Raw genomic sequence first — 72,089 nt, 5'->3', positions numbered from 1 at the left:
CAGACCATCATATAACAGATAAATGAGTAATACCCGAAGCAGAGAGTTGATTCCTTTCTGTTATAACAATCTTGTCTTTGCCTTATTTGAACATCATTATATACCTATGCTTTATGTATATAGATGGAGTGGAATGCTTTTTGTAAACCAATGCTAGATCTGTCAGTCAGGTCAAGAAGCATGTCAATGAAGGTACAGATATACAGCTATAACATAATTATTCCAGTGCTTTGCAGTAAATATTTTCTGTTGACAGAAAGACATATATAATTTGCTATTATGTAGATTATTGTTTAATGATAATTTAATTATTTACCTCTTTTTCATGTTACAAATAAGGGGGCACCAGAACAGTAGTAAAGTTGGCTCCAGGATTGCCCTGTAATTAGGACAAGGGATGGCAGACCAGAGTATGAGTCACACAATAGAAAAACTCCCTTCCCCCCGACACACACACATACAGAATTCCTACAGGAAAAAGTTATACACACAGCATGGCTGCTCTCCTGAATCCTGATTACCCAGCATGGCAGATCCCTATGGGACCAACATTGCCATGGCATTTCTTTCCAACTGGGACCTGTAATTATGGGTTTTTTAACAGATGTCTTGAGTAATCAGGGCCGTGACTGGATGAATGTGAGTGCGCATGTGTGTGCGCATCCAGGTGTGCTCTCAAAGTAGCATGCAGCTTATCATTTGGGCAGCAGACACTGCATGTGTGCAGAAATACCTTCTGCTATGGTCACCAATACTGATCCATTCATACATACTTTAGCTGGAGAAGGAGAGAGAGAGAGAGAGAGAGAGAGAGAGAGAGAGAGAGAGAGAGAGAGAGAGAGAGAGAGACAGAGAGAGAGAGAGAGAGAGAGAGGGAGCGACAGAGAGAGAGAGAGAGAGACAGAGAGAGAGAGAGAGAGGGAGCGACAGAGAGAGAGAGAGAGAGAGACAGAGAGAGAGAGAGAGGGAGCGACAGAGAGAGAGAGAGAGAGAGAGAGAGAAAGTGAGGGTAACAAATGTATAATTAGAGAAAGAGGGACTTGCTTGTCATAAGGTTTTAAGACTACAGTCAGAGTCTAAAGAGCTAACACGCTAACACAAACACAAACAAAACCATGCACTTGCAGACAAACGTAGACACAAGTGTACATACACAAGGACATACACACAGACAAACTCACAGATAAATGCACACATGAAAAAATCACCGGGTCCTTGAGTGAAAATTTTGCATTTTGTAGACATTTCTTCTCTATAACAGTGTGTAATGCTGATTAACATATGCCAGTTTAATTTCTTTCATAATTAAATTTTTTACACAAATCATATTATGTTTCTCATAAAGTATCAATGATATTCAAAATAAGTCTGTCACAGAGAAGCTTCAGACCTCTCATTCTGTCTGACTTTACATTAAACACATAATGAATTTAGTGAAAATGTTTTACTGCTGTCAATTAGTATCTTAAGAGTGTCTGCCATCTAGTGTCAGATTACAGGCACGGCAAGGTTTTAATAACCAATATTTTTTATTAGTTGTACAAAGCTGCAGCACAAAAAATAAAAATCTAAATTTTAGATGCATCTTTTTCTTCCTCTCTAAGGTGATCTGCTCACAACCTCAATATTCAGGTGTTCATATATACAGACTTCTAGTTTTGTGTGATCCTGCAGAATGTATGTAGTTCTTGCGTCAAATTTGAGAGTGATCTACATTTCATACATAGCACATCACACGATTTCTTGATCCATGGCTGAAATGTAAGCCCTGCTGTATGTATGTGTGTATGTGTGTGTGTGTGTGTGTGTGTGTGTATGCATCACATCACATCGCATCACGAGTGCTACTGGAGTCCGGGTCGCCATCCCCGTCCTCCATACGGAGTAACAAGAATACGAAAATGTATCACAGGGGGCAGAGCCTTTTTCTATATAGCTCCCACAGTATGGAATAACCTTCCTGTAAAGGTCTGAGATTCAGACACAGTCTCAATATTTAAGCCTAGGTTGTACAGTCAGGCATTGCAGTAAGTAGGGCAGTGGTAGCTCAGTGGTTATGGTAATTGGAAGGTTGCTGGTTCAGCCCCCACCACTGCCAAATTACCTCTGTTGGGTCACTAAGCAAGGCCCTTAACCCTCAATTGCTCAAATTGTACTCACTCATAATTGTATGTTGCTTTGGATAAAAGTGTCAGTGAAATGCAGAAAATGTAACCATTTCCCATCTTATGTAAAGGTGTAGATCTGGGGGTTTAAGGGCCTTGAGAGTTGTGGTAAACTGGGATGTTATGATGCTGTCACTCAAGTTTATTGAGAGAAAGCAGTGGAGTGCTGATGTTCCAGAGTGCCTTCATGTCTGTGTGTCCTTCTGGCTCTTTCCTTTTGTTACGATCAGTCCCTCCCTTCCCTGTTCTGTGTTTTCTCTGTCTTGTGTTTTTTGTTTCCATTCCATGGTTTCGTTTTCTCCTCCCCTCGTTTGATTTTCCACACCTGTCCCTCATTTCTAGTATTAAGTTCATGTATCTAAACTCTGTCTGGATCCCAGTGTTTTGGCTGTTCATTGTTAGGCTTCATTGCGTTTATGTTGAATGGTTCTGTTTATGTGGTTGTGAATGTGTTTAGTTCATTGCGTTTACATGTTTATTTCGTATGGTTGTGTTTCTTTGTATTCTGTGCCTATATGTTTATCCTAGCTTTTGTGTTTCCTAGCCCTGAGTTTTCCTAGCATCTTGTTTTAGCCTGCTTCCCCTGTTTGCCTTCATTTATTCTAGCCCTTGTCTTGTAATCATGTCTCACCGTACTCTCCGTGTTGGCTCTTTGACCCTGGACTGCCTTAATGACTCTGATTCTCTGATTCGCTCAACGTTACACCTTTTAGCTGTGCTGTCATAGCTAGATCTGCCAGAGTCCATCACTACACATTATAGTTCCCTAATTTACACACCCTCGTACCTGGACATGCCTAATCTAGTCTCTCTTTCTGCCGAGGTACACCTACCCCTGATGTCAAGATGTTACTGAGCCTCAACCCATCTCAGCTGCCAGGGCTACTCCTGCCACCCCATGATGTGTCCTGCTCTAGCCCGACACACTAGCCATCTAATTCTCTGTTGCCCTTAATGGACTTTCTCTTGCGGATGGGTCTCGGACACATGCACTAGGACCTCTAGAAAATTGGACTAGACATGAATTGCTTATTTTTCCATTTATTTATTTATTTTAAAGTTTTTCATTTCATTTAAATTTTTCTCTTAAAATTGTTACTATTGTGGTAACCATTGTCAGCTAGAGGAGGATGCCCCCCTCTTTGAGTCTTAGTTCCTCTCAAGGTTTCTTCCTCATGCTCTTGGGAGCTTTTCCTTGCCATTGGGGCTCTTGGATTGCTCAGTGGGGGCTGGAACATTTGTAAAGCTGCTTTGTGACAACATCTGTAAACATCTGTAAAAAGCTCTATATAAATACATTTAGATTTTTTTTTTTATCTTAAGAGAAGTGCACATAAGCTTCACTTTAATTTTTCAAACTCCCTATCAAACTGCATATCATACTCAGTCCAAAAAAAGACAATTTGAGAAAAAAGGTTCTAAGACATTAAGGTTTCGGATTAGAATAATTATATCACCAATTATGGAAGTACAGTTTCTTTAAAATTTGTATAATCCAAGTCTGGTCATTACCTGAGCTCATGTGTCACCAATTACAGATTATTCCTAAAGGAAAAAATATGTATGTATTATTTTGTCCTTATAGATAAAGTACATATTTTTTCTGTACACTGGCAGAAAATATTTTGCAGAATATTTATATGGAGATCTAGAGGATTTACAAATCTTTTTCTACTCACTGAACATTTACATAATCTTTCTATGTAGTGCAGGACAGGAAATCCAGTGTCAGAGGCCTGATTTTCTCTTAAAGCACATTAGCCACTAGATTTGCCTGTCTCTAGATTTTCACGCCTGATTGTCACTGCGTTTCACATTTCTCTGCTCCAGATCAGCTGATGAGACAGACATTCTCTCTTTGATCATGGAGATCAGAGTTTTCCCCAGAGAAAGGCAATTCATTCATTAGGTGTGTTGTACCGAGAGATGATTAAGACAAATCTAGGACAGGTGTGCTGAAAGTTTTTGTCTTCTGCAATTGCCTTCATATATATTGTAATTACCATTTATATTGCAACATATTGTAATTATGATATGCCAAAAATGACTTGCATTGGTTAGGTCAAGTGCAAGCTGTGATTTTATTGAACGTTCATACAACCCTCATCACGAACATAGCTGTAGCCCGAGATTGATGGTAAAATAAATGCAGGCATCTGTGACGTTAGTCCTGCAAAGACCATAGCTGTGATCCACAAACAGTATAATAGCTCTGCTGGCTGGTCGTACCCTTAAGAAGAGCCATGCTTGGCTGTGGTTTTGACAAACAATTTAAAACGGATTAACTGTACAAATGACTGCAACGTCTCGATAACAACCAAAAATACAAATAGATAAAGGGAATTGTCTGGCATGTAGCAGCATGGGTCTGATTTTGTCTTCCTCCTCAGGCAAGTTCGACTCCCATGAGGCAGCGGCTCACGCCATCGTCATCATGAATGGCACGGGTATTGAGGGCCACATGGTAAAGTGCTACTGGGGCAAAGAAACCGCCGATGTGAGGGCCATGCAACAGATGCCCATGCCTCAGGTACTAGCCCCGGCCCACCTAAAGGCACAACCTCAGTGGGTCACTGTCTTTCTCTGTCCTTTCCCCTCCTGCATCAGAGTAGCCCCGGTTCTGCTGCTCTGCTGTATGGCCGGTGGAGCCAGCCCTATGGGAATGGACTAAGCATGATGTCCAACAGGCTAAGCATGATGGTAAAGAAATATTCCAGAACATTCTAAAACTCGACAGTCTCTCAGGTGAAATCCCCAAACCAATGTGTTATTTCTGTAAAAAAAAAAGGTCATTCTGGATCAGAGCAGTAGGGGGAAGTGCTGAGAAGCCTCAGTGATGTGAGTGGAATGTGCAGCCAGCCCTGCCTTCCCCTGTCTATCCCAGGGCTGCCAGCACCTCACCTGGCTCTTCTTTTGCGCCTCTCTCTCCATCTTCATAGGAGGATTTATGATGCTGGTCTGGGCACAAAGCCCTCAGCTGCACGCATGTCCTCCCAAGAGCCACCTGGGTGCAGCCACAGGTAAGTTGGAGACGATTATGGCAGACCTTGTGTATGTGCCCATGTCAGGCCTCCTTGAGTATTTAGTGCCCTCTAACTGTGCTCCTGCGCTCCTCCTGCCCTGATACCATTACTGTTTTGCCTGTGCATCGCATCGCATCATGTCACCTCATGCCACGCCATGTCACGCGCCAGGAGTCTGGGCCGCCATGAGCCCATCCAGCCATCTGTTATAATGCATAATTTTTCAGCTGCCCTCTGTCCTGTTCATCCCTTGCTAGTGTTAACCACCACAGACCAGATATTGTTTTTCGTGGTCACATCAGCTGTGACACTCGTTAGGCTTTCAGTGTTGTGGTGGTGTGAGTGTAGCAGTGTTAGTGACATATTCATTAGTGTCAGCATCACTGCTGAGCAGAGAGCGGTCCGGCACCCAAAAATATTCCCCCAATCAGAAACAGACCAGTGATGAGCTGGAGGATGGCTAACACAAACCCTGCAATCAGAAAAAGGCTGAACAATGACTAACACAAATCCTTAGATCAGAAACAGAATGAATCCCTCTTAGCACCTCGATTAATTTTTCCCATCTGGTTGAGATTCTGGTTGGATTTCTGCTCACTGCGGCTGGTATGGTCCACCTGTTGTGTGCTGTGGTCAGTCAGTTGACCTCCGAGACAAACTAGTAAATACATTATAATATGAGTCAGTGCAGATAACTTTTATTCATTTTATATTGGCTTCTTCTCCACAAGTAGCATAGAGGACAGAGATTCTCCAGCTGTCACGGAAGGCTCCTATGTGGTATGGCTCGCCACGTGCAGGGGATTCACATTTGTACTGCTTGTAACCATGCCCCCTGGAATTGCACACACCTGCACAGGGTTTAATGTTGAATGTCTGTCTGTCTATTTAAACCCAAGTCAGTGTGTGCTCCCTGTTGGTCATTGTCGCTATGTATGTGTTAATTTCGATTTTTGTCACCGTAACATTAGTTTGTGTAGTCCTGTGTTAAAGTACATGTGTTCTTCGTTTAATGTTAAGTGGAGAGTCATGTTTACTGTAAGTGTTATGTGTAAGTGCCACCTGTGTCATGTGTGTTTAATGTTAATAAACGTCTTTCACCGTCGAGGAAGTCTGTGCGTCCTGCCTAGCTATGTTATACCAACCCAGCTGTGTGCACCTCCCTCTCTCCTCTGTAGTCCAAACTCTGGTGCTAGACTGCCACTCATCACTGTATTGTTTTCACGAATGCACAAAGCTCATGATCATCTGGAAGAATTTTTTTTGTGTGTGTGTGTGTGTGTGTGTGTGTTAGAACCACCATTAGGTTGGGCAACAGTTAGATTTTGCAGGTTCAGAGACTAAGTTTTCCTTTAAAGGAGCCTTTAGGGGAGACTGGTGAGTCTTATGTATCTAACACACCATGTGCGTGCGTGTGTGTGTGTGTGTGTGTGTGTGTGTGTGTGTGTGTGTGTGTGTGTGTGTGTGTGTGTGTGTGTGTGTATGTGTGTGTGTGTTTGACTGTGCATGTTCAGCTGGAGAATTCTGGGGACCTTTGGAGTGGTCCACACTTTCTATATCGGTGATGTAGATGTCACTACAACCTTTGGACACTTATTCATCATCATCATCATCATCATCATCATCGCCATTGCACACGCACACATGCACACATATGCACGGAAGCATTGTCCTGGAGAGTTCTTGACAATCTCATAAATCTAATCTGTATTTTTTTTCCCAGGGTGTGTTTGCCAGCTACATTCCTGAGGTGGTTGAAATCATTGTTAACAGGAAGCACTTTGATGGCAGCTACAGAAACACTTTAGGAGTGACATGAGTGAGATACACACTCATCATCATATAGAAACAGCAACTTTCCTCACTTAGTAGCTGCCATGTTAGCAAACAGTACCTGAGCATTAAATCTCTCTGATTCAACGCTGTGTGTCTCTGTCTGTGTGTGTGTACATCTCAGTAATTATTCAATGAGGAACAGCAAGCTCTGGGGAGAAACGCTTTTCACTGAAATACTAGAGTGTGTCAGAGAGCATGATAAAGACTGGCTGCTCAGTTCTCTCATGTTCTCCATCTCTCTGTGTCAGTTCTCTCATGTTCTCTGTCTCTGTGTTAATTCTCTTACATTCCCTGTCTTTGTGTTAGCTCTCACGTCTCCTGTCTTTCTGTCAGTTCTCATACGTTCCCTGTTTCCTTCTCCCTTCTCTCACATTGCCTGTCTCTCCCTCCTCTGTCTAATGTGCTTAGACACGTGGTGGTAACTGTAACTAGTTTCTACTGGCATTCATTCATTCATGCATTCTCAGTGGCTGTAGATGAAGTGTTTATTTTTTAGTTTTGAGCATTTAAGATTACATGCAATTTTTTCTATCTATGTGACACCAAAGTACTGCAAAGTGGCAGAAAGTCAATAGCACACGTGCCCTCAGTCCACAGCACATGTACGCCCCCCAATCCTTCTTGCCCGAGGATCCTCCAGGCCTGACCTTCATTGACTTCTTCATCTAAAATATGTAACTTGTAATTCTTGTACAGTAGGTTAATTTTTATACCTTTTAATTTGGTTTTATGGACTATGATCATTTAAGAGTTTGTGAATTACCTTTGTGGAAGTTATTAATGACCAGAAAACAGACACTATTCTAAAGGAAGTAAAATGTAATTATTAATAGAGGTCATTTAAGATTTTTGTTATTTCTTTTTATATACATTAATATAAAAAGGAATAGTTGAGTCACATTACACCATGTTAGTTATGCAGATCATATGATTTTGAAATGATTGGATTTCAGATTTATCACCAATCCCTATATATCAATATCTCAATATGCTCGATATGTGGTCCAGTTGTTTTATTTCCCTCTTTCTTTCATTTTTATTCACTACATTGAATTAATTAATGTCTTGTAAGATAATTCAACATAAATGCCTAACTCAATCAAAGCCTATGACTGAGACAAAGACGCTATGAATATGCATGAAGAGATTTGTTGAGCCATTCCTTCTCATGTCACCCCTGAGATACATAGTTAAAAACTGCTTTCAGCAGACAGTCAGTTCAAACTCTACAAGAAGTAACTTCAAGTCTGGAACCTCTTGCGAGAAAAATAGCATAATTAGAATAGCATCTTATTTTAGTTGTTTGTCTGATACCCAGTTTGTTAGTCTGTCTAAACTCATTTAATTTGCTCTTCACCACTCTACTCAACTTAGTCATCTTCTTTTGTCATTGGTAGAGCTAGGATTAGTTCAGTTTGGCTGACAGTAATTAGTTTTAATTTAACGAACTGCAAACTTATCTTTAAAGTAGTCTTTGTCAGGGGATGCTTGGATGGCTATACACCTGTGTGCTTCTCAGGACACCAACCTCGGGGACTTCCGCAAAGTTCAGGGTAAAGAAATCTTGGAACAACTGGGTGATGACGTTGGGTCATTGACAGCACAGAGGAAAGTTTGGGAGTACATGTGGCAAAGTCAGCAGAATTTTGTCACGCCGAAGATCTAAGAGATTTTTTCTAAGAGATGTAACCAGTTTTATATTGGAGAAACCAAGAGAAGGCTTTCTGATCAGTTTGCTGAACAGCTTCAGACCATCAGAATGAAGGATTTGTCTTTTCCAATGTGTGTGTGTGTGTGTGTGTGTGTTTCGGGGGCGGGGGGGTGGGGTGTTCTATCACATTCGCCTCTCTCTCCCTATTCTGTGGAAACCATGTTTTCTCTCTCTCTCTCTCTCTCTCTCTCTCTCTCTCTCTCTCTCTCTCTCTCACACACACACACACACACACACACACACACACACAGACAAACAGAACGACAGACAGACAGATAAACATATATTCAATTAGAGATCGCGATAGTGGAGAACTAGATTGATGTTATCCAGGAGCCTCATTTCTAAAACGGTTTGGATTCCAGAGTGAAAGTGTGTGTATCCTGCACAAATAACAGGAAATGGCGTATGCCCCCCAAAAATTAGATTTCTAAAACCTTGACTATGAATTATTATGAGATAGAGGCAACAATGCAGAGACAAAAAATAAATTTTAACCACAGGTGTGAGTGGCAGCACCAGTAACCACAGTTGTGAGTGGCAGCATGTAGCTGCTGCAGTTAACAGTGTTCATTCCAAAAATGCACTGTTGCAGAGGTGAAAGAAGTGGTCAGATTTAATAGTTGCAAAGAAGTGACTCGCTTTGCAGAGGCAGAGTGAAACTGTGATGGAGAGTGTGAAACTGTGATGGACAGAGTGAAACAGAGACAGACAAAGTTAAACTGTGACGGACAGGAGGAAGCCAACACTCTGGCAGGCATTTCTGCCTCTTTTAGCAGTCTCCCACCTGACAACAGCATCTGGTGCACTCCACAACGGAACAAGTAATATGCCATGAGTAATATCTCCCCTTATCTTAATGTGTTGCCAATGAAAGGTCAAATGATTGTAATGTGAATTTAAGCTGAAGTCATGGTAACAAAGGCGCCATCAGCACATATATAGCCACCATATGGTCACTTGTTGTTGCCACGTCTTTCTCGTCAATGTGCATGACCTGTGCTATGGCTTCAGGCTGAGCATCACTGACATCAAGCACCTGGTTTGCTAAAAAGGAATTAAAAGGAAAATACCACTTTTCAGTTTTAGTTTTTCTGCAATAAGAATACATTTTTAATGTAAGCTATCTAAAAATTTTGTTTCAGCAGTAGTGTTCTATATGAATCTTGCTTTTAATCAGTGCTGAACTGATCAGCTCTATATTAACATCAGCAAAGTTGATGTTAATCATTTTGTTGGATATTGATATTTAACAGACATTGTTTATACTAATTACAAGAGATGTACAGCTGGGAGTTGTGTTAGCATGATGAAATCTAATATCCATTTGTTTGACTCACCCAGAGGTGGGGCATTATTGACCTCAGGTTCTTCAGCCTGAGCATCAGCAGTCGTCAGCAGCTTCAGCATGTGTCTTCCAACTGGAAAATGGATAAATATCAATTTGTTATCATGGTGTTTGTTACTGATTGTCTTAGGCTCTTTACAAAAATTGGCATGATTTTTAAATTGCTTAAAGCTCAGTTTTTATATCTGTTTTCTACAATAAGTAATATTTTCCTTCACACTGTGGCACCTTGACTGCAAATGCTGAGAATTCTTAGTTTGAATATTTACACTGAAAAAATTATTTATGATTGTGGAATGAATGTAAGGATTAATAGATTCATTCAATTGTTGAACAGCATTTTTCTTATTTTATTATCTAGAGGTCATTTCCATTACTCACTGGTTGTTTGAGGCTGTTTTTAGAATAATTTTGGTCTCATGTATACTGTATTTTGGGATATTATACATAAAAAATGTTTTTTTTTTTAACATATAAACTGTGGATTTCCATTACATTTTGTTTTCATACAGATTTACTGGCTTATTCTTTTATTTACATCTTTAGATCTTGTAGAAGATTAATAATGCACTAATACTAATACTTCTAGAAATGGTAAGCAGTGTGGAGAGTCCTGGCTCCCAGCAGCTCTGTGCCATGAAGCCCAGTTTGAGCTGCGCCAGACAGATGACAGCATCCGCGTGAGCCCAGTCCCAGGTGGGAACATTCAGCAAATATGCTTGCACACCACATGGGGGCATGAGAGAGCTGTGTAAATGACAAACTGTCATAGGTCGACCATACGGAGAAGAATACTGTCGAGCCATGCCCTAACAGCGAGCAGAATTTCTTACTCAAATTCTGTTTTCCGCTTCTATTTAATTTATATTTAACCTCAGGGTTAGTGCTGAGGGATTGTGTTAATAACTATTTATATAATGCCTGACTTGACTAAAGCTGCTCTTTATTTCTAAGGCAGGACTCTGGTGACAAGTCACACTTGTCTCTGTGACAAGTCTGGGACTGAAGCCAGGACATCATGGGACTTACCAAAATATACAATTTTATTGTGATTGGTACCAGGTGGGATGAATGATTTAAAAAAAACAAAAAAACTACAAGCTGTAATTTGGTGATAATGGTGTCGAATTGAATAATTGCTTTTTGATATACTTTGGACATAATGGTGGAAACTTTGAAAAGTACTGTATAATAAATAAATTGATATGTAACTGTCCTTGAAGAAGGTGTATAAAGGTTGAATCCTCTTAAGACTGTCAGACATATTCCGGACTATGCCTCATTTGTACATTACATTGAGCTCAGAATAAATACTGGACCTGCTATTCTCTTTAATTAATTCTATTAAGATTAATTCTATTTCGCCACACTAAACTTGTAGTCTTCCATCTTGCATTATCTCAAGTATAGAAAAGCACTTATTACCATTCCAACATCTTATCTCTAAACCCTAATAGAAAATAACAAAAATAATCCTAGATTACTTTTTAGGACAATTGCACATCTAACTAGGAATAAAACTGACACCAGTGCTCAGATTACAACATCACACAGTAGTAATGAGTTCATGAATTTCGTTAATGAGAAAATTAAGCACATTCGAGATAACATTAATAGTAAAAACATTACACTGGGCAGCTACTTAGAGATCAGAACAACCAAGATACCAAGATAGTTAGCAGTGATAAACCACTGTGCTCTCACCAGTGCATCCAAATACTCTTTATAGTTTTGGCAATCAGGTGACTGTAATTGATACATGCTGAGTCATCTTTCTTCTCATCCACATCCATTGGGACTGAGTAAGGGCTGTGCCTCTCATGAAAAACTTATTTTTCCAGACATTTCTGCTTTTACTAAATCATATTACCTGGGTGGAAGCCTACAAAAACTGACAGACTCTGTTATATGCGTAACTAGTATCATGTTCAATCAGAATGGAAAAACCCAAATGATCTTCACTTACTGCAAATGCTGAAGCATATTTAATCAAAAGCTTGGAAGATTTGTCTTTCTCCTTTATCAATAGGCTATTATCAATAAGCCAATATGCAATATCAAACATTAGATATAATGAAAGAACTACCAGATAGCAAGCTGTCAGACACATAACTGACTGTCAGAAGGAAAGCTTGCAAACATTTTTAACATAACCCAATCTCACGAGTTTAGTGAAATTATGCTGTCTCTTGGCAGGACACCAGCTGATATAACAGATATAAAATATTCTTGTAAATAAACATTTCTGTCTCTTTAGAGACAGGAATGAGACAGACAAGACCCTTCTTATGTTTAATGCATTCAAATGGAATAAGGGAATCAAGCAGACAGTTTGTGGCAGAACCACATATCAACAGAACTTGATGTGGAATGAATCACTGATGATAAGTATAAAATGCTAACTCTGCAAAACTGCTCTCATCAGTGGTGAAAATATAGCCCAATTTCTTCTAAACATACATTAATTATGCCAAAAAAACACTAATCCATTTAATTCACTAATGTTTTAGTATATAGTTTGTATGGAAAAACCAATACAATAAATGTAATTAAACGAGTGAAACGATTGGGTTACAGATGTGGATCCTTTGCCCACCTTCTGTTACCACTGCACCCCTGCTGAAAGAGTGGAAATGTACAAAAACAGTTCAATATACTCATTGTAAAGAGCAGCTGAAAATGTTCAGTAATAAAATGAAGCTTGTCAAGAAGTCATGTCTCACCCCAGCTGACAGACATTCCCACAGACTCCCTTAACATAGCAACAAAATGATCATTATAACAGAAATATTTATAAAATATTTATAATATATTTTATTTATAAAAATAAAGCAATATGTCCACTTTTTTAGCTGTTGGTCTTACAACACTTAGAAATCTGCAGTCAAAACACTACGAATGTTAATTATTTTGCCATATTACTCACCTCTACAATAGAGATATTAAGTGTTATAAGATAAGTGTTGGTCAAGTATACTCATCATAATAGACCTAATCCTTTAAATCCTTTAAATGTTACAGGGTTTATGACAACTATAATAATTCATCAACAAATTACCACCATGCCCCTATACTGAAGTTTCTAATATGTTTAAAATGTATAAACACCAGTTTTTAGGCAGTTTCTCAGAGGTCTAGTTTCTCTGTGTGATGTGTGTTATCAATAAGCTTCAGTTATCTTCATTTTCTCTATATGATTAAATCATATCAGTCTACCAGGAAATTACTGTAGAGACTGGGCCAAATTTTCCAATTTTATTATTTGTTTTATACTTCTAAAATATATGTTAATTACTTAACAAATACTCACAGTACAAACATGACTAATGACTTGTTCGTAAAACCTTTTTTTTGCATCTGCACCTGAATATGGTACACTGGTAATTATCCATTTTTTATTTAACCATTATCTCCAGAAATAGTACAAAAAAAGAAAAAAGTATATTTTTATTCAATACATTTATTATATTTAGTCTTTAGGTCTGCTTTGTTATTTTTAGTCATTTATACTGACTGAAGAAGATGATGTCAACATTTGTAAAATGTTATGACCATTAATTTTTATAGGCTTTGGAGAGCAGGGTCCTCTCCAAAATGTACATAAATATATATTTTCAACAAAACATTCTAGTTGGATTTCAAACAGCATCTTCACACTACGTTTGCACCATACTGACCCAAAAGGTGCTGTCAAAGCAAATGAAATAGAACATGCTCTTATCACGTAACAACGTGGGGCTGTGTTAGGGTCTTAGGCATTGGTCCATCTTTGTTCTTCTCTCCTAGCTCCATGTGAGAAACCTTATGCAAGCAAGCAAGCAAACAAACAAACAAGAAAGCAAGCAAGCAAACAAACAAAGGAAAAACGTGAATACATTCAGTGAATGCTTTCAATTATAGACTGCTGACAAGCCATTCTACTAGATAGATGTCTAGAAATCATTGCTTTTGTATCTCCCTAATTAGTTATGATAAGGACAAAACAGACTGTGGACTACTAGCAGACTAGTTAACTTGCTTACTAGTACATATCACACATTGTATTTTATTTGCCTTTAATCGCCTTTACATTCTTATCAAAATTAAGAGAACATTTAGAATAACAAGTGTATCTTCTGTACTGCAGACTAAACCATTGAACCATAGCCAGTTGGCCAGTGAGGTAGCTCCTTGTTCATGTCAATGGTTTCAAGTTCTAAAAACTGAATTCAATGTCCAAATTAAAAACATTCTTCTAAAATTTCAAAAAGGGATTAGAACTTCTTAGACGTGCCCGATGCTATATATAGTGAAAATACTGGTGCTTATTAAATTATTTACAAAACCATTAGTGTGCTCTCCTATAGAGTGCTTTGCTTAGGAAAGGCAGGAGAGTTACACTTTGAGGTGCATTTGAACCTTGGCCTATTCAAGGTATAAGTCAATAGATAGTGTTATCTTATATAAGTTTTTGAGAATGTAGTACACTCACTAGTGTCAAAGTTGTGTATATGCAAAAATCCACAATCCATACTTTGAACCAGTCATTCTTTGAGTGTGAATGAATACTACTGTCCCACAATGCAATGCGAAATGAAAAGGGAAGGGTTACTCACGTCTGGAAATGTCTGAATAGATGGTGAATGATAGCACCAGTGATATAGCAACAGCTAGTGTAGTGTAATTTGAATACATTATAACACTTTTAATATAAAATATGTCTGAAATACTTGTTTGATGTAAGTTAGTTAGCCATGTATCCAATGTATCCACCTAGGCATGGCCATAAGCAAGCTAGCTAACTAGCGTGCCAAAATTAGCAAGCAATTTATTCATATTTGTAAATGAGATATAGCATATTTATTTAGGTTTAGAAACCATGTCAGTGTGATCTATAAACTCACAGAAAATCCAGGTCAATATTTTCTGATGAAAAATTCCAATGTCTTCAGAGTAACTTAAGTTACTGATGCTTAATTGACTTAACAATAGCTTCTTTTCTATGGAAACAAACTGGAATACACAGTTAGTTTGTATTCTTCTGCAGAAACAGATTTGCTATGATAAAACTGACCATTTTATTTAATTTGTTTAAAAAAAAACCTCAATGTAGCTTTAAGAGTTGTAAACAAATGAACCCACAACATGTACACCTTCAGCATGATGTTGTTGCAGGATTCCAAATGAATGAATCTAATAAAGTACAGTTCCCTTGACACCTATCACATGATTAGTGTGTAGGGAATACAGCAGCACTGATTAGCGACCCTGTAAAAACGCAGCTGCAGAGAGTAAAACATAATTAACACAAGTTAGGATAATAATTGTAATGGATAATTTATGGCAAACATTTTTACATATGTCTCTCTCTCTCTCTCTCTCTTTGTCTGTGTGTGTGTGTGTGTGTGTGTGTGTGTGTGTGTGTGTGTGTGTGTGTGTGTGTGTGTGTGTCTTTGCTTATTGCATTCTCTCTTACAATAGTATAGACATGAAGTCATGGTATCCAAGGGTGTATCCAATGCTTTGAAGACATTAACAAGACTTTCCTAAGACATTCCATTACTTGATTGCCCATGTCTGAATTCCCCACTGTCTAAGTTCTCCAGGAAACTTAAGAATGTGCAAATATAAAGACCACCATAAAACGATAGAGGAAATATTTATTTAGACAACCAAATGCATGCCAGAAACACCCATTGACAGTTATAAGAGCTCCCAGCTACCTCAAATTACTTGTCTCCAACCAAAGACAAAATAGGTCTTTGGCAAGGAGTGCTGGGAGCGCCATCCTGTGGACATCATTTTGTATTGCATTGAAACATCATACATTTGGGGGGTGGAGGTGGTTTGTTTGTACAAAAGATGAGTTTTATAATACATAAAAGAGGGCAGACATATTTATCTTTGCATAAGTAATATGAAATAAAACATTTTTCACATTTCCTATGCTCATGGCAAGGAACGGACCTCACAGAAAACACTGACAATAAAGTGAATGCACTAAGGTTCACATGCAGTTTGAAGAGTCAGTCAGACTTTTACCCTAAACATTTCTACAGGAGATTCACAGCTAAAGTGTGGGCATTCAGTATCTTACAATTTAGTCATATCCTCGTAATATTTTGCTATTTGATGAGCAATTCATACAGAAACAAGGGAATGAAATATAGACAGCTTCATTTGGGGGCATTACAGAGAAAAAGTGAAGGATAGGAAGAGGCAGACTTCTCAAACCTCAAACAATAGGAAAAACTAAAAAAAGACAAAAGTATTGGTCCATTAATGTGCTTCACCACATTTTTCACTTTTGTTTACAATAGATCTCAAAACATCCATAATATCAAAAATAACTGTAACCCCTAAAAAATCAGCAATAAATAGTCAAGTGGTGTCTGGCTGTATATATTTACACTCTCAACACAGACTGCAAGAGCACATTCGTATGAGGTGAACTAGCATAAAAATAACTTAAAATAAAACAGCCAAGGTTATAGCAATAACCAAACACAGCACCTTTTAAAAGATGCAGAACTTGGCACAAAACATGTTATTTTCTATTTAAAATAAAATCAAAATTCAGATAAAAATAAAATAGATTCAGATCTATCATAAACCACCCCTGTAATCTGAAAATGTATTTTTAAGTTCAACTATGCAACTGGCTTAATGAAGCTTATGTATTCAATTAAACAATGTCATGCACATTTGAATTCTGTATTTGAGGGGAAAATCCTGTCTCCACAGGTACCCTCTTCATAATCCAGTTGGGTCACTTTTCTATTATGAATATACAGCAACTAATTAGGCTAACATTTAAGTCAGAATGGCTACAAGGGTCAGCAATCAGATGAACTGTTAGTAGAGCATGCCTCCGTAACGCATGCCTTATGGCTAACAATATCTTGTAGCCATGATTACTGAATTATTTTCTATACAGTGCCCACTATAGTTACTCCTGTAATAATCTTCACAAATCAGAGTGACCAGACTCCACAATTTTCCAATCTCTTTCAGGCTGGTAAACAGTCCATATTAGGGGATGTTGTCTGATCCAGAACCATGGTAAATGTATCATGACAATGAACAACACAGTCATCCTGGATAAAGATTGAGAAGATAACTAAATAAAACATCTCAGTTTCTGTAGAAGTTTCCCAAACTTCTCTCAACAGCTGTTTGAACAGAGGAAGCAGTTTGGAAATGGTGATCCTTCTCTTGCTCCAAGACAAAAGAGTCTTAAGGGACAACACACACTCATGCCCTTCAGCATAGGAACATTATGTACAGGAAAGTGTATCAGTTCACTTGTATACACACTACTGTTAAATGTCTTTGATGGTACATAATTGTAATTGTGCTTCCTATGGTTAAGAAGTTTGATAAAGTTCACCTTTTATTCAAACTACAAGTGTTCTAAGAGTGCAGTTTTTCTGCTTATTGTGCTTTTCTTTGAATGTTTGCAGTATACAGATGTATGAAGATTGCTAGATAGCTATCTGCATGTTTGATGCATGTTATGGGTGTGTGTCTGAAATAGTGGAGAATCCATGGCTTCACACACTGCGAGGTGGTCTCTGTTGCTCATGGGTCCGGCGATTACGTCCCCTTTTGTTCTCCTGAAGCTGTTTCCACTTGGCCGTGCTGGGCGGTGTTCTTCGGGCCGGTGCATTACCTCTCTTCCCTTGACCCTGGCTTTCTTGAGTGTTTGAGCCTTTGGGAGTGCTGGGGCTTGACCTGGGGCTTAGGCCGTGTGGGCTGGTGGTACCCTGTGGGATTTGGCTTCTCTGGATCCCAGCTGCTTTGGGCAGATTCAGGCCACTAGGGACATTTGTCGCTTTTGTGCTGCTGGGTGCTTTCTGGTCATGCTGATTCTGGCTGGATGTCTGCGAGTTCTGGCCAGTGGGCAGGCCACTTCTGGGAGGCTTCTTGCCACGCTGTTTCCGCTCCTTCTTCCAGACGTGTTCGCAGAACTCATCCACACTATGGAGGTCTGGGTGTTCCAGTAGGCTCAAGAAGTCACGGTACCAGGGCTTGTGCTTGGGGATGGGCTCACGGTCGTCAGGCCCGGTACGGAGCAGGAGCAGCTCTCCCACACGTTGCGATGGGATGACCTGCAGGGTGAGGCGCAGCAGTGGCTGGATAAAGCCGTGCTCCACGGCATGGCAGTGGTACACTCCTGTGTCAGCCTGGGTCAGGCTACGAATGAGCAGGCCTCTGTCAGTGTGACTCACCCTCTCATTCATCATGATCTGAGAGATAGAGAGAGAGACTGAGTTACAATTTATATTATGATAGCATGGAAATTATGGAACACTATTATTGTATGTTGGACATAGTTGCCATTTTTACTACATATAGATATGTTTTAGGACTGTTAATTTAAAATCTTTATTAATCTACTATAAGTTAAATATTATTCTTTAAATAAATTCATAAAAAAAGGCTAGGTTTAGTCTTAAAACAACTAAATGTTTCTGTAGTGAGTTGAGGAGCGTGGAGTTATCCATAGGGTGAAAGGGCATTTGCAAGTTCAGTAACAGGGTTTCCTTGCACAGTGGGAAGGTTGTAATCTGAGAACTATTCGATTACCATCATTACTGTCGAAGGGCAAGAGGTCAAGCCAGCTCTATCTGTTTCAGATCATTATCTGTAAAAGCAACACAGCTGTGTGTGAGAGTATGTGTCTGTCTGTAGGTTCTCTTATCATGTCATATTGTTCTCATTAAAATTCCTCATTGTCAGTAAAAACCTAGTAAATATTTGAATGAAAGAACTGTACTGCTTACTGATTATAGAATGTCATATTTAGTTAGGTTTAGTTAGGTATAGATTCTACAGAACCATATCTAATATTACCAATGATATATTAATTTTAAACACAAGGGGGTCATTTTAACTACATATATTACACCTTATCCAATTTACACATACATAATGTGAATTCCTCCCTCTCGGAGGATACATGAATTTGAATGTTTCCTGCTGTCATATGTAATATTACTAGTAGCAAGAATAAGAAAATCTACCACAGGGGGCAGAGCTTTTTCCCATAAAGCTCCCACACTATGGAATAACCTTCCTGTAAATGTTCGAGATTCAAACACAGTCTCAATATTTAAGGCTAGGCTGAAAACCTATTTGTACAGTCAGGCATTTTATTAACTATTTCCCATCTTAGGTAAAGGTGTAAATCTGGGGGTCCATGGGCATTCAGAGTTATGGTAAACTATGCTATGCTGCTCTCACTTCACCTCTCTTTTGTCACTCAAGTTTGTTGACTGAGAGCGGCGGAGTGCTGATGTTCCAGGGTGCCTTCATGCCTGTGTTTCCTTCTGGCTCTTTCCTTTTAGCTGCCATAGCTCAATCTGCCAGAGTCCATCACTGCACATTATAGTTCCCTAATTTACACACCCTCGTACCTGGACATGCCTAATCTACTCTCTCTTTCTGCCAAGATACACCTACTCCTGATGTCGTGATGTTACTGAGCATCATCCCATCTCAGCTGCCATGGCTACTCTAACCACCCACTGATGCCCCTTCCTGTAGCCCACCACACCGCTACCCCAGCCATTTACTCTTCATTGCCCTTAATGGACGTTCTCTTGCAGGATGCCATGATGATACTGATGCTCTACCCATCTCAGCAGCCATGGCTCCTCTCACCTCCCCCTACTGTCCCTTCCCGTAGCCCACTACACTTTTCCACTGCCCTTAATGGACGTTCTCTTGCAGGATGGGTCTTGGAAACATGCACACCTTGGGACAAGACTAGGACCTCTAGTAGGTTGGACTAGACATTAATTGCTTATTTTTTTCATTTTCTAAAATTGATTTTTCTCTTTAAATTGTTATTTAAAGAGGATCTCCATTTTTAAAATTGTTATTTAAAGAGATCAATTGTTAAACTGTAATTATTGTTGTGGTGACTGTTATTGGCCAGAGGAGCATGCGCCCAGCCTTTGAGTCCTGCTTCCTCTCAAGGTTTCTTCTTCATGCTTTAGGGAGGTTTTCCTTGCCACTGTCAGCTTTGGCTTGCTCACTGGGGGCTTGGACTTGGACATTTGTAAAGCTGCTTTGTGAAAAAACATGTGTTGTAAAAAGCGCTATATAAATACATTTTGATTTGATTTGATCTGATATGAGACATCACTCAACTATTTCCTGTCTCAAGACATGAGTACTTTTCATTAGGTACTACTACTAACATATATGAAAGAAATTTATAGGATTTATAGGGTTCAATCAGTACACTATTGTGCATGTGTGTGTTTTTGTGTGTTACCTCATGCTTGTGCTCCTCACCAGGCCTCTGAAGCTCCCAATAGATGAGAGCTCTCTGAGACTTGGAGTTGCACTCTAGAAACATACTACTGTTTTCCACCCCATACACATTCCTCTCCTCCACACTGCTGTAGCCCTCTAGGTCATCTAAAACAAACACACACAAAAGACACATGAATGTGCAGGGTACGTCTAGTCTAAAGGATTTGTGTGTGCATGCCTTTACATTTGTGTTCCTGTGGGTATTTATGATTACCATTGTGATGCAGATCAGAGCACTGGGAGAGAGGATCTCCATTTCTGATATCTTGCCGCCTTGTTCTCCTGAAGAAAAACAAAAACAATATATTGAAAACCTTTTTCATCTGTAAAAACAACTTACAAAGATTTTATGCACCATGCACCGTTCAAAGGCAAGATTTTGCAACAAACATTTAAATAACCAGTTCACACCACTAGAGTGCACTGTTGCTCCAGTCAAAGAACTCTCCTCTAGCAAACCGTTGCAGCCTGGGCTGTCAGCTTGGGGGAGGGTGAGTTTTGGGGGTTGGGGGGGGTGGGTGGTATACTGGCACAAACAGCAAATGCTAGCGCACCAGTTGGTGCACACAGCAAAATGACTCATGGCTGGCAGGCCTTCCATACATGCATCATGGAACTACACACAGCAGTGCCTTCTGATGTCCAGTTAAAATGGGGGCCTCTTTCAGGCTGTCTCAGGGCCAGGCCATAGCCAGAGTTTTTATAGCAGCTTTGTGCTCTGTTAAGCACCAGCTCTACTCCATGCCTCTACTAGGAGCTGGAGCCAGGGGTTGAGGCCAAGGGTTGGGACCAGGGTCTGGGGCCAAGGTCTGGGGCCAAGAGTTGGGCCCAAGGGCTGGGCTGGGGCCAGGGGCTGGAGCCAGGGGTTGAAATGAGGGTCTGGTGCCTGGGGTTGGGTCCAGGGTCTGGGGCCAGGGGATAGAGGCTGGAGCCAGGCCTTGTATACTTTTCATATTTTAGAAATAAAAAGCTTAAAGTTTAAAGTTTATGGGAGTCAGGACTGTGATAGTGAGGAACAGGAAGGCGGAAACACGTAGGCGGCTAAAGAGGTGGAAAGGAAAATCCAGAGATTAAACTGTAGATCAGATGGACTCTGCAGAGGAAAGGATATATGAGCTTAAAGCACTTTCATTGTTCCTCTCTCGATGCATCTCTCACCTTCTTGAGATATCCACAGCTCAGTATACCACTGTTTAACTCTATCTCCCTAACTGTCCCCACCATCCCAATCTCTTCTTCTGTCTGGCTGTCTCACACCCAGTAATTCAGTCTCTTGGTCAATCACACACACACACATGCACGCACGCACACACACACACACACACACACACACACACACACACACACACACACACACACACACACACACACACACACACACACACACACATATCCCTCTCTCACTTTTCTTTGGTGATGTGTGAGCAGTGGTGGGAAGTCTGTTTCTCATTGCTGGAGAAAATATTTGGAAAGGAACAGACTGGCCCAGCATTTCTGACCAGGAGGGCGTGTTACCATGCCCACTTCTGACCAGGAAGGCGTGTTCCCATGCCCACTTCTGACCAGGACGGCATGTTACCATGCCCAATTCTGACCAGGAGGGTATGTTTCCATGCCCATTTCTGACAAGAAGGGCATGTTACCATGCCCAATTCTGACCAGGATGGCATGTTACCATGCTCTGGCCCAAGACGAAGCTGGGAAGGTACAAGCCTTTGGCTGTGCATGATACCCACACTACAGGGTACCATCATGTGAGTGTGTGTGTGTTTGTCTGTGTGTGGAGAAAGCTCTCTCCCACTGGCTGTACTGAAGTGTGTGGAGCTCCTATCATGTGGTTGAGCGATGTAGGAGGTAGATTATATTTAAGGCAGTAAAATCACACATTGTGTGTGTGTAGTATGGGACTGTAGAGCAGAATGTATGTGTGAGTTTGTATTCTTTGGCCATTGGGTATTTGTGGAGTGATGTTGTGGCCAGAATGCTGCAGCGTGTAATCTGAAAACCAGTTCGCTGACATGCAAAAGCACTACAGACAGATCTTAGGGCAGACAATGTGTATTAATAAATCATCTACCATTCACACAGAAAAAAAGCAGTAAACCAAACAAAGAAAAGTCTTCCTTTGGAAGAAATCTAATAGGCTTGTTGGCAAAGACAAGTAAATACAAACAACCAAATGCTTATGACTTAGTTACTGATCTAAATTATGCCAGAAGGCCAGAGGTGCTTGGCTGTACATCAAGGAGGCCTGAATGTAGTGGGTTTTCCATCCATTTCATTTATAAGAATTTTAAAAGTGCACATTAAAAAAATTGGATGGAAAAGGCAGAAATATTGAATGAAGTGGAAAAGTTGAAATGTTGATTAAAAATGGTGAAGAAAATTGATTCCAGAATTAATCTTGATGTATGGGGCCATGCTTCTTTTCAACCTGAAAATAAAACTGAAAACAATCCTTTAGTATTAAACCTCTTCATTCATTTAATTTCATTACATGCTAGGAATCCACCACAATACACTCCATATATTTCACCCCTGATCATATTACATCATCTTGAGACTTTGCACATAACCGTGATGGATGGAACCATGACTCCATTAATTTTTCTTTTCAAGAATGCACAGAACCTTTTGGAAGCATTGGAATGGAAGGCCAGTGTGTGAGAGGTGGCCGGTGAGCGCTGACCTCTTGGCAGTGGGGAAGTATCTGGAACACTCCATGCCATCCCAGGCGCAGTAGGGGTCTCTGGCCAGGCAGCACTCGGCACATGCTTTTCCGTACACCTCGCAGCGGTGCAGAGGCATCTGGGATATCCCCACAGCTGAACCCAGGTACAACTGTTGCTGTTGACACAGGCAAATACAGGATACTGGGGTCAGACCTGTATTTCTGTGATGGTTAAAAACAGCCCGCAGAGAGGAGCCAGCCAGTGGCTGTCAGTTCACTCACTTGCTTAGTGGATAGTTCCATAGCCGTGATGGGAGTCGGCTCCTGTGGTGAGATAAAAACACATAGAGCTCTGACTCACAGGTATTGTTTGTTCTGTTTGATAAACACTCATAAACAGATAAGTCCTTAGGGCGAGGCGTAGGTACTGTGGCTGTCAGTATTATGATGTTGATCAGGCATTGCTGAGGAGCGTACCCTGAAGACGGTCATCTCTTCCAGCACCACCTCCTCCAGGTCATGCCAGCTCTCTCTGGGGATGGTCACCACCTTCAGCACTGTGCCCAAGTCTGCCCACAGAATGCCAACAGCACATTTAACTCACACACATTGATTCAAACTCCCTATTCAGTTTTCACACTTGGCTCTTAATGTACAAAGTGTGTCTGCATATAATTGTGTCGTATTCACTTGGTAAACCAAACTATTCTTGCAGCTACACTGCCCTGTAGACTGTAGTTTCAGCTTGAATCTAACACTCCTGATAGCTGAAATAGCTGAAACTGAAATGTAAAATGTGCAGATTATGGTAGCCCTGTTACTTGTGCAAACATAGGTTATGCACACATAAAGCTATGCGCATGTGCATGAACAAAGAGAATCCCATTGCTCTCATCTATGGGGAGAAGCTACTGGCCTGTGCCGATGAACATGACGTCATACTGGCCGTCCTCGGCCTCCACGCGATCCACCACCAGCTGGGTGAACTGGTAGTCGGCGTTGGTGCGTACTACTATAGGCCGGCCGCCTACCGGCTGCACTGGGTTGTACATGGCGGGGTGGAGACGTGCAAACGTGATGACGTCATCAGGGAGGTCCTTGGTGGAGTCAAACCCGCCGAAGGTTTTACTGGGGCACTGGGAATGGAAAAGAGAAGAATGTGAGCACACCTGTGATGGCTTCATTTCCTGTGGCTACATCAGTATTACCAATACAGCATTAGCTAGTGTCTGGTCATATCTCATATGTTTTCATTCCAATGTGCAAGGTATGCTAGTTAAAATGCAGGAGAGCTATGTTATGTAAAACTCTGAGGGTTACAGAAACTCACTGTGCCAGGGCGTGGATAGGGCACCCTGCCTTGGAAGGGGACCCACTGGTAGTTGGGCCCATCTCTGTGAGCGTAGGGGCCCAGAAACACTCTCCTGATGTCTGCCATGCTGTACATGCAGATAGCTGATCCACGAAAGATATTACTGCCATCAAAAGAGAGAGGATGAAAGTGTCCTTTCAATTAATGAACTCAGATTTAAAAAAAAAAAAAAAAAAAAGAATAAAAAATGTAAAACCTGTAATTGTGTGGTGTTTGCGTGTGTGTGTGTGTGTGTGTGCACTACTGGGTGTGAGAGTAGTGATCATCCCCTGATAGATGTATGGAGAAGCATTTATAAAATGTTAATTAGTGAAAAATTCAATTAACCACAGGGCAAATGAACACACTACTCTTCTACTCAGATGGGGGCATGCATGCATACACACACACATACACACACACACACACACACACACACCTACACACACACACACACACACACACACACACACACACACACACAAACACACAGAGAGGAATTCACACATACATTCCCACATACCCAGACCCAACCACACTCAGATAAACCACTGATCCAGTCTTGCAGCCTTAAGGGCTCATTAAGTGGTAATATTAAAAGCCAGTCCCCAGAATGCCCTTCTATTCATCTCTGGAGCGGGGCACTTAGAAAAGCAATTAAACCAGCCTAATTCCTCAAAGCTGGTAATTGAATTTTCAAGGGCCATGTTCTCTGCATACATTAAAGCTGCAGCAAGGCAGGAATACTGAACTCGCTCTGCCTGAGTGCCGCCTGCCCCCCGTTCTGCTTTTCGTGTTGTTTGACGGTGATTAATCATGATGTGTTTGTCCTCTTCCTCATCTCTCGCTTACACGCACAAACGCACACATAGCAAGTGTGTGCGAATGCACCGCATGCTCATCCATCATCTTAAAAGCGCCTCTCTCATGTAACTCGTTTGTCTGCTTTTGTTCCTCCCTCCGCCCACAGCCCCCTCCTTGCCGCTCAGCCCAGGAAAGGAGCAGGCCAGCTGGGGAGCGGCGCTCGCCTTTCCCCCTTAATCGCATTTCCTCCAGGCTTTGCTGAGGGGCTGCTGATCAGCAGGTACAAGCAGAGTAGGGGGTGGAATTTCCCATACAGAGAATGGGGAGGTGAAGTGAGCGTCTGTGTCTAACTGGATTATGGAAGAGACGTGTCTGAGGAGATGGGATGCATCACAGGTGTCAAACCATGTAATTATGCTAAGAGGTGTATATGAGAGAGGGAGAGAGGGTGGGTCCACAGTGTACTGAACATGAATATGCATTTAGTGTTACCTGGAGGTAGTGAAGACAGCATAGATCACTGGGTTCTTTGGGTCTTTAGCACTCATTAAGAACACATCCTCTGAAAGGGCAGAACATTGCACACTGATACCTTTGAATTCTATTGGCCATGTAATGTTTTGAGCTCTTCTTTGAGCAAATAAATAAGAGCAATACTCACGTAGCTCATCAAAGTACGTATCTATGCCATTAAGCCCTGGGACTGAACAGGTCAGTTTAGCCTTTAGAAAGGTAGTCCATTTGTTCACCAAACTCCTGTGTCCACCCTCGTCATTCTGGGTAAGTAGCACACATGAACACATTTGCACACGTGCACGCACACACACACACACACACACACACACACACACACACACACACACACACACACACACACACACACACACACACACACACACACGCACACACACACGCACCTAAATAAACATACATTTAAACATATATTTATATGTGTGTGTGGGTGTGGGTGTGTGTGTGTGTGTGTGTGTGTGTGTGTGTGTGTGTGTATTGTTACCTTACACAGTTGTGCTACTCTGGAGATAGTTGCTTTGCCTGTGTGTTCCCCATCCATGGCATTCTCTTTGAAGAACAGGAAGATCTTATCATCTTCTGGGTTATCACTCTCAGGGATGAGGTGAATGCCAACGAACTTGGGGTCTGGCACACACACACATACACACACAGACACAAGGAGCCAAGTAGTAATTACTCTAAAGTGCAATGTTGAAAAATACATGCAAAACTCAAGGCCCTGAAAATTGGTTTTGACAGTAAAACCATATGGGAGCGCTTGAACATTTCAATAACTCCATCTCAACTTTAACAAAATGGGCCAAATCCAGCCAGGGATTGAATATCAACAGCTACAGGGGTCCTTTTACTCAAGCATGACCAGAGGTCTTTACAGAAACATCACGTAATCCCGGCCCATGCAAGTTGTACCCACATGCAACTACATACGGTGCTGTGTTACAACCACCCTATTGCTAACAGGACGTGGAGCCTACAGAGTGGAATGTCCAGCCCAGGAGCAAGTTTACTACTTGATTAGTGGGTGTATGTGTGTATGAAAGGGGAATCATTTAGTGTAGATTCTCCCACTCTTTCCAGACCCATAGTATTCAATACATTGAATGTTTTTAAAGACCTCTGCATTTAGGGAGGCTTACTATAAGCTTCACCTAAGCCAGTATCCCGAAGGCTTCTTTGATGCAAAAGAACAGCTGTCGTTCAATAGTGACTGAATGCATTGCCTAAAGTTTGTGAAAGGTCTGTGTCTCTATTGATAAGGGTCTGATAGAATTGCCATCCAGTTAATCCTCAGTATACCACTGATCCTTTTGTAAGGGAGCAACACCATTTAGAGAGATACAATGAAGGTGAGATCTGATGTATCCGTGGCAACAGACGATGGGGATTAAGGTATGAATAATACCTTCATAAAAAGCACATTTTTATCTGAATATGTGGAAGCATTTAGGGGGAGGGGTGAAATTAGAACTGATCACAGGACCAGACAAGCAGAGATTAGCTACATGGGAAAATGTGGGCTTGCTCCTAAAGATGAAATTGAACTTTTGTATCACATACGTCCCTGCTAATTCAGACAATCTATCACAGGAAATAATCAGCCCAGCCCAGTTAATCTCCAATGAAGGCCTCTTAATCACACACACACACACACACACACACACACACACACACACACAACTACGTGGATGTCTCATCTCAATCATGAGCCCTCTTGTAAACAGTTTACCAAAAGATCTACTACCATTTAGCCATCTGGAATCATGCTGCTCTGTGCGGATTGGGTGATTGGTCCCAAGTGTTCGGAAAATAGCAAAGTCTCGTCCCATGAAGTCTGCTGAGGTTCCAGAGTACAGTTCTCCATCTGCCAATTAGAAAAGCACATTTACCATCAGATATCTAGGCAGAACACATGCAATCAGCAATCTACCTGTCAAAAGAGAACTTGCAGTCACTCACCAATCAGCAAAGAGGATGACAGCATCTTTGGGTCATATGGACTTTTCCCACGGCCATTCTCTAAATGGGACACATCTAGCCTGAACAGGTTATCCTGAGGGAAAAGGTGACAGCACTCAAGAACCTGAATTACCAGCAGTGTAACAGACAAAGGATTTAGAAGATAGGAGTGGTCATAAATATCCATGTAAACTGTTTCTGCTGAGAATTTACAAGTCCTAATTCTAAATACCAAAGGTTATCAGCGGTGCTCATTTCTTTATTATCAGACTTCTTAGCATTCCCCTCAATTTTAATTATAATACTAATAATAATACTAAAGTGCAGACATTCACAATGTGATTTCAGACATTATGCTGAACATAAAACATTCTTCAAAATTCAATGATAGGAAAATTGGGAAAATAAACAAATAAGTTCCAGATGAGAAGTACATGGCCTTGTGAGAGGGAACTCTTCATTATTCACTCACTGCAAGTAATGCCAGGACATCTGGAGCTTGAACAGCATCCCCACCCTGTACACCCTGCAGAAGCTAATTGCAAAATGGCAGTCAGATGAAGTACTGACGTTTCCTATTAGAGAGACACCAGCCACCCTCTTCACTATAAATACACTTCTCTTTTTCCTCATCTCCTTTTGCACATCGCTGGTCTGAAATTGCTCGCAGGGCATCAGCGGAAGATTAGCCTGAGATAATAGCCTCCATTGAATGAATCTTCTTTGACCTATAGCACTGGTTTGAATTTGGGGACTGTGTTTCATGAATATGAGTGCCTTTGAGATGTACTACCCATTAAAGGTCTTGTGAAAAGTGTAACCAGAAAAGTTAAAAGGCTTTACAATTTTTGTATGCTTGCATGTGTTTGTGTGGGGGTTTTTTTTGTTTGTTTGTTTTTGGGTTTTTTTGTGTGTGTGTGTGTGTGTGTGTGTTTGTGTGTGTGTGTGTGTGCACATACCTCTGCTCGTTTGCCAATCTCCAGGTAGGAACAGATGGGGTGGAATGCACCTGTGCCACACACATACAGGTGTGTCTGGTTGAATGGCTGCAGAACCCGCACAAAGTTGGAGCACTCTTTCTGAAAAAGGACATATCACACAACCCCTGAAATAAGGAGCTCCTTTTGAATATGACCCTGTGACAAACGGAGCTGTTTCTCACCCACCTAATATTATATATTTAACTAATGATTATGTATGTGGTGCTAAAATGTAATAGTAAGAAAAATTTTGGCATGTGATAAGCAAAGAATTCACGTGGTGTATGCACTTCACATATTGCCTGTATATGATTGCAATAATGTTTTGGGCAGCTATGATAGGTATTGTTTATCCACAGTGAGTGGCTGGTCATTGTATAAGTTATGAGAACACATTTACATTAGCATATACTTTGTATTTTGAACATACAACACACTTTTAAATGCTTCTTAACCTCAATATTTAAGCTTGAAGTGTCATTAAAATGTCTTTGAGTTCCCAGAGAAGTACCGATTAGAATTGCACCTGTTAAAGCCATTTTACTTTCTCAGTTTGCTCTCTTTAGCACCCATGTGTGTGTGTGTGTGTGTGTGTGTGTGTGTGTGTGTGTGTGTGGTTCTGATGAGTGTTAAATCTATAGCACATGTGGACAGTCTCATTGCGCTATGAGTGTAGGAAACAGATTGTGATTGTTTAGTCCATGAATGGCCTCCAGGTTCATTTAATTAACAGATATGGGAAGGAAAGATTCACAAATAATAAACACATATTAAATATGACAAACATCTATTCGGCATAAAAACACACAGAAAACACAGAAGATCATTTATGTTCTTAATATATATGTCTGTACATACATGTTTGCATGTGCACACACAGTCAAAAAGACAAAACTGCTTGTGTGTGCACTTAATCTTATGCACACCCACTAGCACACTCACCTTTCCATGGCCATTAAGAAAACAAAGACAACCCATCTGTATAAACAATGACAGTTCAGTCTCGTGTGTGCTTTTGGCTGAGGAAGGGGACGTTTAAGAACATAAGAAAGGGTCACGTGGTCATGACTCCAGCACCCCCAGCCGCTGTTCCACCAAACCACAGACTTGTAGAGACATATTTGTGCTGTCTAAATGTAACTTCAAAGCAGATGTCCCTCTGTTTGATCAACTAGCGTGGACACAAAAGCTAATAGCAGTGCTATTTAGTCACATTTCCACTGTCTAGTCACAAACCCAGTCCAGCCTGCTCTTGACCTTCCTGGAAAGACCTGAACCATCTGCCCGTGCCATCAAAGCAGCATCAAATGCCCGTGGCGTTCTCAGTGCCCTTTGTGCCTAGCAACGAGAACATATGTACATTCCTGACTAAATAATTACATGCACACTACAATTCCTCCCAGTGCTGACGGATGTGTTTGAAATTCCCTGTAGTTGGTTTGATTTGAAAAGCATCGGCTGCTCGGGGTGTGCCATTTGGGGGGTGGGGGTGGGTGGGGGTGGGTGGGGTTGTTACTGGAAGAGGCAGCTGAACAGGCTGTTCTGCTGGAACTCCCTGCTGCCAACTCCCCATAGTAGCCCATGCTGAGAACAACCTAATGCCTGTAATTAATCTGTAATTAACATGTAATTACAATTGTAAAATGCCCTTGCATTTTATATGGTGAAACATGGCACTGAAGAGAATGGGGTTTATAAAAGTATTAAGAACTAATTTATTGTATTTGAAATAAAGCTGTAACTTAATAGCAATTATATGTGGGAGAACAATAGTGAGGCCCAAGCTTTAAACAGCCAACAGTGGCCCTATAGTCCACATTTCTAAACACTGTAGAAACTGGCTAATGTGCGATCTGAAGAGTTAGGAGTAGGAGAATTGTAACTGTTACTGTGCCCTGTAAAGAGGATGGTAAAATCTTTGAACATTTCAATAACAAAGATAAGAAGTTTGCCTGAGCAAGTAGGGAAGTTGGACTACTGTGTATTGCCTTAGACTGTTTATATTTACTGAACAGGCTGAATATTTGCATGCATATATTTATATGTATATAAGTGTGTGTGTGTGTGTGTGTGTGTGTGTGTGTGTGTGTGTGTGTGTGTGTGTGTGTGTGAAAACGCATGTGCATGTGTGTGTGTTAGTAGCAGATGGTGTGAGTTATATCTGATGATCCTGTGCCCCCCTTGTGCCCCTCATCTCACTACAGAGAAACCAGGCGTGAAATTACCATCAGATAGTGCATGCCTCACATGCACATACAGACACGCACATGAACACATTCAGTCATGTGCACACACAAAAACACAAAAACTGACACACACACGTGGACTTACAAATGCACAAAAAAGAAAGAACAGGAGAGAGAGAGAGAGAGAGAGAGAGAGAGAGAGAGAGAGAGAGAGAGAGAGAGAGATTTGTTAGTTTGCTAGATAAATAAATCTCCAATTTAGGCTAGGCCCCAGCATTCATATTCAACGGCCAAGCAAAGCACTCTGGGTAATAAACTTCAGGCAGGAATAAAAGAGTGCACAGAAAGCAAAGAAGAAAGAGAGTGGCCACCACCATGGGCACACACTCTTTAACACCAGCACTCATCACAGTCATACCACATGGACAAGATCCACCTACAGCAAATGTACTGTTACTGCAGAGAGCAGGGTCATGGCTATAAATCACAGGCACCGCACAAGTAGTGCTGGAGGTTTTTTCGAGATATGCCGGACTGATCTTAGAAGTGGGGTCTGAAGGCTGAAAGTGGAGCGCTTCACACTTACTGCGAGGTCTTTTCCTGCCCACTTGCACTCGTCTCTTTTTGAAGGTGTGGCAGGCCAGGCGATCTGCATTAGGGAGAGAGACGGAGGGAGAAAGAGAAAAAGAGAAAAACAGAAATAGTGAGAGAGAGAGAGAGAGAGAGAGAGCAAGAGAGAGAGAGACAGAGGGAGGGAGAGAGAAAGTGTGAGAGACAAAAGGGAGAGAGAAAAAGAGGGAGAGAGAGTGAGAGAGGGAGATTGAGAGAGAGAGAGTGTTAATGTGTGAATGGATAACACAAAGTGCTGCAAAAGACTGACTACAACTCCACATGAGGGGGGGCAGTAAAATAATTAAAGATCAGTATCTGCCATCCTTCTGCCACCACCATCTGTAGCAAATCATGGAAAGACTGAGCAAGCCCTACCGCTCAGCATATCAGAGGAGCCCGAACAGTCGTATGCACAAGAGTGCTTGCACACAGAATTGATTTTAGTTGGATCTGCACCAAAAGCAAAGTTAAATGATTCAAAATGCTTTTAAACCTAAAGTAAAATAATAAACAAGAGGCTGGGTTGACTGTAGCTCTTATGGATTTTGTCACGATTGGTCAAAGTTCTCCAGACGGCTGCACTATCTGAAAGAACAGGTAGATAGAACAGATAGAACAGCGACCTTTCACTACTTCTCAAGCTTCTTGTTAGCACTTTCTCAGTTTATTCGTTGTCATATATTTGCCAAATAATAGGTTTCAAATTGTTTTTTCTCCGTATAACAAATGACTTTTGTTGTGAAAACGTCTACTGTTTTACTAGCTCATAAGAGTTACTGCCTGTTTTGAACTCCCCAAGACAGCAAAATACACAACAAAATTTTGAAATACACAATGAAATATAATTGATTGTAGACAGGGTTGTAATCTGTGTGAAAGCTATTGCAGAAACGTGACCTAGTTAACATAGTGAAGTTCTAAGTCCTAATTTGTCCTTTGTTTTTAGTCATCCATAATGTCTATTCATTTCTTAAATTCCCTTCAATCTTTAAATATAATAAACAAAGTAACTAATATCTTGTTTACACTTCATACAATTCCCATCTTTCCATTCCTCCTTAAACTGCTATTACTCTGTAAGAAATGATTAGACTCGATTTATTTATTTATTTATTTTATTTAATGAATTCTCTTTAATTATTTAATTATTTTCTGTTAAAATATATTTATGGAAGCCTGTACACAAAATCAATCAATAGTTTCATATTTCATATTTAAGTTTATACTTATTTTAACCTTAGTAACATTTGCTTATCTAAGCCTCACTTCCCTCACTGAAATTTAATTACTGGAAGAGAAATCATTGAAAATATGCAAGCAATACCAAACATACAATTTGTCATTTAGAAAGATACACAATTACTCATGAATAGGGTTAGGAACAAGTTTGAACATCCAGGGCTAAAATCCATGGCCTATTAGGTCTACACTCAAAACCCAACTGCTAAGGTCAGTTACTAAAGTCTTGGAATTACACCTTTTTTTTTTTTTTTTTTTTGCATTGTAGAGTATATTCCACCATCATTATCAGAAAATTGCTGTTTCCACATTGAATGTCATAAATGTCATAAATTGAGATACATAGAGAAAAAACATGTGTAACTACAAAGGTCCAGGCCTGATGGCTAGTTACAGTATACATAATACTGTAAAATAATAAAAACTTGCTAAAAGGGCTGCAAGACAGTGTGCGTGTCTGTAGGTGTGTCTTTGCATGTTTACGTGTGTGTGTGTGTGGGTGTGTGTTTGAGTGTGTGTGACTCAAGTAAGATAAAAACCCTCTTAGCTCTCAGCCTTTACTAGGAAAACTAACGGAATGGTAATACTGTCTGCCCACAGCCGTCAAGACGGACTGAATGAGCAAGGAGACAGAAGGAATGTGAGGAAATCAAAATAGACAGCAGGCAGGGAAAGAGGAGAAAGAGGGGGAGTGAGAGAGAAACAGAGAGAGAAAGAAAGAGAGAGGGAGAGCATAAAAGGACCTCAGAAGACCCCAGATCTGATCAGGGAATGAGAAACAATAAGGCCAGAGTAAAAAGGGAGAGAGGCAGAAGCGAACGTGGATGTTATAAAGCGGAAATGGGAGGGAGCCGGCACACTGTGATAACCCTGGGTCTAGGTTCTCTTCTCCAACAACACACACCACACACCTGCAGAGTTTCCTGCCTCAGCATCAACCCTTCCTGTGCTCTTGACTCAAATCCTCTGGAATTCTATAGTGAAACCTGGTATGTCAGGACCATTACAGAATAAAATGGAGTGAACTGTGATTGTGTTTTTTTTACAACCCTTACTGGCCTATTAGCTTTGGGTTACACCTACAAAGTTATTTACCACAGTGAAAGGACAGACTAGCATTTGAAATACCATATTGCCTTCTACAAAGGGGTGGGTGGAAGCCAGGTTGATGGTTTGGTACCAACTATTTGGAATTGTGGTTTTACCATTGTACAAATGTACACACAAACTATAAGTTGCATGCACAGTAATTGTATGAATGCTGAGGAAGGAATGTGTTCAATGATCAAGGAACAATAGAATTAAACATTCTTTAGTGTGGCTGAGGAGTAATGATTCATATTGGCTTGAACACAATGCATTTGACAGATCATTTATTCCCACTTCAATTATTTTGTCACGAGCAAAGGAGAAAGCTCTCTCTCTCTCTCTCTCTCTCTGTGTGTGTGTGTGTGTGTGTGTGTGTGTGTGTGTGTGTGTGTGTGTGTGTGTGTGTGTGTGTCTGTAATTATTACCTGTTTGAGGTCTCTGTTTATGTTGACCAGATCAAAAGAGAAGACATGGTCCTCTGCTCCCACTAGTAATCTCCCTCTCTCCTCATCCATTAGAAAAGTGTCGTAACCTGAACTGTTGGCCAGTCCAGTGAAAGTCACCAAATTACTGGAGTCCAGCATCTCTAGGATTGGGAGGAAAGAGAAAGTGGGGAGCGAGTTAATGTTAACTGGACAACATTACTGGATCCTTAAAGGAATTAACATAGTAGGATTATATAAAAATCTGTTACATTGTTAAAGTGTTGATAAAAGCACAGTTGTGGCACATTCTACAAATCATACAACTTAAACTTCATATATTTCAGATTTAAAAAGAACAGTGTGCAGAAGGTTTGAGGGTTTCAGGTAAAATTTTGTTCCCCAACAGCTTCTGTAATGTCACACTGTCCATTCAAGCATTACAGGAAAACCATGTGATCCAATCATTGTAGGCTTGAGAAAGCATCCAAGCATGTGATTGGCTAAATTGCTTAATCATTTACATGAGGTTAAGGCATGGCTGGATAACTCTCACCATGTGTCTGCTCAGATTTTGAACATGCACTTTTGCACACTGCAAAAGAGATACACACTATCACTACCTGACAGAGTCCTTGCTATGCAAAGTCACAGACCTGTTCAGGTAAAGAAATCGGAGCCTGCATCAAAAGCCATCAGTGTTTTGAGCTCAGAGACCCTCAAAGTTTTTGAATGGATCGGTTCCTTTGGCAGGAATGTCACATTAGCATGCGATTTTGAAAGTGAAATGATTCATAGCATGAAATCGACACATATTTAGGCTGTTCATCTAGAATCGAAATTTAATTTATACTTTAAAGTTTGCATAATGAGTAAACAGCCATGTTGTCCTTTGTGATTTAAAAAAAAAAATCATTCAATTTGCACGACAGTTTGCAAAAACACGCATTTACAATGATGCACCAAGTTTTGGTTAAGCTACGTTCCCTGATGCAAGACCTGACAGTAATGGGAGCAGAAAGACAAAGCCGAGCGGGAGCGGAAGCAAGGAGATGATGTGGTAAAGAGGGAAATGAGATGAAAGATGACAGAAAGAAAGCAGAGAAAGAGAGGAGCCAAAAGCAAAATCGAAGCTCCACAATCACTGCCAGGCGTGGAAAACTCCCCAATGCAGGCTGTTCCCAGCACTCCACAGGTGAAGCCAATATTTCTGCAACATTTAGACAATTCTCTGTGCAGCCCAAATGTTATGAATCATAATGAATAGTGACATCTAGAGTCTGCAGCTAGTCCCAGGAGCTTCGACCGACATGCTGCTGTGTTAGTCATCTGCATTTGATTCTCTTAAGATTCTGGACATCTGCGTGCTTGGACCAGGAGACAGTACGAGAGAGAGAGAGAGAGAGAGAGAGAGAGAGAGAGAGAGAGAGAGAGAGAGACTTAGGAACAGTAGTGTTTAGCAGTTTTCCCCTATGTCTATGTCTTCAAAGCCACCCGAGTACATAGTCTTACACAACAGCCATGAACATAGGCACACAACATGCCAAAAATGTGAATTTTAAATGCACCTGCAATGACTTGCACAGTAATGGAAAAGAAATTAACATGTAATAACTGTTGCTATTTTTTGAGCCAATAGACCTCTACCAGAGTTACAGACAAGAGAGCAAGTGAAGTGTGGTGTTTCATGTTGAATGTGATGAGTGCTTATCTTGTCAGAGAGCAGCAGCCTTTCTCATCAGGGTGGAAGTGCCTAATGAGGGCAGCTGCTAATCAGAGCACTGATCAGTTGAGGGTTCTGCCAGCCAGGATGAGAAAGTCACGCTGGTATTCGTATTCCACAGCACTAGAGAAGGCAGTTGAGTGGAGGACAGCTGCGTGTACAGAGTTTACATGCATCCTTACTCATTGTGACTGTAGACGACATCTGTAATTTACAACAGTCTGTTCTTTTACCTGTGAACTATATTCTGACATTGTATTTTTCTCTTTCCCCTGCCTGCTACGAACTCCTGCTGCTCTGACCGGACATCAGTTGGCTCTGAGAAGTGCAGTGGCATTCTTCTCCAGCTGAAAGTGAGCGACTGCCGCTTGAACTCCGTGAGTGAGGCATTCTTTTTCGAGAGCCGCCATGCTGAGGCTGTCATGAGAGGCAGCCTTCAAATGGGCTGTAATTAAAGACCCTCACACACACAGTCATGACATGCACAGACACAATATGGCATACACGCGTCCACACATTGTTGCATGTCCAGATTTCAGAATCAGAAGGGGTTTATGGAGCTTATCTCAGCCAACATCACACTACATAGCAGATAAAAGTAAAGAGACAGAAACACACAGGCAGCATCATGCACTGTGGGATAGTACAGTACGCTCCACTACATTGAACACAGCAGACAGAAACATTAACCATGAACCCATTAAAGTCATGCTTGAAGACTACTGCATTATACTTTCAACCAATCAGAAAATCCCATTTCCACATGTGTATGCTGGATGTGTATGAGCTGCTCTGTGGCTCCACTCTAGAGGTAGAGAGGAAAGCATGGATAAATGGAACAAAAAGTGAAGGACCATTTCCACTGGTTTTGGGGCGCTACCTGTTTATTTAGCTCTGAATAACAGTGTGCCTCAAGCCACATGGAAGATCCTGGCACAGCTGCTCCCCTGGGCCCTACCCCTGCGACCCCACCTCCCTCGCACCCCCACACCATTCACCCCCCCCTCACCCGCTCTGCTTTTGCTCCTCTTCCTCTCATCAGGCCAAGCGTGTGGTGTGGTTTTGTTCAGCACCGTCATGCCAGCGGACCAGCGCGCACTGGGTCTCGCGTCAGTCGCCTCGGCAACAACCCATAAGAGTGAGCTCCGGCGGCTTTTGATCGACAGCTCAAGAGGGGTGGCTGAGGGAAAGCAGACACCGGCGGGGTCACTCCCAGTGACACCAGCAGGAGACACCATCAACGCCCACCCCCCACCCTGCTCACTTTTTGGCATGAAAAGGCAGCCCTCGCATGAACAGTTGTGATTTATGACTTGGCTAAGTGACTCACGTCAACACTGCAATCAGTGAGGTAAAGCTCAGCATGCATGTGCCAGGAGATAAACAACAGAAATGACAAAAGCTTCCAAGCAGCCACAATCAAAGAAAAAAGGCAATTTCTCTGCTTGTTAATGTTCCACTGACAGGGGAAGGTTTAAAGTGTGCTTGCTTCTGCCTACATGCACACACACTATGCTCACAGAGCCTTGCTGGGTCTCGGTTTTAAAGTCTGAGAGGTGGCCTTGCATGTTACCCCACTGCATTCTGGGCTGCCCGCCTGACCGTATGAGGGGAGAGTGTGTGGGGAAGTATTTAATTATTGGTGAATGTGCTTTGGACATGCAGGGTTAACCACAGAGACTGCAGGAAGCATTCCTCTGGCCACAGCACACACACAGTCAGACACTGCTGGAGCCCAAACTGAGTCTCCTAGTGCACTGTCCCAGATTACTACACTCCCGAGAGAGAGAGAGAGAGAAAGAGAGAGAGAGAGAGAGAGAGAGAGAGAGAGAGAGAGAGAGAGAGAGAGAGAGAGAGCAAACAGTTTGTGGATTTGGATATCATTAGTACCTCTGATGGACAAGCCGCTACAGGGAGAGAGTCCGTGGTGAAATATGTGGGAATGAATAGAGTTGTAGAGCAGAAGAAGAGAGAGAAAAAGAGAGAGAAAGGAGAGAGAGAATGAGAGAGAAAAGGAGAGAGGGAGGAGTGAGAGATGGAATGAGAGAAACAGAGATAATGAGAGAGGGAGAGAAGTATAGAAGAAAGGAGAGAGGAGATGGAGAGGAGAGAGAGGAAAGGAGTGGTAGCGAGATAGAAGGAGGGGGAGAAGGAAGGAGAGAAAGACAGAGAAGGAGAGCAAGAAGAAGAGAGGAGGGAGAGAAAGAGAGAAAGAGAGGAGGGAAAGAAAGAGCCCTCAGGCTTTCTCCAAGCAGCACTGAAATGGGGATAAATGTTTTCTATTTGTGACATACAAACACACACACACACGCACACACACACACACACACACGCACACACACGCACACACACACACACACACACACACACACACACACACACACACACACACACACACACAAGCAGGGTGGGTGAAATGTGATACTCCCAAAAGTGCTTTTCTATAGATATGGATATTCAGAGACAGGTGCACAATTTCCTGACACCCTGTACCCAATGTCCACTCTGTAACCAGATACACAACGCATGAGACAGGTGTACACGCACACAACCATCTATACTTGTGTCTGTAAACTATATTGTGCCAAGTGGGTGCTGAAATGTTGAGTCAAGAGAGTGGTGAAATGCATTAATTGAACCATGTAAAACAATTTGCTGGAAAGTTGTAGGCAGCCCACTTGAAGTGGCAGATAGCAAGACAGACGGACTTAGAGAGAACTTGAGAGAGGGGGAAAGAACAGCAGCCGTGTCTTCTTGTATAATAATTTCCATCCACCCCAGAATCTGGCTCCACTCCATCCTCCACTTCCCCCACCAGCGAGCGAGCATGCACTACTGCAGGCCTCCAGACCGCGTCTGCTGCGGTTCGGCGCGGAGTGTCTATTTTGGAAGATTTAGGCCGAATTCCGACGACTCGCAGTCTCTCCCTGTCCCAGTGCCGCCCATCCTGATCAGTCCCAGGAGGCTGCGGGGCAGGGTAATGAGATGCGAGTCCCCGGTAATTACCCTGCAGTGGGTAATTATCAGGTTGTTTCACGAGCTCTTTAAACTCCTTGGCTGCTCCAGGGAGCGGTGACGGGATCGCCCGGTTGCAGAAGCTGATGTCTCTGCCTGGGCGTGCTGCACATGTGCTCTGCAGCCTGAAGGGGGCAGTGTTTTCATAGCCACAGGCTTGCTCCACCTCAGTCACCCATGGAACAGCGAGGACTAGGGAAGTTGTATTAATGTGCTGGGATCACTGGGCAGACAGGAGCATTAAGGCTTCCACCACTGAAAATCCCACAGTGTGAACACATGGGTAGAGCCACAGACCAAGGATGAGGGCTTTGGTGTTAATTTGGACTCCTCAGAAAGTGAGGACAGGCATGTGGGTCTCCAGCAAGCAGACAGACAAAACAATGCAGCCAAAAGCGCTGACAGGAGCAATTTTCAGTCCCAGCAAGGCAACGTGAAGAGATGGCTTGCAGAATAATTACAGGGCCAGGAGGCAGAGAGGAGAATCTATCACTTGGCGATCAATTAAAAACTGTGCTGCGTTCAGGCAAATCTGTGTCTCGGACATCGTTTGACAGGCCTTCCTCCAGAGAGCATTGCTTTGCTGTACTGCCTGTCCCCGAGTCGCTGCTTCTGTGTGAGGGTACTAGCCATGACAAATCTGTGTGTGAGTGTATGAGTGTGTGTGTGTGTGCCTGTGAACGAAAGGGACCAGCCCTCCTTGGAGAGAGTGTTCTCTACATGCTTGTTTGAGAGTGCATCCCTTGAGAGAGGCTCTGCACGTTTATTTGGCTTAATTACTATGCTGCATTCACAGGGGGAGTGAGAATGAATGACACTTCACTTAACGACCAGGCTCGTCTGGCCAGCTACTGTCTGCCAGCTCCTTTCATTAAAGCGCTCTCTCTCTCTCTCTCTCTCTCTCTCTCTCTCTCTCTCTCTCTCTTTCTCTCTCTCTCTCTCTCTCTCTCTCTCTCTCTCTCTCCCCCGCTCCCATTCTCTCATTCTCTCTCTCATTCTCTCTCCCTCATTCTTCCTCTCTTCTCTTTCACTATCCCTTCATCCTTCTCTCTTTCTCACTGGCTCTCAGACAGTGTGTGGGTGTGAACACCGATCTGTCAGTCTGTGAGGCATCAAAAGAGCCATCAAACACCTGTAGGCCACTCAATCACACACATAAACACACACACATACACACACACACACACACACACACACACACACACACACACACACACACACACGCACATACATAGAGCTCTATCACCATGGGCAGGTGTCTAATTATCTTAGCCTGTTTCTATTCTCACACATCTCAGCAGCCAAAAACACGTTAAGACACACACTCTCTCTCCTTCGCTATCTCACGTTCAGATACATATACTCTCTCTTTCTCTATTTCTCTCTGACACACAGGGTGTGTATAGCACATGCTGGTGAAATGTATTTCTTTCTTTGCCGGGAGGCAGTTTGACACATTGGTGCGTTTTGAGCCTCAGAACACTTTGACCAGTGTATCCCCATTTAGGAGCTCTTGATGGAAGCATTTCAGTGGTGATATGACTGTGTGAAGGTGTCTGTCAGTCACATCATCCACTATCCATCCCCTGGTGCCATGTCAAAGAGGAGTAGGAAGGAGATTATCACATGAGTGTGAAACTTAAAAAAAAAACAAAAAAAAACAAAACAAAAAAAAACCTGTAAAAAAGGAATCATTTTGATGAAAAGGTCCAATTTTCCCACAATGCTGCGGGCTGCCCCAGTACTGTGGGACTGGCCACAGGTGTTCCTGTGCCATTCCAGTCTTCTAGCTGGAAGACGCTATGTGCAAAAACAAAAACTTCAAAGCCCCCAAACCTGCATATCAAGGCAAAATACTTCATCATCTTTTCTTGTCTTTGTTGCACTCAGAAGAAGTCATGTTTTAGGTGAATATTTATGTATTCATGTGTGTGACTTCTCACTCCTTCTTTGTTCACATTCTCTGAGTATTTCAGACTACAGGCTGTTGCACCAAAATAACTCCATCCATCTATAAAAGAAATGAGAGGGTGTTTTAATGGCCCCTACTGGAGTAAATATGTGCCTCACACTAACCTTACAATCAACACAAATGCGAACACATATACCCACCAACATCGGTATTTATGAAATGAGAGTGAGAGTGAAAGAAAGAGAGAGAGAGATCATCGCCACACATTGAGCTGTATACTTTTGGTCATGTTTCTGGACAAAGAACCACAAAGGCTCGCCTAGCTTACGTTAAAAGCAAAATGGCCAAAAATATGGCAAAAACTCTGGTGCTTATTTCTGCGGGAGATGAAAGCCCGGGTGTACAAAGAGGCAGCTCTAGTCTGGGGTTCTCCACAGTCGCCATACAAAATAACACTCTGTCCAGAGAATAACATGTTTACAGCCACCGCCACCATTCACACATAGAGCAGCAGAGCTGCCGGTGCTGGAGGTCAGACAGAAAGGACCGTGGGAAGGTGTGGAAGGATATGTGGGTACTTCCAGAAGTGTGTGGCTACATTTCTGCACATGTGCACTTGACTGTATGTGCAAAGAGTCTCCCACAAAGCCTGAGTAGAACCAATAAACTCCAAGAACCAAGACAATTTTGAAATAAAATATTCAAAGCGGAGATTTAAAGATCAGAGCTCGTAGACCCCTGGTTATCTATTGAAAACCATTACGGAGCGATACACCCCTCGGTCTGGAAGCCATAGAACAGGGCACCAGGCGCTGAGTTCAGTCTGGAGGGACAGCAGCAAGGAGCAAGCCCAGCAAGAGCCAACACACACAGTTACATTTCCCTAAGACCTCCCTGAACATATGGAAACAATCTGTCAGAGCAAAATGAGAATAGACGATCATATGCGAGAGAGAGAGAGAGAGAGAGAGAGAGAGAGAGAGAGAGAGAGACAGAAGTAGAGAGAGAGAAAATAGACAGAAATGAAATAGTGAAGTGACAGAATGCTAGTTAAAACACTAGAAAATGCAGAAAAATAAAAAACAACAAAAAGAAAAACTATGGCAAGATAGATAGATAGATAGATAGATAGATAGATAGATAGATAGATAGATAGATAGATAGATAGATGAACATAAGAATATTTGTACACAAGAATACATAAATATAGGAAGATCTAAGAAAAAGAGATATTAATACTAATGGGTGAAGAATAGAAAAAATAATAAAGTAATACAGAATTGGTCTGAAAAGACAGTAAGTTGTAACAGGTTGGTAAAATATTAGGCTCTCAGCAGACAGCAGTGGCTCCAAAACTTACCATTGTAGGAGAGCCGGAGCCGTGGCACGTTCCTCTTGGTGTGCTGCAGGGCCAGTCTCCCAGGCAGTGACACCCCGCACAACAGCAGTACAATCCCAATCAGGTAATCCATGGTGCTGGAGCACTGGCCTCCAGCCCAGGGGGGGCTCACAGCCCAGAGTGCCCAGGGAACGGTGCTCCCCTCCGGGGTGAATTAGAGATCTCTGCACTCCCTCCTCGGTTAGAGAGAGAGAGAGAGATCCAGAGCCGCGAGGTCGTCCAAGGGAGGCAATCCAAATCAGATCCCTGGCAAGGCAGGCAGGGACTGGTGCTCACATGGCTCCATCGAGGACTTCCTAGGCTGGGTAGGGGGTTATGAGATCAAGCGAGTTTAAGGTGTATTCCTCTCGAGGTGAAGCTCTCGGCAGCCTGGGAAGGTGCTATGTCCGGGGAGAGGGTCCTGTGACGCTACTCCACTCGCCTTCACTCCAGCTTTACCCCCGTGCTGCGCACACACACTCACTCACACACACTCCAGTACACACTTCTAGCCCTGTCCACAGCTCAGGCAGACTGAGAGGACGAGAGTGAGCAATAGAGTGCTTCACCATCCACGAGAGCAGAGAAAGGGAGGGGGGAAGAGGAGGGAGGGAGCGAACGAGAGCAGCTGAAGGAGAAGGAGGGGGGTGAACAAGAGAGCAGCACAGTTGAGGTATGGGCAGGACTCTGCTGCACAGGTTTGACTGGCTCACAGCCTGAGGTACTTTTGCTGTTAGTTACTACAACACTATTTTGTTGTTCCTGTTTTTTGTTGCCCTATCCGTGATTTCAAATATTATACTGTATGATCTAAAGTCCATATGCTTTATTTTTTCAACATGACATTTTTATTCTTGTTTTTTTGTCATTCATTCTTTGTCATACTTTTCTTGTAGCGATGCGCCAGTCACAAATAGAACATTCACATTTTTATAGATACATACAGCTCCAGCTTAAACAGAGAGAAGCAAAAGAGGAAAACATAGCCTACGCATCTACACATCAGCAGTTCAATGGCAGAACTCTGTTTTAGCACCATTTCTGGACAATTTGATCAGCAGAAATATATGACCTCATTTATGTGTCCCTGTACAGCGAGATATGGTGTAAAGATCTATGACATTGCAGTGGTCTGAATGTAAATCCAGCATGCTCTCTGTAGTTCATCCTGAACTACAATGAAAGCTAAAAGGTTTACGACATACACACAATCTCCTTCTCTATCTCTCTCTGTCTCGTCATGTTGGTACACACACACACACACACACACACACACACACACACACACACACATACACACACACACACACACACACACAAATATAAAGAGACTCTCACACCTTCAAAAGGGAGAAGACAGTATGCTTGTAATAAAGCTTTCGATAAAATACAAGTGTTAATGTGTGATTTTATACCCTTAAGTGACAAAAACAAAACCATAGCAGTACAAACACTGTGCATGTGGCTCTTTCACAACCTCACTAATTCATGAGTAGCCATACATCAAGCTTAATAAAGACTATACATCTCTCGACATCACTGGTGTGAGCTGGTACGTGTGTGTGTGTGTGTGTGTGTTTGTGTATGCCTCCTGCTTGCGTAAGCCTGCTGGGACACACATCTCATCACCTTTGACTCCAAACATGCTTTTTAGTTGTTTACAACAAACCCAAAAGAAGCCTTGCTGAGATGAGAGACGTGTTCTGTACATCAACACCTCAGAGACCTAAGCAATCCTATCCCCTGCCAAATCCAGGCATCTGAGTGGGGCAAAGGGCAGCTGGTCTGCCCTAACAGCACCAAGCAAGAGCTTTTGGCTAGGTACGAGCAGCAACGTACCAGGATGTCTTTGCTTACTATTTCCACGGGCTTGGTCAGGATCATTGCTTTGAATGTGAAAAAAGGCTATGAGAAATGCTGACACAGCATGGGACTAAACAGAAAAAGTACTCTGACACTAGAGCCTTTTAGCCCCCAGAATCGGCGGACGGATCTTGTCATCCAGATATGTGAGTGTGTATGACTGTTGTGTCATGTAAGCTTGGAATGTATGGAGTTTATACTAAACATATACATACACACCCATAAAGGCACATGAAAGCCAAATCCTCAAAATGGCATTTAAACAGGATAATCACTTACATATACAGATTAATGTCAACTGCCATGTTTTCACACAAACATGCACACACATGCTCAGGCCAAGGCATGCACGCACACACACACACACACACACACACACACACACACACACACACACACATACAGTAGGGGGCCACTGGAGATAGTTCACAAAGTCCACCCTTCCGTTTTTCCCAAAAGAGCTAAAATTGCACTCTTATATCCTATCAGTTTTCCGTCACTTCCTGACACCCCGATACTCTGCTGACACTGTGATACACTGCTCCCACCATGATATGGTGTATGGGTGTGTGTGTGTGTGTGTGTGTGTGTGTGTGTGTGTGTGTGTGTGTGTGTGTGTGTGTGTGTGTGTGTGTGCATGGTTGGGTGCATGTACGTGGTGTTTCATTCTCATCATCATTTATCATAACCACCTTGGTCAATGTTCTGCTCTCCCATCATTGATTTCCTGTCTCAGGGGTCACCCTTCCTGACTAACTGGCAATGTCTGTTCCGCAGGTCACGGATAGCTCATGCAGGTCAATCTGCCTTGCCCACTAAACCACACAGACTCACACGGATCTAGGCAATAGAGGAAGGATGGGAGTGGAGGAGAGGAAAGGCGAGTGGAAAGCAAGGGGGGGGAGGTGTGTTTGGCTGGCACCAGAACTCCCACTCTCTACTCACATCCTCCTCTCACCATAATGACAGCTCCGTCATTACAGCCAATGTACTCAACAAATATTCCATCTTAATATATGTGTTTGTGTGTGTATATATTTGTGCATAAGTGTGTGCATCAGTGAGGAGATCACAAAAACCTTTAAAGTCACCTTTAGAATTGTCAACTCTTTAAAAGTAATAAGCAAAAAAGTTCTAAAGAAATCTTTGTTGATATGATGGTAAGTAGTTGAACACCACTTTAGAAATCACGTGTAACCTTCCAGAAGAACAGTTTACACAGAAATAGACTTTCCAAAGTCAGTTATCACTATTTGACTTTCGAGCTATTCGGTAATATGTAGCTACACATGATTAGCCACATAGGTGCTGCTTTCTTAGCCCTTCCTGCAGCCTTTGCTTGCTGCAGTCAAGAGTTGCATCGAAGTCCATCCATCAGTGTTGTTTTTGGCTCTACCTGCAAGGCGGATCAGTGGTGGGATGTAGCATGCACATCTGCCTGCAGCTGTCAGCTGGAGCAGGAGGACAGATCACAGGAGATGGTGCTGAAAACAAGCTGTGCTTCTGTCGTGGGAGGGAGAAAACAGCACCCTGAGCACTAGAACTGCACCAGAGCTCAGAGCCTGAGCCCTGACAGCTTTGGCAGGTATGTGTGGAGGATCTTCTCGCAGGGCTGTCCTTCCTGACCCGACACAGCGGAGAAGCATGCTCCTTCGACAGGGCAGGGAGACCAGGCCAGGATTCCACATGATTTATGCAACAGGGATATGGATAAAGGTGATTTACAGTATTCCAGACGTCTGTTAGTGTTTGGGGATGTTGCAGCATGGTATGGGAAGTTTGGAGATTTTCTTTTTTTATTGATTCACTCACTTGGACAGTAAACTCATTGTTTCATAAGAATGTGAACTGAGTGCGTTGATGTGTGTTAAGTGTTTTTAAAATAGCACTCTCTTTATTGAATGTGGAAATGCGAAAAAGGCCTATTCAGAGATTCCCTGAGAACTTGATGGTGTGTTATGTCCACCCTCTTCCACAGTGGGAAAGCTGCATCCACCATTTCATCAGTGGCACACAAGTCAGAGGTCAGTGTCTGTTTTACAAAAGAGGTCATATCCCTCACAATGAGCGTAACAGAGATTTGTTAATCCTCTGACCACTGCCCAGCTCCTGAAAGATATCACTCTCATCTAAAACATTTCCACACTAAGTCAGACCATACAGCCTGAATAAAAGCAGATAGAAGCAAAAGAACTTTGTGCTTTGGGAAAGAAGCAGTGAGTTGGTGGAAACAGGACCTGAGGATGGATGACTTTGCGAGTGGATTAATTTGTTCCCATCCATCACTTTTTCACAGAGTCTCTTCCACAGGGGCATGTGATGTGACGGCGCGTTGGCGGTTTACTCAAGTTTCACAAGTGCCTCACCATGTGGGCAATGTGGGGATATTAAAGTGCCACCTCCTCTGTGATTCACTAAATGTAACAGTGTCTGAACTTGCCTGGAAGGTGACGTAACATCAGTGGAGAAACAGGAAGCTGAATGGATGACTTGTCTGGAGCCTAGATAGTGTCTGGCACACTTTATAGAATGAGAGTGTTTCATGCAGGGTTAAGTGGGGCTGGATCCACTTCCTCTACCGACCTGTTTCTACTTCATACTGACTTTTGAGTTGCTAAGTAACTGAATACAACAAACACAACAGCTGCATATCAGTGAAATTAAATGGCAGAAAATTGGATGGCTGAAAAAACGCTGCTTTTACTAAATATTAGTTCCACAAGAACAATCCAAATCAATTGTTCTGAAAATGTAAACTATGTAGTCTAGTGCCAGGGGTCAAAATACTGCTAAAGACAAACATGTTATGCTGTGAATACTTCACCTAACCTCTTAACACCTCAATGGACATTTTGACTCTCAACTTCAGATCAAAGGCACTTGGAGTTTATTGTCCGATCGAGCTCCCCCATAAAGCGTTAGTGATGCGGAAAGGTAGGCAAGGCTTGTGAGAGGCTAAACTAATCCAAGAGGCAAAAGGGCTTTTTAAATCTCATGTATATGTAAATGCGGAGTGGCGTCAGTTAATGCCAGCTCTGGAGTGCTTAACTTCAGATCGGCTGAGACAACAGAAAAGTGCTCATTATTCCTTCTGTGTAACCCAATCAGAAAATTTAGGATTGCAGAAAATCTGCCTCCCTTCCTCCCCCCATCCAGTCAACGTGAATGGGAGCTCAGAGGGACAAGTGAAGAGATTTAACTTTGCTTGTAATTAAAATGTAACTTAATCAAATCGAGTGGGGTATTTGCTTCAGGAGTTAATGATGCAGTTCAAGCATTAAAGGGGTCTTGTTTTGAGATTAAGAATAGTTCAGCAAAAAAAAAGTTCTGTCAATCATCAGCGTTCCTTCACTATTGCGTCAATAAAACACAGTCCACAGAGGTTAGAAGAAACACACACACACACACACACACACACACACACACACACACACACACACACACACACACACATATATATATATATATATATATATATATATATATATATATATATATATATATATGCATACATTGGCAGTTTGAGCAACTTATGTTTAGTTTTAAGGGCAGTAGTTCAGATAGGCAATAAGGGAAAATGATCAAGTCTCAGAGAGCTTCAGGTTTGAAGGTCCTGTCCTGTGAATAACCTTGGAAGGGCTATGGCACATTGCAACCTTATTCTGAGTCAGGTCAAAACCTCCCAATACTACACCCCCAAAGTAAGTTCTGTTTAAGCTTTCACTATTTAATGCTGATCACAGTTATACTGGCCATTCACTAGAAGTCTTGTGGTTTGTTTTGAGTTGCCCAGAACTGACTGATCCACAGCCATATTTGTGATCTCCACTGTATAAACATGCTCCATTTTTTTTCAGCTTTGGGTCTGTCTGTCCTTGTTGTCAAGCACTCAGCTCTTCAGCCTCAGAAAGCTGACATAGTGGGGCTGCAGTCTATTCCACACCTCCATTAAACATTTACACGCTTGTGAAATGTATAAAATCTAACCACTGACACTAATGTTACTGTTGGGCAGAGGAGTCGTATTTAATATAGGGCTGAAAGACTGCCAAAGAGGAAGTGAGAAAGACAGAGAGAGAGAGAGAGAGAGAGAGAGAGAGAGAGAGAGAGAGAGCAATAGTCATAACTAACATTAAATTTGTGGTTAGGAAAGGATATTTGAGACTTATGGACCTGTGGTTAAATCATTTTACTGGCTGTAAGTGTAATCCTTAATCTGGTTTTCATTAATAGGTACTTGTTTGCTCTTTACATGTAAAGAGGTACAACATCATTTAGTATTATTAACAGGAGAATTTCACTAGATTTCACTTTTGAAGAGTTTGCTGGGTATGCTTTGCATTGTGGGAAATATAAAACCATGCATGGACATTGAAGATTTCCTGTGAGAAAGCCATTAATGTGTATCAGCTTTGTCATGACTCACTGGCTAATTTGCTATGGTGATGAACCCCAGCCGTGTCCGCGGACTGGCGTGTTAGCTTAGATGTAAAAACATCTGTCGGATTTATCTGCCATGGGGACTGGAGTGAGGACCCACTGTGGAACCTACATTAATTCCACTGCTCTCCCATCATCTCGGATTTGTTATCTATCTTGACTTCAATCTCAGCTAGATGAAAGGAAATACCATCCCATATAGACAAGACCCATACTGAAAAAACAATTATGGCAGGTGATTTATTATCTTAATGTCTTTCCTATGTCTGCAGGGGAAATATTATCAGCTCCCTCCTCTGAAGTAGGGCTTAGCGCTTACAGGTACCTAAACAAAGGGTTTACATGTGGTCAGCTAAGTTTGGTGGGTGCAGAATGGGGTCAAGGCATGCTCTATCTCCTGCTGCACTATCTCACAGTATCCACTCATGCCACTGGGCACACAGCAGTGTCTCCATGCATCTGTCACACGAAGTCTTTGTCCCGAATACTTCAGCTCTGCTGCCACCTCATGCTGCAAATGACCTTGCATTATCATATGCTTGTCGAAAAAAAGTAAAAAGCAGGCGATATTGTCCAGTGTGCAGCAGCTCTGCATTACAGCAACATGGAAAGGTCTATGCCTTATTTAGAGGAAGAGTAAAACATTCATATTAATGCAGGACATAAGCCACACATCAACCTGAAATGGTATGGGAGTTAGATTGGGTTCACAGTGCAACAAAACAAAAGGCATTTGCTGTAAAATTATGCAGAGGAAATGAAATTAATCATGTCGTCGGCATTTAGGGTAATGGTGGAGAATTTTTGCAATGCAAATTAAATATCCGCATACATTTATCCTCAACACCGCCCATTCTTCATTCTTAACCACTCAGTCAGAGTACAATCACATTCCCATAAGCCAAAGCAGCGCCACTGGGGACCTTCAGCTACATCATAAATCAAGTATAAATGACAGGCCTGGGTGATATAATGCACAGCCACTCAATAAAATAACTCCAGCTTAAGTATTTCATTTGAACACCATACATGACCAATTACCTCCACTACCCAAACAGTTTTAAAGCAGAAAGGGATTGTCACCAATGGAGAATGCAAGACCGCTGGTATTTTTTAAAGTAGATCTGACAAATTATATTTCACATCACTCAGACAAGCTCATCCATCTAAACTATGTTAAAGCTGATTTTGTTGAACAAATCTTCAAGCATACGGTCAGTCTATCAAAGTACATTCATTTTCTACTGAGATGAGATGGAATAATTTATACCATTAGACTGGAATCATGACAAAGTAGTGGACAATTTAAAAGCTCAAAGAACAATGCCTCTTCAAAGATGGTGACAACAGTTTCTAAGTCCTTCATTAGTGTCTGTTGTTTTCAGTTAAATATCTAAAATACATTCCTTTCTAATTGTGAACTTGGGATTAATAACACTTCACATGTTGGACTATGAACTAATGCTGATGGGTTTAATCAAAGCTCTCCCTGCAGTGATTACAATTTACAACTGCAAATGAAACATGCTATTATCTTTTATGGTGAAATAATAAATTGAGGCATCTCATTGTGAGAGAGAAAAGGTCAAGTGATCAGAGTGAGGCCAACATTGATTTACACAGTGGGAATTCTGCCCTTAACCATGGCAGTTAATTGAAATGAGATGTGCTCTGTCTTCAGTATACATTAGGCTGGGTTTGCTGGCTCGTTAAATAAATGGGATGGAGATTTTGTTCATTCCTCTGTGGCGTGCTGTCCATCTGGGACCTCTTGGGTGCATTCTGCGGGTCTGTTAGCCAAACACAGACGGGCTCCATTCAACAGCTGGCAAGAGCACACATGGAAATTGCAGCAAACATTTCACTCACAAAGTAGGCTTTGGTTTTGGTCTTCCTTAGACATTTCTGTACATGCTAGAATGACATATTTCACTTTGATAGCTGTTTTTTTCACTGTCACATGGTAAGAGATACCAAACCATGCGCATAATCTTTCAAGACCACAGTCTACTGATTCAGATTCATGAACTCTCAAGCATATAAAAATGTTAGGGATTTGTGCATGATGTTTATCATTGTATATTCCGAAACCAGCATGCTTTCAATGACATATGCTAAAAAACAGAAGTCAATTGTGAATGGGGACCCAGTATTAAAAGCAGCTACTAGACGTATATGCATTACCATCCTTCATTGAGAATCCCTGGCAAAAGATCTGTTTCACGGACGTCTGGGTAAAATATTTCTCCCTACCTACATCCCTGCCAGATGTCTTAGAGAATTAACACTGCCCATCTTTAAATAAAAATCCTCTGGTCCTGCTGTTAAGGACTGGCCTGCGAGATCATCTAAAGACCATGACTACAACTTTGTCCAGTGCACAAAGAAAAAGGGAAGCACTCCAATGTACTCTAAGTACTCAGTTCAACTCTTACATCAGTGCTGAAAACATTACAAAAACACATATGCCATCATGAGCGACATAGACTTTTTTTTTTGTTCTGAAAATCCACCACCTATGAAGATGATTCCACCAGATAAAATGTCTTCAGATGGCAGTTTGAATGGGGGACATTACTTTGATGTGAGGCCTAACCGCAGATTGTGAAGTAAGATGCTACAATGGCGTTGCTGGAGGCTACAAAGGCTCACCGCTCACCTGCGTGGCTGGACAGCGAGACTAGCAAGCCCTAACCGCAAGGCAGTGCAGTGCATTCCTCAGGGCTCCTGTCCACTTAGCACCAATATTCTAGAAAGTCAGCAAAGCAATGCCTAGAAAGTCTGACTTCATTTCATCAGCTAATCTTCCTTATTCTTAAAGCAGCATCTGGGCAAACTACTTTTTACTTATTTGTTTATTTATTTTTTTTATAAGAGTGCATTAGAGTGAGATGGGGGCTATCTGATGTAGTTCAGGAAATCAGTGGTGATACAGTGGGGCTCAAACAGCATACTGCTGGCAGGAGCAGGACATCTCTCGCTCTGTTTGTCTTCAGGTAGCACTGTTTGCAGTATGATGGGCGAGCGTTGTCTTCCTGTTCTGCCTCTGATGTCGTAGGGAGTACGAGGGACGTGAGTAGTGTTTTGGGCTGGATTACTCCATCGCTCAGGGCTGTTTTGGGATAGACTGGCCTATCTATCGGGACTGTTTTGGGGTAGACTGGCCTATCTATCAAGGCTGTTTTGGGATACTCTGGAGGACTTCAGAATAGGACTACTGCTGTCATGCTGTGGTGAGAGACCTTTTGTTAGTGTTGTACTTGGAGGGAACACTCTAGGCTGATGGAATATACTGGTAGGTTTGTGCAAACATATAACAATCTGGCAGCAAACCATACTGCTGACGTGAAAAAATAACTCACTTTTACAGTCAAATCTTACACAAACTAATACTGATAATAAATGCAATACAAAAGTCAATAGAATGCTAGTGTATGTTTTGAGATAGACTTAGTTTTCTTTCCCATGAGGTATTTTCCTGACATGAAATGACATTATCGAGTTTCAACTTGAATGTCTGCTTTGGAACTTCACTGTGTCAGAATTTTGCATTTACTTGTTTTAAAATCTAATCTTTTAAATATGCTTTAGTAGCTAAAAACAAACTGCATTGTGAAACATTGTGAAAATCTGCTGTATGGAGGACAGGTTTTCCTACTTTAGCTAATTCCTTTATGATTTGCAAGAGTTTGAGGGTTAGAGAATTTCAGATTTGTACATAGGAGGATTACATTAAAACAACATATGTCAGGACAAAATGCAAGGAACAGGCCTACTGTTTACCCACACACTTCTCATCACATCTAATAAAAAGCTATATGCTATTACAGTGGACCTGCTCATCTAACACTGTGCATTCAGGGAACCTCCTTGAGTCAGCAGCTTTCTCTATGACAACTGTCAGTGAGGAGATCAAAGCTTATAACACCACTGGAAAAACCCATAGAATACATGTAAATTTAACAAATGTTAATATTAATATAGTTTTCATTTCCATAAAGATATTAAATTTAAACCAAAGCTCAAACCAAAAACTATAGTCAAATATTTTTATATTCTCCAAAAAATAACCATTTGAATTCATAGTTGAATTCAAAGGGTATGCAAAATATTTTAGTCACTGGCTACCCCTATGTGTACACACACACACACACACACACACACACACACACACACCTACACCACACACACACACACACACACACACACACAGTCACGCGAAGAGAGCTGTACATTGCAGCTCTCCAACCACCTGTATGCCTTGCCTGGAGAGCTGTGGTCTCACTGGGAGGTAGTTCAGAGGGTGAGGGATTAGCTCAAGCTGTCCAGGCCAAGCACTCTGGAGCCCTACAAAAAGACCAGCTCCAGGCCACCAGCCCTCGAGCTAATCCAGCCCCAGCTGCACCCAATCCATTTGGGCTTGGTCCGCAGCACTAAGCCCTCTGTAAGCGGCTTGGAGAAGTCCGACAACCTGTCAGGCTGAGGACTTAATTATCCATGCAAAGTCAACCTGGCTAATTGAAAAGAAAGGACCTTCTCAAGAGCTGCCATTATCGGGGGGAGGGGCAACAAATACTATTGCTTTCTCTTTTTGCCTACAGTTAGGCTTAATGCTTTCTCTTTTTACCTACAGTTAGGCTCCAAAAATGTTATTGCACTCAAGAGACCAAGAATAAAGAAAGAATGGCTTGGACAGGATAAGTTATTGTTAAATTCTCTCTGAGCACAGCTGCAGGGCAGTGAGTATGACACTGCTAATGGAGCAGAGTTTTCACAGTCCTTCACACATGTAGAATGCCTACTGTATCATAAATATTCTGAACTTTCTATTGAGCATGTTGCCCACACAAAGACTATACAAGATCAAACCTTCCCTCTGACAGTAAAGAAAAGTAGCTGAAGGAGATGACGTTCAACTGTATGTGAACTTGTTTGTTTGCGCAAGGTGAGTCCGTGTCAAAATTCAGTCAGGACAGAAGAGTTTTAGTGAGGCGTCGCTAGCTGGCTAACTTTGCTGAGGTAAAGCAGAGCCCTTGACCTCTATTCCCCCTCTCTACCTTTCTCCCACTCTCTCTCTCCCACTCTCCCTCTCTCCATCAATGCTGAGTTTTTAAGCACACCATCTCCCTTCCAACATAATGTGTTTAGAAATGTCACATGCCCACCCCAATCAACATAATGTGTTTGACTGAACTAACCCCCTTCCCCCTCACCATAATGTATGCTGAACTGTCATATAGCCCAATGCCACTCAATCACTGTAATTTGTTTGAGTATGCCAACACTGTCCCACCTTATTGTAATGTGCTAAATGAGGCTAACACAACACCCCTTTCTCTTTAGCATAGAGAGACAATGCCAGTTTACAATGACACATGAGTGGATAAGTGGTGCTTGTGCCCTGCTGTCCATCTCTCTCTGATTCCATCAGAATATCCCCTGAGATTGAGCGTAATGTGTAATCTGTCACTGTGACTCTATGGTTGAGTCCTTGTCTGCAAGAATGCACAGAGTTCTTCCAGGTGGATCATCAGATTTTCCACCCCTCTGCCCCTCTCAATCATTCTATTTTCCCCTGCAAGTTCTCGTCTCGGCTCTTCAACCTTTAGTTCTTTAATATGTCCTCTCCACTCGCTCTGTAGATTTGAGCTTCAGGCATTTTGGTCAGCCTTTTCTCTCTCTCTCCTTGACTACATAACAACACACAGTTACTTACTTGCTTGCACACACACACACCCACACACCCACACACACACACACACACACCCACACACACCCACCCCCCGCTCTGGTTTGTGGCTAAGGGCGCGACACAATGATCCATGGCAGAGATGGCCGCGTTCCAGTGTACTGCAGCTAATGGTGTGTAGCTGTTAACCTCCAGAGGTCTGAACCCATGGCAGACACAGTGATCACCCACAGAGGAGAAGACCAGAACGACTTCACACCCCAAGTTCTCAGGTGAGGAAAAACCCATAAAACATTCAACTTTTCACATCAAAATCCTAACCTCATGCTGCCGATGTCAACAAGATGTCTTGAGATTTTCTTTTTTTGAGAGCTGTGATTTTTGAGCTTGGCAGACTAAACATGCAGTTCTCGACGAGCGCTGATGTTATCTCAGCTGAGTGCATTCGCCTGTTCTTCTCCTCCACTTCAGTGCTAATGTGTAATGCTTCTCAGCGTGGCAAAAAGTCCCTTGGCACCTATTTCGCCATTAGCCAATAGCTGAGATCTGTTTTATATCAAACAGTATGCTTCTAGAATCAGTTGTAATAACAGGGATAAATGACTTAAGCAATTAACCTTTTCACCACCAAAGATTTCTCAAGGGAATTGGACTGAGTAGTGCCTCATGCAACTGTGCAGTCCCTATCAGCTACACAATGACAGTATGTGTGAGTGCGTGTGCATACACATGAGTGAGAACAAGTGTGTGTGTGTGTGTGTGTGTGTGTGTGTGTGTGTGTGTGTGTGTGTGTGTGTGTGTGTTTGTGAGCAAGTAGTGGTGGGAAGTAGGTGTAAGGGCATGAGTGGAGGTGTAGGTGTGGATATGTGTGTAGAGGAAACCAGTGTGCTCTGGAAGGTGTGGGGAGAGACCCTGTGTGGAGGGCCTGACATTAATAAAACCCAAATCAGCCAGCGCTCACATAAACACTCCACTGTTCTTTGATGTTGCATGATGTTTCCCTTGCAGACGACAAGCCATACATCACACTGAAGGCCAGGGGCTGTGTCTCAGCCCACCACTCCCAACACGTTGTCAGAATCATCTAACCCATGCCCCTGCCCAATCCAGGCACTCACCTTTCCAGAAGCAGAACCTCACATGTTAATAAAGGCTTGGTGTGTTTGAATGAAGTCTGCAGGAAGGCTAGAGAAAGTACCTTCCTCTACACCTCACAGCAGATATAGCCTAAAGTAACTCACACAGCAGATATAGCCTAAAGTAACTCACCAAAGAGAGAGAGAGAGAGAGAGAGAGAGAGAGAGAGAGAAAGAGTGCAATGATAGTAGTTGACGGAGTGAGCAGTTGATCCTCTTGACTTCACCGAAAGAGCAGATATTTCTAAGGAGTACATCTTATGAATTCTCCAAGAGATCTCAAAGTTCTGTATGTAGAGCTTTGGCTGAGTTGTTGGATTTCCAAAAGAAGGGCCTATTTTACCCCATGATATCCATGTACTGTGACATGGATTTGACTAAGGATACCTGAAGTACATGCTCTCCTGTTGCAGGGTAATTGGCTGCTTTGATTCACCTTGCGCGAGCTGTAGGAATGAAAGATGGTTTTGCTGGAAGCGTTGCTGAAACTGTCCTCTCCACAAAGCCCTTTGACTGTGCTTAAACAGGGGTCACCAGTTCACCCCAAAGTCCCTTAATGGATGTGGGGCAAAAAAGCAAGGGTCAAAGTGCCATGTTTGCTGTGCCTGAGGCTTATGACAACATGGCAGGCCAATAGTGGAGAGAGACGGATAGCTGAAAGAAACCAGCGTTTGGACAAGCTGCGTCTTATCAACATGAGAGAGCATGGGAGGGACAGGGTGAATGGAGAAACAACAAGGAGCAGAAAAAGGAGAAAAAGACCAAGAGGAAGACAAAGGTCACAGAGACAAATTAAGATGAATGAGGGAAAACAAAGTAACATGTTGGAGAAGAATCTCAAAAAGACATCAGAGGCACTGAGTGAGACGGAGGGCTCAACAAACAACTCCAACAAAGAGAGAGGGAGAGAGAGAGTAAGGTAGAAAAAGAGAGGGAGAGACAGTGTGTGTGTGTGTGTCTGTGTGTGTGTGTGTGTGTGTGAGAGAGAGAGAGAGAGAGAGAGAGAGAGAGAGAGAGAGAGAGAGAGAGAGAGAGAGAGAGAGAGAGATAGAGAGAGTTAGGCTCCATGTGGGCTGGATGGTTCTTATCACTGTGTGTCTGTGTGGAGGGAAGGGGGTTGACAATAAGGTGCTGACAGGCAGACCTGATTGGCGTCCTCTATCAATCACTAAAGACCATCATTCAGTCCACTGATGCTGTGTTGATGGAGGGACAGATTGGCAGCCCATCCCCACCCTGGCCTGCAGGCATTTAAAGGGGTGGGGTTTTTAAGACAAGTTCCATGTGCTGTTTCCTGTGCTGCTGCAAAACAACACAAGCCCAGTCAACAACTACCCGTGCGAGGAAATTCTGACTAACAAAAATGAATTTGATCTGTAAATCACCTGTCAAATATGTCCAAACAATATACTTGATTTCCATTTGTAGAGGACTTTTAATCATAGAACTGGACTTTCTCTCTCTCTCTCTCTCTCTCTCTCTCTCTGTATATATATATATATATATATATATATATATATATATATATATATATATATATATATATATATATATATATATGTATCAGTTGAGTTACCGAACAGAATAATAGGATCCTGTTATTTCTTTAGCATGAACATCCTCTGAGGTCATACTTATAGAGTAGTTTCCTGTTTCTGCTGACCTTTGGCAGATTACCATCGACAGCAGCATGTATCTGCCAGCATGTATCGATGGATTCTGGGCATGACTGAACTTAAACATTTCAGTTGTACCGTTAAAACCCAGACACACACGAGCAGGAGTGCAGGTCGATGGCAAGCACCCCGACATTGACCCAAACTCCAAGGTCTGCCACGGCCAACCCATCGATTGCATCAATGCCCGTTCGGCCCAGTTCGGTTTGAAGTAAGAGGAATCTGCACATGCTGTGCATGAGCAATGAGGCAATGTGCCAGACTGAACACAGGCAACTCTGTTACGAAGAGCTTGTGCTCTATGTAGACTGCAGAAACAGATCATCTTTAGCATAGGAATGATTTATAGAATGCCAACATGGTAAAAGAATAGTGGATCACATCTGATGCTGTAGGTATAATATTGCCATTGCCTTCTCTGACTATGCTTGAATCGTATTGCACTTTTTCACTCTCTCTCTCTCTCTCTCTCTCTCTCCAGCTTTTCTGCACCTGTGACTTTTTTACAAATACTTTCTCTGCCTGTTTCTCTTTTCTGCTTGGCCACATTCTATGTGTGCCATCTCACACTCACAGTTGGAAGACATGCACACATAAACACACACGTGCAAGCACATAGACACACACACATGTACACGCATAAACTTGCACACACAAAGACACATGCACACATGCACACACTCTTGCAGTTGCAAGACATAGACACACACAAGCGTATAGACAAAAGCACATGCATACACATATACTCGCATGCAAAAAGACACACACACATGCAAACACATACACTCACACGCATCTCCCAGCAGGGCTCAAGGGAGCATCTGAAAACAGACAGGACCAATTTGCTGCTAATTGGAGCTACGGAAATTGTTCCTCGTTTTTAATTTACTGCCATGCAGCCAGGGAGATATGTGATCATCCATCACTCCCTGAACCCTGCCCCTGTTCTGCAGGTGTGGAGGTGAGACAGAGTGAGGAAGAATGAGAGACAGAGAGAGAGGGAGTGAAAGAGAGAGAAAGAGAGAGAGCGAGAGAGACAGAAAGAAAGCAGCACTATCTAATGCTTTTATACACAGGTGCAGGAGGTCAGACCTCTGGACATTAATATGGCTTAAGTATAACATGAACTGTAGCAGAGGCCAGGTGCACAGGGCAGACATCACTCCCCCACTGCCTCCCACTGTGATTTTTCATAGACTCTAAACCTTTAATGCTAATTCAATTGATTATTTTTAAGAGTCCCACAAGGGCTATGGTCAGTCACTTCATAACAACTGCCACAGTATTTTAAAAACTAAAAGACATGCATGTGTGTTTGACAGAGAACATATTACACCATATCACCATATATTACACCATACACCGAGTATGGCTCATCATGGTTGAATCAGATCACACGTATGTGATGGCTATCGGCTCCTGACTCATACAGTAACCATGACAGCGTCACTTCAACAATAACAATAACATTTCTAAAATGATCATTCTATTATCCACGACCTGAGCTCTTTTTAGGTCAGTGCACTGCGTCCTGATTCCCAGATAAAGTGGTAGCGTATAGAACAAAACAAAGTGGTAGTGCATTCTATACTGCTAATAGGTATGTTTGAAATCTGTTTCATTGTATGCTCACAGTCTATAATCTTTATTCCAGGGACCCCAAGGGGGCCTCAAAACAAAGATGAGGAATCTGCAGCATTATTTTTTTGCTTGGTCAAAATTAAAAAAATCTTGGCTGAGGTCTTGAAGTAAGCATGTCAGCATAATACAGTACAATTAGACTATAACTCTTTGTATTGCAGCTGTTGCATATTTTCTTATGCAAACTAATCCTAATTTAGTTCTTTTTTGATGTACTGCTCTCTCTCTCTCTCTCTCTCTCTCTCTCTCTCTTTCTTTCTGTCTGGACATATTGTTGTTGCAGAACTCTGGAAGCTTTCTGCCTCATACTCACAGCAAAGATGTCAGGAATGTTTATTTGAGATGTGTGAGGTTCACCACATCTTTGACAGTTTATATGCTTATGGGGAGAATAACATGACTTTCCGATGGTTCGTGTAGTCTCTGTTTGAATGGCGGTGAATGGGACATTTGAATAGGAGTCTCAGTGAGCTATTCCCCCTGGACTGAAGCCAGGCCCTGCATGGCATGAGTCTACTACACTGAGCTTATTTACTGTGGGATTCAGGCTAAAAATGAGACCACAAAACCTAATGAGAGGGATATAACAGTGAGAATGTTGGAATTTTGCTCTCGCAGCACATACACACACACACACACACACACACACACACACACACACACACACACACACACACACGTGTATGTGTGTATAAACACATACTTCCTCATATAGGACATATGGAGTAAGTATTTGTGCATGTGTGTGTGTGTATCACAGCCACTGTAAATAAGCACAAACTCTCTCTCTCTCTCTCTCTCTCTCTCACTCACAAGCACACACACACACACACACACACACACACACACACACACACACACACACACACACACACACACACACACAAACAGAATACAGAATGTGCTTATCTGACCTTCGCTGACAATCACACTTGACTGCCCCCTCCCAAACGTCTCATTTCTGATCTCGGCCTATGTGGATCGATACAGTAATGTTGTAGCACCCTGACACTTTCAAACACAAACATCTATCAATCAGGGCTCTGTGGCGTGTGTAACCTACTCATCAGCAGCCTGATCGATGTGCACTTCCATCAGTCTCACAGAGACGTGCTGGTCCCCACAGCCACCATTCAGGGCTTAAAGGCCTGAGGGAAGGTGCGCCACAGACAGGGAGGAGTTAGCAAGTCTTTGACCTTTGCTTTATGCAGCAAGGCTCCAAGCTGAAATAAATCCCCTTTCCTGTCAGATCACCAGGGCCTGGTAACATGACCTCTCTCTATCGATCCCTGCGGTGCACACACATGGGCGTGCTAGAACATACACAAACACATGTGCTGTGTGCAGAGAGGGATGGCTCTGCCACCATTCTCTCTATCTATCCCCAATCATCCCTCACTGCTCTGTAAAGCACTCATTTGTGCCGCACTACTGACTTCTTGAGAGCATGCTCAGTGTTGTGGGCTGGGGCTGAGTAGAGCTGTGTGTGTGGATATGTGGATACTGGTGCAGAAGTGGGTCCAAGCCAGTCCCCAAAGCCCTGCCTACAGCTCATTAGGAAAAGTGGCCTCACCTGGGCGACAATGCCTGACGAGCTCTTAGCACCCCTCTGCCTCCACCATCCCCAGACACCCCTCCCCACACACACTCCATGCTGTTTTTTATTTGTTCTTCTCATTTTCAGTTTCTGCTTTGTCTCCAAAAGGTCTATGGGTCATTCTGTAAAAGCATTTCCCTCTGTCTGACACCTTTCTGCCTCCTTCTCTTTCTTTCTCTTTCTTTCTTTCTGTCTCTCTCTCCCTCTCTTTGCCTCTCTCACTCCCTTTGAGGGAGTGATATTAAAGCAGAAGCCAGTGGCAGTGAAAGTGAGTGGTCTGGTGTGAGTGAGACAGTCATCCATCAGAGCGCTCGGTATTTGTCTCTTGAGGCTCCTTCTCCTCCTCTGCCCCGCCCCCTTAATGAAGTACACCAATCACTCACAGACCTGCTCTCCCACTGCATGGGTGGCCAGAGCAGAACACTGCTCAAAAGCCCATTCACATGTAATGTCTAATAATACATAGGGAATAATGCTGCTTATTTCTTAAAAAAAAAAACACAACAGAAATATCATGCATGTAATGTGCAATCTGTAGGTTAAAATGAAATAGAAATACTGTCAATATATATGGTGCTCATGCAAAGTACAAGTGATCAGCAAATGCAGTGAGAAATGTAATGCACAGTATCATTTATGCACTGTTAAATTATTACATTATGCAATATAGGGATATGATTATGGTCATTCATTTTCTATGAATGCAGCTCAGTTATAGAATTAGTGAAGGCTTACCTTTATTGTAGTTGTATCCAAATTATGACCAGTAATCGGAACACCGATTGTGCACTCAGACCCAAATGAGAGTAGTGGCCTGCGTGTGCACAGAGCATTGCAGCAGTGCAGGTGCAGGTGATGGTCCAGTGCAGCAGAGTGGCCACTTCAGGCCAAGCAGCACGGCGGTTGGAAGCCAGCACCAGAGGCATGCACAAATCCTGCTGCAGGGGAGGTGATGCAGCTAAAGCAATTACTGCGATACCTGCAGAGAAGTGCAGAAAACCAGCTGACAGCCATGATCCCAGGTTCAGAGAGTTTAACAGTTTGTTCCCCCCTGAGCCTGTAAGGAATGGGTGGAATGTTGAGGTGGGGGAGGGAGAGAGAGAACCGAGAAAGAGAAAAAGAACGAAAGCGATAGTGAGCACCTAAAGGAGAAGAGAGTCACCTGGGTGGAATACTATGGAGGATATGCAATATTCTGTTTTCAACATATAATGTTTGTTGTTAAATGTTTACATTGAAGAGAGCTATGTCTGGGTATGAGGAAAGTTTGAGTAATGTCGGTTTAGCTCAGTGGAACTTATGTATGAGTTTGATTTAAATAAACCATTTATTCTACTGTCTCTAACAGATGAACAGAGGGGTGACAGACAGTACCCAGAGGCATCGAGGCATTACCACGAGCAGGGCGGTAGACTGGCAGGAGGGCTGGTGGGCATGTGTATGCACGCACACACATACACACACACACACACACACACACACACACACACACACACACACACACAGGTACACACACGCATATACACACGCACATACACAAACACACACTCAAACACACAGACACAAACACACATGTGCAAGTTTAACATGACTTCACAAAAAAAACAAACCAAAAAAAACCATAAAAAGGCTGAATAGCACACATAATATGGGGTACATAGCACTATAGAACGGGATCAGATGATTAAGCATCTCAGTCTGCCCTTTGACATTACAGAGGTGACTCCACTGAACTAAGCACTAAAATAGCCTGGGGAATCATCATAGTAGGGTGAAGCATTGACCAGCCAACTAATTACTCAACACCTCTCATACTTCTGGAATGTTCAAAGCCCAGGGCCAGAGGCCTGAAGGAACAATTGCTGTTTTGCTTTAGTACCTTATCTTTAAGTTTATGTATGTGTGTGCACACATGTATGTGGGAGAGAGGAGAAGAAGAGTGAGAGAAAGAGAGAGAAAAAGTGGAAGAAAAAAAAGAAAGTGAAAGACAAAAAGTAGCACCTTTATTTAAGAAAGAGCTGGACTGAAATTGTGCCCTTTGGTTTAGAGAATGAACTGTATCTTGGGGCATATTGACTGTAAACAGTGAGAGGAATGATTTTAGCGTTAAAAATCACTGATGGGGAGAACTTCTGTCCTGATGTTGAAACCAGTTGCAACCCTCTCCATGGCTCCACAGGACTTCAGGGACACACACTCAGTCTTCCCACTTCAACACACTGTCAGAAAGAAATAGAATGTTGTGTACCCTCTGGCATTTATTGGCTTTTCAAGGACACAATGTTAACCAATCATAAACATCACTTAGCCTCCTCTGACCCAGTGAGGTCCTCTGACACGTATACCCTACCCAAGAGTCAGTGAAACCATCCATCTCATTTGTTCTTCCCTACAGTCTCAAAAGTAAAGACATAAACTTCAAGCCACCTTGACTCTGAATTCAAAGTGATTGATGGTAATTGCTTGGACCCAAAATGGCAGGTCTGGAGAGCTGTGTAAACAAGCCATTCTTCATCGCAGGATGATATGGAGTCTCCAGCAGAATATATCACCCATCAAACCTGCAGTAAGACATGTCATACCCACTATTCTGATTAATGTCCATCCAAAGCACAAAGTGTTTCTGGTAGTCTAACATCCAGATATGGAATTAGGTTAGAAAAGGCTGTTGTGTTCCCCTGTAGAGGTAGAAATGAAGAGAAGGTGTGTAAAGAGAAACAAGGAGGCAGAACAGCTTCTGGATGGTGATATTTAAGCAGCATGTGTTTTTTTAAACAAGTCTGTGTGGTGCCATTTAACATGAACAAAGTGTGTGTAACAGAAGACAGCAGCATGTTCGGAAGTTTGGCAGGGATTTTTTCATTTTTGTGTGTGTGTATGTGTTTGTGTGTGTGGTGTATTTCTCATGCAGAAAAAGGGAAAGCAAAAAGAACAACAACTGTACACAGAGGGAGAGACAGGGAAGACATAGGAGAAGTTGACAGAGAGAATGAGAAAAAGAAAGTGAGAGAGGAAAAGAACGAGAGAGCAGAAAAAGGGCAAAAAAAACAGAAAGAAGAAGAGTGAAGGCCTTAAGAGTGAAAATGTCAAAAATAAAGGCATGTTGGACAGGCTCAGATTAGATCCACAAGGACATGCCCCTGACAGCAAGCACAGGGAGGCAAGAGGATCTGGGCTGCCCATGGAGGCAGGAGTAGCAGGTCTACACAGGGAGGCAGAAGGATCTGGGCTGCCCATGGAGGCAGATGGAGTAGGTCTGCACAGGTAGGCAAGAGGAGCAGGCCCAGGGAGGTGGGAGGAGCAGGTCTGCCCATGGAGCCAGAAAGAGCAGGTCTGCACAGGAAGGCAGGAGGTGCAGGTCTGCCCTGGAGAGTGCTGGAGAGCAGCTAGCTGCCGGAGGAGAATATTTATAACCACCAGGCCATGACATAGCAGAGCGCTCGGCGGAGACTGTCAGAACATGACAGCCTGAGCTCACATCGCACTAACGAGAGAGGGAAAAATACAGCCCAGATTCAGCTCAGGAATGAATCATGCAGGACGACGTCCGAGCACTGCATCTCCATGGGAACAAGTTCAACATCCAGCTTGTGCTCTACGCCCTCCCGTTATGAAATGGGATGCCCTGGCCAGAACACACCTCTGGGAGCAGAACCACTATAGCCTCAGAAGGATCATTGTCCAATGCATTTTGATAGACTGACATAAAATCCCCTATTAGTGGATTCTAAATGGATTCTATATATCCAGTTTTATGAGTAAAAGTCAATGTTTTTTTCAAATGGCCCCAAATTCTCATTCCTTGGTTTATTTGTTTAGGTTTAAAAAAAAAAGAAAAAAAAGAAGAGTGGGAAAAAAGCTCACCTATCCTGCTGGTGTGTGGAGCAAACATGATCCGAGTGGGGCTGTGATTGGCAGCAGCAGTGTAACAATTCAGCACTCATCTAGCCACTGCAAACAGGAGGTGTGAATATGTGTACAGTTTATGATGCTTCCTTAAAGCATGAACATCACCTTTTCTGCTGCCTATCACGTTTCACTGACAAGAGGCTGTCCTGCTGATCACTGAACCCAGAGGAGGTGGAGGGGAGGTGCAGGTGTTGCATTGCAATAATATGCAATAAAATGCATAGAAAAATAATCCGATGTAGATGGTCTTCACCCCTGGCCTTAGAGATATGTAGAGGTGCTTTGTACTGACACTCCCCAAATGGAAATCCAAGTCTGTCCAAATGAAAAGACTTCCAAGTTACATTTACTTTCCCATTAGAAACTATAAGGGAGTCTGAGGTGAAAGTCAGAGTTTCATGGGATTAAGTTCATGGGACTTGAATCGGAAACTTCATGAGACTTGAATCAAAAACTTCATAAGAGTTAAACCAACATACAAGTATGTGAGTGGTCCTTTGCCTTCAGGGCTACACTGACCACCCTAAACTAATGAATACGTCACCATATTGGCTACTGTAATATACTGACAACTTCAAGGCAACAGTGGTTGCCAAGGCACAGATATCCACAGGACCCTACAGTAACCAGAGGAGAATATCGACCTCCATTAAACAATGCTTGCAACAAGTCATTGGTTGCAAGATTGCTTTGTGACATATTATACCCACAAGCAATAAATTGAACACTGAACACTGAGCCAACAAATCAGGCTGTGAAGGTTCCAATCACTTTGCCTGCTCATGTCATTTAGCCTGTGGGCACAATCTTAGAGCAGGGCTCTTCATTCACGCTCACGTGAAGAAGCTGGAATCTATTAAGTTTGAATCAGTGGGGCTGTCTGTACAGGGTGCAGCTCAATTGAAGTCACTAATGCAAGTTTCAAAGCACAAAATTAAAGGCTGGCAAGAGACTGTGCTTGAATCTGTATTTCAAGGACAATGTTTTTTGCTCAAGATTTTATCACTATTTATTTCAAATTTTCAAATGTTTTTATGTTTTTATATTATGTTTTATTGTGAAACAAAGAGTTGTGGAATTAAATTCATGCATCAAATTTTATAGAACTAAAGCAAAAAAATATTAACAGAAACCTTTCAGCTTTGAGCTAGTTTCTGTCAAAATTTACAAAAAGAAGCTTTTTAAAAAAATGTTTTGCCTTCAGTGGTATGTTTGGTTGATGGCTACAGACTGGACAGGGCAAGGGAAATGAAACACAAAGGACCTTCCTCTCATTAGCATAAGGGATGCCACAATCTGCCTACAGCACTTTGACTGTGACTCTGGCTACAGCACTGCCACTGTGGATCTGCCTACAGCACTGCCACTGTGGATCTGCCTACAGCTACTGTGCCGTCAGGGACCTTGACCTGGTACTTCCAAGCTCCGGTCCTCCTCTACTCTCCAGTGCAGAACTGATCCCTCTGAGGAAAGGGATCCTTTAGTACACAACACGTTCTACGAGAAAACACTTTAGAACCCATATGCTGAGTTTCAAACAGAGAGGTATTCTTGAATAAAAGTTTTTTTTCTTCTGCGGGAGTGAGGAATAGCTATTTGTTGAAAAGTAAGATAGTTCACAATTGAAGTAGGCCAGTTTTTGTTGGAGTGGCAAAACCAATACATTTTACAAAAAAAAAAAATTAAAAATTAAAGAATAGCTTTCCCTTCATATTTTTGTTAGCCGGCATGTTAATGTCATTTGGAACCGAAGTCATTTAATCTTCCTGTCCACATTGGACAGTTGGATAGGCTTTCCTCCAATTCTCAACACATGTACAGTATTTTAGTCTTTGGTAAGTGGTTGTGAATGGATTCCTACAACAATCCTGCTCTTGGAAACTAGGTGTAAAGTGGGTCTTGGAACAACTGTTTCAGTTGAGAGCAAAGTGTGAAATTTAACACCATGTGGATATTTAACTGAAAATGTCACAGTCCATTGTTCCTGAGAGACATTCAGTAGCAGTTCAGGCTGAGGGTGTGCTGAATTTTCCAGACAGCTCTAACAAGTGCTGAGGCAGGAAGCGAAGTGAGAGGTTAATGTTAGCATTGGGCTATTATTGGCAGAACAGTCCTGCTACCTGATATGGACTTTCTTTGTTCTTGCTCTTTAAAGTTGAATGAATGCCGAAATGTCAACTAACAATAGTCTGAGAATAAGCCTATTGTTATATCTGAAAATAAGAAAAGGTTATTATAATTATTTATCAGGACAACTCATGTGTTTGCTGCTGACATATCTCCTACAAGATATCCCATTTTCATTGTCAGGCTACGGACCTTACTATTGCATTAGTGAAAAGAAATAGCATGTACATTCTGGCAAAAGTAGTTCAGCATGCATATTGGATCTCGCAGCATGTGGTAGCTCCTGCAGCTGTGGGTCGGTGTTTCTGACCCAGAGTTCTTTCACTGCTACTATTGAGCTAAAAGAACACTTCTTGGGCCATGAGCTTCTAGTGTTGCACTTCACCACATGAAACACCACAGTACAGCTGCAGTACATAAAGCTTGTGTAAATATCCACTTATGGTTACCACAATGAGAGTTCATTAATCTTCTTTATTTTATCAAATGCACTTTTCATTGAGCTTTTATTCATTTTTGTATAATAAGGAAAACAAGAGCATCGTGTAGCACAGCACAGCATGGCACAACACAAATTACAACCTGCAGAAGCCCTTGATCTAGCACTAAAGGCAAATTTTTCCAGGAAATATTCTCTGTGAATCGGCAGAAATCGGAAAAGGGAAAAATCCATCATGGTGCTGATGTCCAGCTTGTACAGATCACAAGGGTACAGGATTGTGCACTGTAAAGCAAAAAAGAACGAAAAAAACCCCCGTGAAAGCGTGATGGAATAGAGCGCACGCGTGACCCCGAGGGCAGGAGGAAAACCTCATGGCAGGCGTTAGTGCTGTCTCAGCAGCTGAGGCTGCGTCTCGTTCCACACATGCTGATTGCATTGCACTGGCTTCCTGTCCACCTTGAGATTGATCTCCAAATTTAAACCTGCATTTAATACAGAAAATGTACCTCTCCCTTGATTCTCTTAAACATGGTGGCATTTGCTCTCTTCGCCTGTCTGTTCAAGTTTGGTTTATTTGTCACATACATAGTCATACATAGTATAACTCAGTGAAATGGTTTATAGGAAATGGTTCCTCTTCTTACTCAGAGCAGTCTATTCTCTTTTCTTTGCTCCTCTCCTCTTTATGTCCTTTCGGTTTCACTCAAAGCCTACATTCTCTCATTTTTTTGATTTCATGGCTATCCTTTCACCAGTGTTAGTTACTGCCTGTTTCTATCCAATTCCCAGATTTTCTCTAGTTCCCAGCTTGGTGATGCAAAGACAAGCCAATGCCTTCTCAACAACATGTGAAGCTTGATATTGCATCTTATCGACACTTGCTCACACAGTGTTGTAAGACATCTGAACATGCTTGAAGGAGAGAACCAACAGGTGTCCCTAATACCTGGATCAACCGAATTGAGAAATTAAGACATCCTACCCAGCCATAATAAGAGCAGAATCAACTGTGCAGTCCGAAGCTCCTGGCCAAAAATAGCTGTGACAGCATCAATATTGACATGAACCTTTAGAAGGTCACTGCAACAGTGACCTGGACCCGATCTATTAATGTCACATCAAACCCATACCTGATCTATAGTCACTGGGTTTGTTAATGTCATATCAAACAGCTCTATGCCTCTAATTGTATGCATGAGATAGACTACCCAGTACTCACTATGCTTTAATTTTATCTCTGAACTCTGGGGAATTTTTTCCCCTCCTTAACCTAGGAGCTGTTTTGTTGCATTTCATCACCTTGGCATAATCTCCAGTGACAGAGCCAGGCATCCTCCAGTATTCCTGTCACCATGGTGAGAGTCATACACAGAGGCGGTTTTATTCACCACAGGAGAAAGCTCCTGACATGAAAAATACAGCTCTGTCATTTATCATGGACTCATCCGAGCACTCATAAAAGAGAGGAACATAACACCGGACACAGAGGTGGGAATACAGCTCAGCTAACACATGCAGACAAAAGGGACGCCAGTCTGCCTTTGAAGCTTGGAAACCTTAGGAGACAGAGACGCTAAGATCTTCATGAACATGTGATGAAGGTTTATCTGGACATGTATTCTGAAGTGCATTTTTCCCAAGACTCCTGGGACAGGTTCTTCAGGTCCTGCCCTGTGAGTGCAAGCCTGGTGAGGCGAACAGGAAGAGTGCAACCTGAATACTCGCCAATTCGATCCGGACGGCCAGAGAAAACGCACCTGAAACGAATCCACTCTCGCCGGCTGAGCAATGTTCCTAATAAAAATCAATACTGTAATTTTCTACTTAGATAACCCAATTCCTGCACAGCGATTTTTGAATTTTCTCCAAGAGCATCTTCGATTATTTAATTAAGGAAGCCATCCTGGGCCATCCTGGCGCTGAGGCGATAATTTTCAGATCTGTCTTGCTTTCTCACAGGTCAATCATGTCCACCACTGTGCCAGCATCTGCATTTCACACCGGGTCTGAGGAAGTTTTTAAATCAGGTACCAGGCTGGGTTCTTGCTGCTGGACATCTTTGTCAGTGGGCTCTGCCAAGGGACAGCTGAAGCCAGCCAAGCCCAGCGCAGACATGTGCAGGGCAGTAAGCCAGCCAAGCGTGGTCCAGACTGGTGTGCTGCAATAAAGTGGATGTTTTGTTTTACACGTACAAAGCTGAATCCTTTGTGTCTGAACCTGGAAAGGTGATGCAGGTCTGTTCATAATTGTGACATAAATTAAAATCCTACACATCTGCGGTCTGAAGCTTCAGTGGCATAGCTTTGTGTAACCTGCTGGTTTATTAAAAATGAAACAGGGAATGGGATTGGGGAAATGTATGGGGAACAATGCTGCTGTGCTAAGAAGATGAAGATGATGATAAAGATGAAGATGGGGGATTTGAAGATCTGCCAGCCTTTGGATTTGTATTGTGCAGGATGACTGGGATGAGTGGGAACAATTTAAAAAGAGATAAAAAAGACATAATTTATCAGGCTTCGTGATGGAGATAAGCCACCCCCATGCTCATTTGGAAAAAGAACATAAATGAATTTTCTTTATCTGTGTGCAGCCTTTAATTAAGCCAGTCATTGTTTCACTAGAGAAACCACAGAGTAAAAGAACATGACAATCCATTAGGGCACTCTTTTGCACAAATTAGTATCTTCAAACACACCCATATCCACACATAGGTATGTATGCACAGTCACAGATAAACACACACACACACACACACACTAAAGGAAGATGCTGCATGATGAGGGAGTTTCATGCACTTTGCTGTAGGGTGAGGTAAGTGTGAACTGATGCTTTGCAACAGCTGGACACTGCTCGTCTGCCTCTCCCTGCATGGATCCTCTTTCTTTGTCAAGGTTCCAACCCCCCCCCCCCCCTTTTTTTTTCCTTTCATGCCAAAATGACTGAGCAAACTGTTACCAGACGCCCGTGTGAGATCAAACTACCTGCCAGGCCTTCATGCTGCATCTGGATCAGATAAAGTGTATAAGTCCATTTATGCATAGTGTGCAGGTACTACATAGCTCTGCTATGACTGACCCATTTTACCTACAAGTAATTACTACATTCATGAGCTGAATGCCCGAGTCACTGTGGAAAATGATACCAAGCAATGAGAACTAGAAGAGCAACTAAAGTAATTATAAGGAGTGTCATCGCATCAGTGAGAATCTTCTGTGTCTGTCGTAGATTTCTGTCCTTGTCTCTGGCCAGACCTGACTTAAGGCATGCCCTAACACAGAAGCAATCCACCGCACACACAAACATGCTTATTGCCCACAGAAACAGCCACAATGTCCTCTGTTTCTCAAGGTATGTCAGAAACCTCGTGAGTTTTTATTGCCCTCCGTTACCCTCGTGCGTGTGACGGGTGTGTGCCATGCCATGGGCTGGCCATCGTTTCTGGCCAGTGGAAACACATGGGTTGATATTACATCCCTGCTGTAATAATAAACCCATTTCATCTCAGGCAAGATGGATCGAGAATTCCAAAGGCACAGAGTCATGAAATTACATCCTGAGATGCTGAGGGCACCTCTCCAGAAATGAAAATGAAATCCTATAACAAACAGGAGGGTGTGGCAAAAGAGCACATGGAAGCTGCATTACATAAGGGCCACTATCAAAGTTAGCTACAAATAAAGACATCTGAATTGAGTACCCATATGTAAACAAACCTGATGGACCTTGTACAGATCAGGCAGGTCTGAGGAGAGATAATGAAAAAAGAAATGGTTTGGCAATGGCAAAATGGAAACAGTGATAGGGCATGCCAATCTACACAGGGCCAGCTGAAAGACATTCCCACTACAGTAAAAGCAAAGACTCAGCACTCATTACACACAACTAAAATGATCTAGGCAATGGATGGAACTGCATAGACACTTGAGAGAAGAATAATTATCTTAAATCATGGTAGGTAAAAACATGGTAGAGGAAAGTTCAGGAGCAGCACTATTTCTCTGGGCTAGCAGAGTGAATGTGGCAGCGGTTCTCTGGGCTAACTGAACAATAGCAGCAGTATTTCTTTGGGCTAGCTAAGCAAATGTGGCAGTGTTTCTCTGTGCTAGCTAAGCAGATTTTTGTGGGCTAAGTAAGTGAATGGGGTGTTCCTCTACATCTACACTACAGTAAAGCCAGGCAATTCTTGTTCTGTCTCCCATTAATTTATATGGAGACAGGCAATGGTTGTGCACTGAGGATTATGGGAGTGAGTGTCTTGCAAACCAGTCGAAGACAGGTTGAAAAGTTGAGCTTTTCTCAACTTTATGCAAATGAAAGGGGTTTTGCTGGATGGCAGCCAATCAGCATCTTCTTCATGTCATGTCAAGCAGTACTGTGACAAGGTGGAAGAGAGTATTGTCATTAGTGTCACGTTTTCCTTGTCTTTTCAACAAGAATCTATATGGATAGAGATGTCTATTTTTTGAAATGAAGCATGTAAGAATTAAACTATATAGTAGGCATTTAAAAGGAATTTAACAGTGGTTGAAAATAAATAATGCATTCAAATATCATACAAATTATCATGTGGGAGATAATCACACTGGCTGAAAATAAGGATTTTTTTGGTGGTCAGCTAATTAAGACATTGAGTAGGCCAGTTAGAAATTCTCTGTGCTAACTAAGCAAGAACTGCAGCGATTCTCTGGGCTACCTAAGCAAGAATAGTAGTGATATACAGAGCTACCTATGCGAATAGGGCAGCATTTCTCTGGAGTAGTTAAGCGAATAGGGCAGTGTTTCTCTGTGCTAACTAAGCAAGAACTGCAGCAATTCTCAGAACTAGCTAAACATGAGCGGTAGGCTGTTGATTTGTGTGTCACGGTGCTGGGGATATGTTCTCCGTAGCTCTCTGCAGCAAACTCCCAGAGGACAAAGGCTGGGAATTACAGCGCAGGAGTCCTGGCCCCTTTAGGTACATGAATCTGACATAACTGATATATCTGAAACTTGGACAGGAACTCTGACCACTCACAGAGAGAGAAAAGATGGAGATCCAAATCTTTTATTTGAACTATTTGGCACAAGTGAAGCTGTGAAAGACAGATTAATGAGACAAGTTCACAAAGGTCCACCTCTTTTCCACTGCACAACTTTCTATGTGAGATAAGAAGGACAGGAACAGAGGCAGCTGGCATGTGAGGATGAGCTGGTTTTCATTCCTGTACTGCCAGGTCATTAGTTCAGCCACCCCCACAGTGACTCCGATGTAAGCCACTTCACACACATACAAACCTGCCACACTCGATTCTATGTAAATCAACACC

At 42.3% G+C, this 72,089-nt stretch overlaps 1 protein-coding gene across 6 annotated transcripts; it reads right to left on the bottom strand.

Moving 5' to 3' along the window:
- Window positions 1-15,702: 15,702 nt before the first annotated feature.
- sema3aa (sema domain, immunoglobulin domain (Ig), short basic domain, secreted, (semaphorin) 3Aa) lies at window positions 15,703-42,815 on the bottom strand. Of its 6 annotated transcripts, none has more exons than XM_027020248.2 (20): window positions 36,965-37,022; window positions 36,189-36,372; window positions 34,889-36,106; window positions 34,236-34,396; window positions 31,457-31,519; window positions 28,664-28,783; window positions 28,177-28,239; window positions 27,705-27,798; window positions 27,490-27,609; window positions 26,230-26,372; window positions 25,876-25,990; window positions 25,707-25,776; window positions 24,390-24,534; window positions 23,976-24,195; window positions 23,537-23,628; window positions 23,342-23,383; window positions 23,078-23,235; window positions 20,603-20,670; window positions 20,348-20,493; window positions 15,703-18,311 (listed from the first exon to the last, which is right to left on the bottom strand). In XM_027020248.2, the coding sequence occupies exons 4-20, from the start codon at window positions 34,392-34,394 to the stop codon at window positions 17,616-17,618; spliced, it is 2,514 nt and encodes an 837-aa protein (XP_026876049.2). In that variant the 5' UTR covers window positions 34,395-34,396; window positions 34,889-36,106; window positions 36,189-36,372; window positions 36,965-37,022; the 3' UTR covers window positions 15,703-17,615. The 6 variants fall into 6 exon arrangements, with proteins under 6 accessions (XP_026876049.2, XP_026876045.2, XP_026876046.2 ...); XM_027020249.2 differs by lacking the exons at window positions 34,889-36,106; window positions 36,189-36,372 and adding exons at window positions 18,652-18,709; window positions 42,243-42,815 and having other exon boundaries at window positions 18,289-18,311; window positions 36,965-37,135; XM_027020244.2 differs by lacking the exons at window positions 34,889-36,106; window positions 36,189-36,372 and adding an exon at window positions 42,243-42,815 and having other exon boundaries at window positions 36,965-37,135.
- Between the last annotated feature and the right edge of the window lie 29,274 nt (window positions 42,816-72,089).

This window comes from Electrophorus electricus, chromosome 7, assembly GCF_013358815.1.
Source record: "Electrophorus electricus isolate fEleEle1 chromosome 7, fEleEle1.pri, whole genome shotgun sequence".
Classification (NCBI taxonomy): domain Eukaryota; kingdom Metazoa; phylum Chordata; class Actinopteri; order Gymnotiformes; family Gymnotidae; genus Electrophorus; species Electrophorus electricus.
Note: the sequence above shows the minus strand (reverse complement) of the source record. Positions and strands in the feature narration are given on the sequence as shown.

What these genes read in the sequence shown, in the direction of transcription:
- sema3aa (XM_027020244.2), bottom strand. Translation starts at nt 42,354, where the DNA reads ATGGATTACCTGATTGGGATTGTACTGCTGTTGTGCGGGGTGTCACTG. An exon ending in CGTCATGTTCATCGGCACAG is followed by an intron (nt 23,629 to 23,975) that starts GCCAGTAGCTTC and finishes TTCTGTGGGCAG; the next exon opens with ACTTGGGCACAGTGCTGAAG. An exon ending in TACTTCCCCACTGCCAAGAG is followed by an intron (nt 20,671 to 23,077) that starts GTCAGCGCTCAC and finishes GTTTTTCTTCAG; the next exon opens with GAGAACAAGGCGGCAAGATA.